The sequence below is a fragment of the Atractosteus spatula genome, chromosome 19 (assembly GCF_055471065.1).
Source record: "Atractosteus spatula isolate fAtrSpa1 chromosome 19, fAtrSpa1.hap1, whole genome shotgun sequence".
In the NCBI taxonomy this organism is placed as follows: domain Eukaryota; kingdom Metazoa; phylum Chordata; class Actinopteri; order Semionotiformes; family Lepisosteidae; genus Atractosteus; species Atractosteus spatula.
In genome coordinates this window covers 2,605,934-2,663,641 of record NC_142724.1, presented here as the reverse complement: position 1 = coordinate 2,663,641, position 57,708 = coordinate 2,605,934, and the positions used below count along the sequence as shown (strand labels likewise).

General features: G+C 46.9%; 5 protein-coding genes and 1 long non-coding RNA gene across 21 annotated transcripts; 1 reads left to right on the top strand and 5 right to left on the bottom strand.

The window, feature by feature from the left end:
* Nucleotides 1-424: 424 nt before the first annotated feature.
* cpne1 (copine I) lies at nucleotides 425-28,093 on the bottom strand. Of its 5 annotated transcripts, none has more exons than XM_088937690.1 (16): nucleotides 27,986-28,093; nucleotides 10,344-10,475; nucleotides 9,656-9,835; nucleotides 9,342-9,416; nucleotides 9,043-9,114; nucleotides 8,553-8,636; nucleotides 8,105-8,194; nucleotides 7,554-7,649; nucleotides 6,967-7,053; nucleotides 6,573-6,632; nucleotides 5,950-6,083; nucleotides 5,683-5,737; nucleotides 5,183-5,234; nucleotides 4,716-4,849; nucleotides 3,503-3,739; nucleotides 425-2,978 (listed from the first exon to the last, which is right to left on the bottom strand). In XM_088937690.1, exons 2-16 carry the CDS (start codon nucleotides 10,473-10,475, stop codon nucleotides 2,862-2,864), a joined length of 1,605 nt encoding a protein of 534 aa, XP_088793816.1. In that variant the 5' UTR covers nucleotides 27,986-28,093; the 3' UTR covers nucleotides 425-2,861. The 5 variants fall into 5 exon arrangements, with proteins under 5 accessions (XP_088793816.1, XP_088793813.1, XP_088793815.1 ...); XM_088937687.1 differs by lacking the exon at nucleotides 7,554-7,649 and adding an exon at nucleotides 7,402-7,500 and having other exon boundaries at nucleotides 27,986-28,092; XM_088937689.1 differs by lacking the exons at nucleotides 7,554-7,649; nucleotides 27,986-28,093 and adding exons at nucleotides 7,402-7,500; nucleotides 25,203-25,261.
* Nucleotides 18,396-28,082, bottom strand: rbm12 (RNA binding motif protein 12). Of its 2 annotated transcripts, none has more exons than XM_088937685.1 (2): nucleotides 27,986-28,082; nucleotides 18,396-22,214 (listed from the first exon to the last, which is right to left on the bottom strand). In XM_088937685.1, the coding sequence occupies exon 2, from the start codon at nucleotides 22,190-22,192 to the stop codon at nucleotides 19,499-19,501; it is 2,694 nt and encodes an 897-aa protein (XP_088793811.1). In that variant the 5' UTR covers nucleotides 22,193-22,214; nucleotides 27,986-28,082; the 3' UTR covers nucleotides 18,396-19,498. The 2 variants fall into 2 exon arrangements, with proteins under 2 accessions (XP_088793811.1, XP_088793810.1); XM_088937684.1 differs by lacking the exon at nucleotides 27,986-28,082 and adding an exon at nucleotides 25,203-25,405.
* Nucleotides 28,094-28,964: 871 nt separating the features above from the next.
* Nucleotides 28,965-37,013, bottom strand: nfs1 (NFS1 cysteine desulfurase). 2 transcript variants are annotated; one of them, XR_016094478.1, is made up of 13 exons: nucleotides 36,678-37,002; nucleotides 36,342-36,418; nucleotides 35,707-35,823; nucleotides 35,317-35,400; nucleotides 34,662-34,814; nucleotides 34,204-34,297; nucleotides 33,954-34,088; nucleotides 33,004-33,161; nucleotides 32,596-32,693; nucleotides 32,079-32,160; nucleotides 31,378-31,461; nucleotides 30,805-30,894; nucleotides 28,965-30,420 (listed from the first exon to the last, which is right to left on the bottom strand). XR_016094478.1 is itself a non-coding variant. In XM_088937206.1 (13 exons), exons 1-13 carry the CDS (start codon nucleotides 36,787-36,789, stop codon nucleotides 30,357-30,359), a joined length of 1,356 nt encoding a protein of 451 aa, XP_088793332.1. In that variant the 5' UTR covers nucleotides 36,790-37,013; the 3' UTR covers nucleotides 28,965-30,356. The 2 variants fall into 2 exon arrangements, 1 of the variants encoding a protein (XP_088793332.1); XM_088937206.1 differs by having other exon boundaries at nucleotides 32,588-32,693; nucleotides 36,678-37,013.
* A 67-nt stretch (nucleotides 37,014-37,080) lies between these two features.
* LOC148817848 (pyruvate dehydrogenase [acetyl-transferring]-phosphatase 1, mitochondrial) lies at nucleotides 37,081-40,679 on the top strand. Of its 4 annotated transcripts, none has more exons than XM_088937203.1 (3): nucleotides 37,081-37,855; nucleotides 38,166-38,248; nucleotides 39,033-40,679. In XM_088937203.1, exon 3 carries the CDS (start codon nucleotides 39,074-39,076, stop codon nucleotides 40,622-40,624), a length of 1,551 nt encoding a protein of 516 aa, XP_088793329.1. In that variant the 5' UTR covers nucleotides 37,081-37,855; nucleotides 38,166-38,248; nucleotides 39,033-39,073; the 3' UTR covers nucleotides 40,625-40,679. The 4 variants fall into 4 exon arrangements, with proteins under 4 accessions (XP_088793329.1, XP_088793330.1, XP_088793328.1 ...); XM_088937202.1 differs by having other exon boundaries at nucleotides 37,088-37,855; nucleotides 38,161-38,248; XM_088937204.1 differs by lacking the exon at nucleotides 38,166-38,248 and having other exon boundaries at nucleotides 37,086-37,855.
* Nucleotides 40,680-41,909: 1,230 nt separating this feature from the next.
* Nucleotides 41,910-52,948, bottom strand: rbm39a (RNA binding motif protein 39a). 7 transcript variants are annotated; one of them, XM_088937211.1, is made up of 18 exons: nucleotides 52,801-52,948; nucleotides 49,556-49,619; nucleotides 49,296-49,364; nucleotides 47,940-47,989; nucleotides 46,898-47,095; nucleotides 46,380-46,445; nucleotides 46,210-46,263; nucleotides 45,878-45,995; nucleotides 45,449-45,601; nucleotides 45,169-45,306; nucleotides 44,995-45,060; nucleotides 44,711-44,915; nucleotides 44,381-44,467; nucleotides 43,936-43,968; nucleotides 43,455-43,563; nucleotides 43,073-43,178; nucleotides 42,906-42,984; nucleotides 41,910-42,789 (listed from the first exon to the last, which is right to left on the bottom strand). In XM_088937211.1, exons 2-18 carry the CDS (start codon nucleotides 49,604-49,606, stop codon nucleotides 42,689-42,691), a joined length of 1,683 nt encoding a protein of 560 aa, XP_088793337.1. In that variant the 5' UTR covers nucleotides 49,607-49,619; nucleotides 52,801-52,948; the 3' UTR covers nucleotides 41,910-42,688. The 7 variants fall into 7 exon arrangements, with proteins under 7 accessions (XP_088793337.1, XP_088793336.1, XP_088793341.1 ...); XM_088937210.1 differs by lacking the exon at nucleotides 52,801-52,948 and adding an exon at nucleotides 51,389-51,707; XM_088937215.1 differs by lacking the exon at nucleotides 49,296-49,364.
* Nucleotides 48,401-49,287, bottom strand: LOC148817847 (uncharacterized). The gene is made up of 2 exons (XR_016094479.1): nucleotides 49,198-49,287; nucleotides 48,401-48,453 (listed from the first exon to the last, which is right to left on the bottom strand). It is a non-coding gene; the product is annotated as an uncharacterized LOC148817847 (long non-coding RNA).
* Nucleotides 52,949-57,708: the final 4,760 nt, after the last annotated feature.

Genomic DNA, 57,708 nt, shown 5'->3' with positions numbered 1-57,708 from the left:
CAAGCGACTTGTTAGTGGACCAGTAGGTGGCGCTCCTCCCTTTTGAATTGCAAGTGACCTGGGACAGTGCTATATGGGAACTGCTGTCCTTAGGAACTTCATTCTCTCAGACCTTAACAACTAAAACTAAGTGGACAAGTCTTGGTCAGATGTTAACTGAAATTAACCTCAAAAACCTGAAGGAACCCAAAACCTCTACATTGGAGTCGCTTAATCCCCCGCTCTTACAAATGCCATTACTGCAGACTACAGAGCTGAGCAAGTGCTCATATTTTACCCCGTCTGTGGACTCCCAACGCAAATACTTTTGCCCCATCTAGTGGCCAACTGGTAGCAACCCTTCATTCACAAAATCATTTTCAGACCTTCAGCCACATTCCACACACAAGAAATGCATGTAGCAATAAAAACACGACCAGCAAAATTTAAGTCTCGAAGTTTTAATTTCCAAACAAATCAAATATGCAAAGGCTACAAAAAGTAATTTCTGCAGTTTGGGGTTACTAACAAAGAGGGGTGCATAGAATACTGTTCTCTGTTGCATTCAGATCTTCCCTGTTTAAGGTATTTGGGCTTTTAATGCTTACAAGAATATCAAATCAATACCTCAGAAGTGCTTGGCATTTCTCCAAGAGGTACACAGTTAAGTGGTTAAAGCAGGGCACCTCAATCCTGATCTCAGGGACCCCCAGTCCTGCACTTTTTTCTAGCCTGAGCTTTTACTTCACTGAGCAGAACTGGACCCTAGACTTACTAGTCAAAATCACAAAATGTGATGCAACGCGCAAAAGGCAAACCTTAACATGATCAATAACTGAAAACAAAATGACTCAAATGAATCCTATTTTTAGGCCAATTAAGGGCTCAAGTACATAATGTAGAACTCGGGTGGAATGCAAGCCGGCAAGTCTGGGGGTCCCCAGGACCACAGAGAGGCAATCACTGGCATAAAGCACATGTCTCTGAAGAGGAAGAAAGCAGACTCTTCGCTGAAGCCCCGAAGCCCTGCACCTCAAAGGCAAGACGTCTGCAGCCGCAGGCCTGGCGTTGCCTACAGGCTTGGAGGACAAAACTTCACATGCAGAACCCCCGACTGCAAGAGGCTGGGCATTTGTTTTAAATGAAACAGAAGGAAAATAGTAAAAAAAATGGTCCACTCTAACCAAGAAACACGGGAAACAGATCTGAAAAATCTCTCTGGTAAATTTACATTCTTAAGCATTTGCTACAGAGTTTGCATTGCATACCAGTTTGATACCAGTTTCTCAAAAGTGCAAAAAATATTTGGCATGAGAGGCTGAGGGATTTCTTCAGATGCTAATTGCTTAGACTGTTACACGGAAAAAAACACTGGGGTCAATGGCACACTGACTGAAGACTGGCACAATGGCCTAGAACTTGGCTATCTTCACATACGCCCGACTGTGCCATTTTAACACTTGTTTTAAAAGAGCAGTAGAGTAAGAATGATCCCCACCAGGATTGCTGAGCAATCCTCACTTGTCTGACTTCATTAGGATTACAGGTTTTTGTCTTAATAGAAACAGACATCAACACAGACTAATTAGTACAGCTAATGCTGATGTTGTTTTTACTGGAGAGTTAGTCAGTATCCCTACATATAAAGTGAGACACTTCTTGTTTAGGGAATATATTAGCCTGATTTGAACACAGAAGAAGAGGAATGCCAAAGGTGTTTTCCAATATGACAGACTACAATTATAAAGCTTGAGGACTTACGCAAATATTCTTTGACTGCTGTAAACCTACGACGACACACATTTTACAAAGTTATCCAGGATCTTGAATAACAATAAAGGAGATCAATAAGGATGAGACTCACTAGTTTCTGCGATTCCAGTATAGTAGAATTTCCCAGTACCCCAGTGTGTTTCAGCTGAGCGCCTTCTTAATTAAGCTTAAGGAGCACTAAACTGCTCGCTACAGTAAGAGAAGGTTAGAAATTAGCATTAACCCTGAGATAAAGTCTGAACTTCAGAATTCTTATTTCACTTTATCAAGATGGAATTGAACCAATGGATATATCGAGCAATACATGCTTCTAACTTTGACAGAGTGCAATTTGTATACATAACTAACTCATTACCAATGAGTTTAGAGCTGAAGGAAAAGCAGCCATCTTAAAGCCTGTCAAATCAAAAACCAGTTTGCTACAATTCTTGGAAACAAAATGTCATTTCTGAAAGCTGACAACAATGAGTTAAATTAGGCACTGGCTAATGCTTAATTAATCAAGGAGCACAGCTGGAACAAAATCCAATCCAACAGGGGTACTTCAGGCCTGTGTCTGAGAATCACCGCAGTAACACACTCCCTTGGTATCTTGGTACCATGTGTTGTAGCACAATGCACACAAGAACATGAAAATTGCGTAATTTAAAAGCTACATTTGCTATACTGCATGGTTAAGAGTTCACACAGAGCACAGTGTGGTTTACATTAATAAAGAAGGCCAAGGATCATACTGCGATACTGTGAAAAGGGATATTTGTATGCTCTTAAACGTGCACAATAGAAGCTAGTTTTTAACATGATTGTACGTCGGTATCAGGAAAAGTGCTAAATCTAAATAAGTGACTTTTCTTCCTCGGTGAAGGGCTGGTGCAACGTTTAAGAAACCTTCCTTGCAGAACAAACAGCAGCGTCAATTTATTCAGGCATTTTGTTAAGGCAATTATATGCTAACGAATAATTCTCTGCAAGTAAAAAATATATATACATATACACTAAAAAAATATGTCTAAAGTAAACTGTTTATAGTGGCATGCTATGGAGGCAGACTCCTTTCTGCGCAGAGGTGGCGCCGCCTGGTGGTGAGAAGGTCCTGCAGCTCTGCCTCCTCACTTGGCCACAGGCTTGGGAAGCTGCACCGGTGGCAGGTTGTGCAGTTTGAAGTAGGACACCAGCTGCGCGGGCACCTCGGCCAGCACGCTCTGCGCCAGGGCTTCCTTAGGCGCCTGGGAGGAGGACAGAGATAAAGAGAGAGGGGGAAAGAAAAGAGGAGGATGGAAATATAGTCCATTGGGCGGAGCAGTGTACCCTTCTGCCCTGCGCAGGACATACATCAGCAAGAACCACACTGCTCAACAAGGGGGTACAGAGCTGTAGATGGACCTGCAACACAACACAGAGCCAGACCCAGAGGACCAGGAAACCTAACTCAGGGCTGACCGCCCCCTGGCCTACAGGATGAGCTGTTCAAACTGGCCTTTGGACAAGAGAACCATTGATCCCGACAGTCTGGAAACAGAATACTCTGACCCTACAAATCTTTTCACTTTAAATGTTCTTCCCAACAACTTCAAGCACAGGGCTGGGCCCGACTGTAGGACAAGGCAAGCCTCCCTCTTCTTACAAAAAATAAACTACAAACTAAACCACCCAGCAGATAACTCTCAAAGCCCGCTGCTACATCGCATCGGCTCGCTGCATCTTTCGAGCCACGGCCGTGCGTGCCGCAGGACCCCGGGGAGGAGCTCACATTGGCGAAGTTCCTGAAAGGCACGAACTGCACGATGTCGCGGGCCACGGGCTCGCCGGTCAGGGACTTGAGCACGCCGTTGTCCCCGTCCAGGAACTCCATGGCCTTGAAGTCGGCCTCCCCGACGCCCACGATGATGATGGACATGGGCAGCTTGGAGCTCTCCACGATGGCCTGCCGCGTCTGGTCCAGGTCGGTGATCTCCCCGTCCGTGATGATCAGGAGCACGAAGTACTGCTGCCGGGGGGACACGGGGGCAGGACGTCAGCGAACCGAGAGCAGCACCGAGCATGCACTCCCACTTCCACTTCGCCCCACCGCTGCACCCAGCTGGCCATTCACCTGCTCGGCCACTCCACGTGTGAAGTGATCTAACTGAACGAACTGCACGACACGGCAACTTTTATTTAGGTGCTAATCCTTACACTTATATAGCCCTTTTCTGGACACTTCACTGAAAGCGCTTTACGGGTAATGGGGGAAACCCACTACCGCCACCAGTGTGCAGCCCCACCTGGATGATGCGACAGCCGGTACGAACACCACACACCAGCTATTTGTAGGGAGGAGAACAGCAGTGAAGCTAAATCATAGATGGGGATTATTAGGAGGCCATGATCGGTACAGGAACAAGTAAAGGTCTATTCCATGCTAAAAACAGAAGAAAAGAAACATGACATTTCGGCTGTGGAGCCTTTTTCGGGTGTCACACACAGGCTCCACAGCCGAAACGTCGTGTTTTTCTTCTCTTTTCAGCATGGAATAAACCTTTACTTGTTCCTTTGCAGCCTACGCATGCTGATGCAGCTGTCTACTTGAACTACATGATGGGTAAAGGCCAGGGGAACATTTGGCCAGGACACCAGGGTAACACCCCTACTCTTTTTGACAAACGCCCTGGGATTTTTAATGACCACTCCTATACTGGGGTATCAGAACCCACACAGACCAGAGGGTGAGCGCCCCCCGACTGGTCCCACTGATGCCTCTTCCAGCAGCAGCCTTAGCTTTCCCAGGAGGTCTCCCATCCAGGTACTGGCCAGGCTCAGTGTGGGGCTGCGAGGCGTGAGTTGCTAGCAGTAAGCCTGCGTTAAAAAGTATAAGACTTCATGAAATGTGCAAGGGCCTCGCCCCGTCCTTGTATTTGAAAGGTTCGGTGTGGAACAGGGGGGCTCGTTCTTAGCCCTGTGGTCTACGAAGTCGGGGTGCTTACAGCTGCTGTGCCCTGCTGAGCGGCTCCTGCGGCGAACCTGGCCACGTGGTTGATGATGGGGGAGAAGTTGGTGGGTCCGTACAGCTTCACCTGGGGCAACGCCACGCGGTAGGCTTCCACAATCCCCTGTATGCCTGCAGAAACACATGGGCAAACCCAGAGTTAACCAAGCAGGATGCACATCCATAATCATAAGATTATTAATTCATGTGACTGATGATTTTGACCAAAATGACTTTCACCTGTATCCGTTTGTACATCTGGGTGTTTGACCTGAGCAGCCTCAGTGAAGCACCTGGCTCAGGGCTACAACTGCAGTGTTCCCACCCAAGACTGCAACCCCCAAGCTCCTAATCCTAAATCCAGGACCCACACCACCCCTGCATCTGCCGTCTCAAGAAACAATTCCTGAATACTTGGAAAAAAAACGACGACGACAAAACGCCTGCAAACAAACTGCACCTCACCCTGGCAGTAAGGATTGCTGGGGTTGAAGTTCAGCGCAAACTCATGGGACACCTTGAAGAAACAAAAGAGAAATTAATCAGCACATTTCCTGTCTGCGTTCCCGAGGTAAAACGCTGTCCAGTTCCAAATACCTTGTTTAAAAAAACAATTGAATTGTCAATTATTTTTGTTATATTTTGTTTTTCACCTCTTAGTTTGTGGCTACAAACCTCATGTCTGCACACGGGGGTGAATGAGGAAGTTCGGGCCTACAATCAGCTGACAGGAGGAGAGATGCAGCCCTCACAGACAGCACTGAAAGCCTGCACTTCCCCCCACAGAGCCACAGGGGGCACTGTGCTGCCAAGTGAACCCTGGCAGACTAATCCCACACTCAAGTGTTTAAGGAATCTCGATTACAGTCAGCTGGGGGCATGGCCCAGGTTCGAACCCATGTTGACAGAACTCAACCTATTGTCAAGGCCAGCTCCGGAGGCCCCTCTCCAGGCCCAAGTCTTACCTGAAAGTTGGGCGGCACCTGGGCTCCGAACCCGAAGGCAGGGAAGAGTTTGTCTCTGCAGGAGACAACGAGAGAGAAGGGGCTTTAAATACTCAAAAACAGAAGGACTGATGCTGTCGAAGACAGACGTCATCATAAACCATCTGAAGATGAGGTGAAGAACATTAGGAAACACAACTGCATATCCTGATCCACTTCTGTTTAAACACAGACAACGGAAACGGAGGCGGGGCAGCGGGTCTGAAAGACACCAGCAACGTTTCTTACGTGTCGTAGTCCTGGATCACCTGCCCCACGGACCAGATCGCAGAGAGGTACTGGTTCAGCCCGTTCGGGCTCATGTAATGCAGAGAGTCGGGGGACCGCGGGTCTCCATTGGACCCGGTGAAGTCAATCCCCACCTGAGAATAACACAATGGCCAGGCGTTTGAAAAGCGGCACCCCAAGACCTTAGTGAGGCTCTGGGGCGTACAGGCGCAAGCCGAGTGTTAACTAAAACACACTGGTGGGGAGGGGGCTACTTCGTACACACCACTCACACCTCTGTTTACTCTACGACTTGCTCCCAGATCAATAATTCAACAGGAAGCCATGTGATGAGCGCACTGGGAGAGCTGGGATGATTACTAGCATTGGCGTTTCATAACGAAGCTGGAGAAACGCGTCACACGTTTTGCTTCATCAATCCAACACTACAGAGTCAAAGTTATACACATCAGGAAAAAAACCCACGGTTTTCTAGTAGCAACAAGACTAAATGCACACAGTGACGGCCATACACTGTGCACAGATTCACTCAAGCGCAGGCGGCTGCCCACTCAGGGTGGAGAAATCGGGTGACAGATTTAGAAAGCGCATTTCAATCGTACATTTACACCTGAAAGACTTACTGTGAAGTTGATCTGGCACCCTCCCATGATGTAATCCAGGAATGAGTAATCTGCCACAATCTGTCAACATCAGATCAAGGGATCACACAACAGCAGAGCAAGGAATCACAACTGTGAGGGAAGGCATGGTGACATTTTACAGGCGATGTGTGTATCTAAACCCACACTGCCATAGCCAGAGCGAGCAAGCCATTAATCATTATCAGAGCAATGCTGACAAAGGAGTGGCATAGCTACTGTGTTTTTAGGAGGGCTTGTGTTCATTCACCTGTCATTTCTATGCATCGAATTCAGGCAGTAAATCCAGACATCCAGAAACCCTGCTGCTCCCCAGCAGGTTATTAAAATCGAAGAGCGGTCATCTCCACGAGGGATGGCCAAGCAGAACACATACCTTGCAAGACCTGATCTTCACCACCCCGGAGTTTTTGTAATTTTTCTTCTTCTTCTGCTTCTCGGGGTGAATGCAGTCAAACTCCACCTTTATAATGCAAAGAACGATGGGGAAAATCATTTAAATTCTCATTTAGAAGTACCACTGTTAACAGCCCTGATCACAGAACTGGAGAATAACAGAACAAAAGCCATTACTACCACATAAATGGACCAATGTGTCTCGTGCACTGCTATCTAACCGATATCAGTAAGACCCTGACTTCAGGTATTGAAAGGTACAGTCTTATACACTGCAAAACTTAACTGGTTTCTACAGAGAACATGAAGATTACAGCTATCCACGTAGCGGTTTGTAGGAACAAACAAGCATGGTTGATACTCATCAGGTATTAAAGAAAAACACAATGAAGTAAAACACAAAGAAAGATCTCACCGGTGAAGAGAGGCTCGTTTTCTGCAGCTCAGAGACATTTGTTTGAAAAATACCGATTAGGTCATGAGAGCCATCGCTATCGTAATCAGAGCAATGGACCTGCAAGGAAGAGGAGAGCAGGGTTTTCGCTGGGAGACGAGGGGCCTGCTCACCGCATGATCTTTCACCTCCACCAGCTGCGCGGGGGTGCAAGTAAACTCCCCTATCATATCAGAACTGGTGTCTTCGTCCTTATCGTAACAAGTCACCTGACAGTAAGAGACACACTGGTCAGTACCAGGCACAGCCGGGAGGTGACATTAGCACTAGGGGACACAAACTGTATAACCTGGCACGAAACTGCTAAAGACAAGACAAAAACTAAACCCTGAGTTTTATTAGACAAGCACAGTCTCCTGCTTAAGGGTATTAGTCTTTACGCCCCATTTGCATTCACTGCTTCAGACGTTTTTTTTAAGGAAACCGAGACAATTAGCAGCTGGAAGTATTTAATTTCGTGTGATTCAGCTCAAGGAGCAAGCATGCAGTTACACTGTTAAACAGTTAAACACAGCATGCAGTTAAACCTACTACACCCTGTGGCTTCCTTTCTCAAAGGATAACGAGAAACGCAGCTCAAATGGCAGATAAGTCTGCAGGGTGGCAGGTAAGCAGTTGGGAAGGCTGGGCGGCTGGAGGACACAGCTGCACAGCATATTCTCACCTTGATCGGCTTGTTCATATCGCTGTTGCAGAAGGTCTGGAGAGAGACTGAGAACTTCTTCCACGAGGGATTGAGATTATTTTTGATAACCTGTAAGGTAAAAGGAGATTAGACAGAAAACAGATAATATTCCTAGAGGTTGTGTGTAAAAATGATTTCAAACCATATAAGTCAAAGAGCAAAGACTGTGCCACTAAACACTGTCTTTAAAAGATACACACCAACAATAAGTTTCATTTTTAGGAAGTATGTTTCATAGCATAAGCTACTTTCTGTCCGGTCCCTACTGGGTGTGAAGACAATTACAGATGAAAAAGGTATTTGCACATCTTGACTGTTATTTTAATTAATTCAGTGTTAAAAACTCCAAGTGTGAATCACACTAGATGAACTAACTCTACACAGACATTTATGTAGCCAGAAGTCCAACTGCATTTACAGACAGTACCTCTGTCCGGTGAACAAGCTGCCACTTTCCATCATCGCCCTGTTTATAAAACTCCAGGAAAGGATCCGACTTCCCAAACAGATCCTGGTGAGAGACAGACAGGAGAGTCAGAGCGCAGCTCTCTCTTCTGGGGTCAGGGGTCAGGGGTCAGGCTCTAGCTGGGTTCTGCCATGAGACGGGCCGCTTGACGGGCATTTCCAACTTGGCAGGGCGTACAGCAACTTCAAGGGGGGGATTCCAAAGAAAAAAGAGGTGCAGCACAAGAACAGCGGAAATCTAGCAAGACGCGAGAACCCCAGACCTGCCTCTGTTTTGACGCAGTTGCCCAACCGTGAAAAAAACGGGGGAACCGAAAGAGTATATTTGATTAGGATGGAAATTTGTGCCAACTCCAGATACATATTTAAAACCGCTACGCTCACCGCTTACTCAAATCAACCCCATTTCTCTGTACGCTGTGGAAATTCACAGCACGGCACCACTGTCTTACCTTTTTGTCCAACCCACGAGCCTCCACTTCCAGCTCTATGGCCCTGTTATCTTTGAGCTCCTCGGCTGTAATCTGCAAGAGAACAGCACCCAGCGGCGTGAACAGCAGTATACAACTGACGGCACTCCGAAATGAGACGGGCAACATTCCTGGGGTAGCCCCTATTTAATCAAACAAAATCAGACTCCAAGGGCAGAAAACCCACCCCATGACTTTAGCCCCAGACGCACGTCTGACTCAAAATGGTCACAGTGACACTGGACAAAGTGCATTCTGCCGCCCCAGATCTCAGCACTTACAGTGATGGTGCCTTTTCCTGCAGGCTTCCCTTTCTTCAGCTCCAGGGGTCTGATGAGCTTCTTACTGGACACCACCTGCAGGTCAAGGCGCAGGCATTCAGGAGGAGGGAGGGTCACGGGAGACAAAACTCTTTACTCAGAGACGCCCTGCAGGCGTTCAGCAAAACGAGGCATGCACTCACGACACCGAGTGTAGCTAACCAAACGAAACTGGAATCTGAGGACTGTAGGAGTGCTGTGCTGACCACCCAGGGCAGCACAAGTAAAACCACAGACGCCTGTGCTGTGAAGGTGCTCGCCGTGCCATGAGTTACCTGCCCCAGAGTGCACTCAAAACCGCCCAGGTAGTCATCGTCCCCCAGGTCCACGGACTTGTTATCGATGTCGTAGATTCCAAACTTCAGGGTCTGCACCTTCTCGAAGTAGTAATCCACGCGCAGCTTCTTGGAGAACTCCGGGTCCTGGCAGTTCTTTATCTTCTCCGTTCGGTCCAGCTGCAGCGACACAAGAGGAGGAGGAGGAGGGGTTGGGATCCAGCGCCACCGTCTGCAGCTGCGCGGTCACAGCAGATCTGCCTCGGCTGCGGAAACGCCCTCTTGGCCTTGAGGTTGACGTTCTTGTCCGCTACAGGACCCACGAAAGCTCCGCCCTTCCGGTATTCTCCACAGCTGCTAGACACACTCGATACCCAGAGGTGCTGCTTCATTTCTCTTTTTTTGTCTTATAAAACACTTTTCCTAAAACCCTAATCCCTCCAAACTTTCCTCCCTTGTTCCTGACAGCTTGTTCTCTTCGAACCCAGTGCGCTTCTCGGTATCAAGGCTGCCCACAAGGCAGGCAGGCTTTGAGGGGAAAAAAGTTTTTTTTGGAGGGGGGCTCGTTTTGCAAAATGAAGAGCTCAGGAGGAAAAGGCATTAGCACCGTGCTCTATGGGGGGTGAGGGGTTGGGGGGGCTGGCGCTGCCACCAGGCAGTTTCCTCGCGACAGACGACGCTCCCCTACCTCCACCCACTTGTCGCCGCCGGAGTTCAGCAGCAGCACACACAGGGGGTCCGACTTGGACCCCACATCCTTGTCGATGAGGTTGTTACAGGACACGGAGAGCTCGACCTTGGTGACGCAGTCTGCAGCCATCTGCAAAACAGGACAGGACAACCCCACGTCACACCTAATGGGCCCACTGTGAATCACCCCCCGTCATCCGATTCCCACACTCCCTGTTAGACAATACATAGTTACACTTCCGTTTACCTCCTTGTGCAAAAATGACATGAATTGCTCACAGTATGTACAGCATGAACGACAAGAATCCAGCATACGGGCACACCGGATGGAAGCAACAGATTAAGTAGATTAGGGATCTCCTGTCAACAACAGGGCAGCACAGTAATAGTGGGGGAGTCTCTGGACTCCGGGCCGACAGGTTGGGTTTGCAGACCACTGAGAGAGCTCCAGCCCACCCGGAGGTGTCAGTGGGGTCCAGCACTGCTGGGGTGGGGACCCCTGTGATGGTGCAGTGCCCATCTGGAGGGGGGCATGGGGCAGTCACATGCTCTCTTGTCCTCCTACCCGCAGCAGACACCAGGGCGAGTCCTGGCCCGATGGGCAGCCGTGGCTCGGGCCTGGACCACACCCTGCCCAATCCGAACACTCAACTGCAACTCAAGCCCGCAGTCAAACCAGAATTTCCAGAAAAGCACACCTGGGCCGCAGCGGAGCAAGTACAGACACCGACCCGGCAAACTCATCAGAAGGCGCCTGGCTCCCTGTCCCGCTGAATATCTTCAAAACACAAGCCGCTGCCCCGAGAGGGAAGTCTGTCGCCGCTCGACGCAGAGCAAGAGAGAGGAACAGTCGCTTCCAGTGGAGCGATCCACTGAATAAACCCCTCACAGGCACGGAAAAACCTCTACAAGCTTTTAAGCAAGTATTACACAACTAAGGAGTTAGTTACTAAGAGCTGATATACTGAAAAGGTTCATAGTTGCACTACTATAATTACTTACCACTGTCTTATTTTTTAGCATGCATAAGAACACAAGAACGGCTACGAGAACGTTTTATTACAGACTAGTTGCTGGAGTATGTTGTTACAGTACTACCTGGTATTCTGCTTCACCCCTGTAATAAAAGCTTGCTAATTATTCCTCAAAGTCAAATCTTGAAATCCCTTTTTTTTCCCCATTCAAAAGCAGTTACAGCGATACTCCGGGCGCACACCCCTATTCGCAATCAACAGAAGTGCTTTAAACCACACAGCGGGGTTTGAATTGCAGTATTTAGTGTGCAGCCGCTGGATTGATTTTATGTTAAACACAGATACAGGTGTGCGATTTCTATAGTGCCTTATTTCAACCTGAAACACTACAAGTACCGGAATAATGAAATAAGTCTGAAAAAAGGCAATATCAGCACTGCCACCGAACTGAACTGAAAACCTACCTTATTAGATCACCTTTGAAACGACGGAATTGATTACATTACAGACTTTCCCACTTGACTATAACCGGAAATAAAATCAGTTTAAAAATTCTTCAAAGCATATCAGCTAAATACAGCACAGGGCAATTTGAGACCAGTTCAAAAAAGTGGGGCGCAGTTTAACCCTCTTTAAAATCCGGAAGAGTCGACAATGTAGTCAAGGGTGTGTCTAATATGTGCCAGTTAAAAATCGGACTGCACGTTCTGTTACATTTAAATAAAACTAACTACTACATAATCAAAGTATATCCAGTTAATGAGGTCTGGCTTACTTTAATTCTCCTTTAAAAGATGTTTTTCTCCTTAAGCTGTCTTTTCAAAAGTGAGAAGGCGCTGGTCAGGACAGAAAATTACAAGTCGCATTTCCAACATCTTTGATGAGGTACGGCCGCCTTAAACGCAGCGTGCAAAACTCGACTTTAACCTGATACAAGGCCGATTCTTTAAAATACATTTATCTAACTAGAAGCAGGGACCTCCTTCCGAAACAGCGCCAAGAAAGGCTAATCGTGCACGTTTTTCAACGATGCAAAGCTAAACAAAAATCAATCTAATACAACCATCGATCATATCGCTTTAAAAAAAAACTTACCTCTCAAAATATTTTAGAAAATTAAGCGAATATGAATCGCGACAGCGCAAACCACTCCAGAGTTTTTCTACTCTGTAGGTGTGGTCCCTGACCCACCCAACCCAGAAAGGCGTGCTGTGCTCCGATTGGCCACATGGGCTAGACGGCATCACGGCCATTTGACAAGACCGGCTGTCAATCATTGACGTTGTGCCCGCATCGCAAGAAGAAGAACCCGCCCTAACCACATGCGCTGCAACGTCACAAGTTCACTATGGCACCGCTTTTCCACCACTGCAAAGCGGACACTGTTGGTCAGCTAAACCCCAGAGCCGGGGGGGGGGTTCGGGGATGCTTCTGATGACCGCTCAGCGAAAGCATACACAGCATATCGGAAAAACCGCAAAGCAATCACAGCCTGAACATAATGGGAAAAGAGTATGACCGATAGCGATGCAGAATCGAGGTGGTCTTGACAGAACAGCAATAAACCACAATCTTTATCGTGGCAAAGAACAGCAGACGGTCAAAAGGATGATGATGATTTCCGCTTCAGATTAAATATTATTCAAGCTTCACACCACCGCCGGTCGGCAGCGCCCCAGAATCGTCTTACACCACTCCCCGGACACCCGAGTGGCCGTCGGGGTGTGTTAACCAGCCAAATTGCACACCCCACAACCAACCGCATTGAACAGGGGAGACCCACCGCCCAGCCGGGCAACTCGGTCTGAGTGAAGAGATGTGTGTAGGAGCCGGGGTTGCAACTGTGCTCATTAAAACCTGCCTTTATTATTTTGTGCTGGTTGGGCTTCTCTGTCATCGCTGCCGTCTCGCTGTGTACCGCCTGCGGCTACAGCCCTACAGCGCGCACGGACCTGAGCTCCCGGCAAAAGAAACGCGAAAAGCTCAATTCGAGGACAAGATCAAGATCTTCCAGAACACTGTGGAATTAAAGTTACTACAGACCGGCATCAGCCTGGCTGCAAACTGAGTATCCATGTTTTCAGAACTATCGCCTTCGTTTTTAATCCGAATCCCAGGCAACCAGACGAAAGTACCCTTCTCTTCCCAGCAGGGAAGAAACCTGAACTTGTTCCTTTACAGCTTACACGTGCTGAGGCAGCTCCCTACTTGAACTACTTTAAACTACCCCTTTTTTTTTTCTTAAACACCATTCGCTACAAGACTTCGCCGTGTGGGGAAAAACTCCCTAAGGAAGCCATCGCCGAGCAGCACCTCCAGCTCGACAGTGTTCACCGTGCGCTCCCGGACAGCGTGTCTAATCAACCTCATACAGCACACGAAGCATTTCACCCGCCAATACCAGGTTCACCAGATCAACCAGCAGTGAAATCCCCCAAATCGCACAAGCCACAATAAAAAAAGGCACTTCTAATTGCATATCCACACGGGGATTAGTTTAATTAGTTCTGCTCGGAGCCTTAATGTTATGAACGTGAACCGCTGCCCCGACATGCACGCGTGAATTCCAGTGTGTGCGCGGAGACGACAGTAAGACCACACACACACACGGACCGGGACAAGGTGCTCAGTCACTTTAATGTGCAGCCACTCGTTTTTAGGCTCTGCGATCTGGCAAGACTCGCAAAAAATACAGAATCGCCCGTCATCACGGCGGGCCGGCGGAGCCACTGGCCGCCTGGAAACTGCTCCAGCAGCCAGGCTGTAACGAGAGCGCTCAGAGCGATCCCTCGCACTCCCTTCCGGAGATGGAGAGTCAAATATCGGCTCCGCACACGAGGCTGTCGACTTCCAGCTCTGCTTTCTCGTTTTCTTCCCACCTCAGCCGTGACACTCCTGGACGGGACGTTAAAAGAAAGATAGCTGGGGATCTGATTTCCTCAAAGGCTTCATCTCTCCCGAACAGCGTCCACATCTCCCTGCATCCTCCTCAAGACCCAGAGGAAAAACACACGCAGTCAGCCAGCCTGATCCAGTGCCATTAACAGCTAACCCACTATACAGCTTTAATTCAACTTCATTACCGAAAGCTCTCTTTATTCCCGGCAGACGAAACGCCATTTCACAAGCAGTGCAGAGAAACAGACCCACCACCAGCGGCTCCTGGTTCATTCCAGTTAACTCTGAGACTATAAAGGGCATTTCATTGCTACTAAAACTTCCTGGTTGTATCCATTCAGTTGTGCTTTTTTACCCCCGTTCCTCCGAAACCCAGCAAGACCATCAGCGCTCACCAAGGCTGACCTAAGCATGAGGAAGCTGATGGTCAGGGAGCCCGAAATCGCTACCACTGACCTCCTTACAACCCCAACGTCCCCTCCTGACCATGGAGCCCCTCGCGCTACAGTCTGCAAGGCAGCGTTGATGCTGCCATCTGAGGAATAAAACGCTGATGAAGTGAATCGTTTGCCGTGCTTGCAGTAGTGTTGGGTAACCTGTGGCCCACTGGGGTACATCCGACCAGACAAGAGCCCAGCAATGGCACCCCAACAAATTCTGAAACTCAACTATCCACTGTGTTAATGCCAGAGGTGTTTTTAGAACAGTTCCCCTTAAGTTAATACTGAAGTAAACGGTAATGCATCAGTATGATGTCGCACTGTTATGCGTCAATGATATGCTACCACTTGATGGACAACCTGTCTCAAGGCTGGTATGTACTACTTATACATAACTAAAAAATACTGGAGTATTCGCCATTGACCAGCACTCACTAAGATGCCTCAGTAATACAAAAATAACATGCCAAACGGGTATCTCCTGTCCTGAAGTGTTACAGGACATGACTCAGCTGATGTTGATCTTTTTGGGAGGGGATGTGGTGTGGTTCCCCAACAGCTTAGGCTGATCCTGAAGTGCCATCAATTTTCCAGCCTTCTTCTGTTAATATTCTGCAGCTTCTTTTCAAATGTTTGGAAATTCCTTGATTGAATAATACACCACCATAATAATAACAATAATATTGAGGGGGCAATACAGTCCTAGAGACTGATTTGGGACAAATGCACCCCCCTCTCTCTGTTTGGACTCTTAAAATGAAGTTTAAAAGCCAAACAAAATTTGCTTTTTGACAGGGTTTGCTTCTTGCAAATGACACACTGAAGAACACATTTATGTCTCGCTTAAATTCTGTAAATATAAAACACCAACCCTGTTAATAGCAAACATGTAACTACTCTCACCACACACTGACATTCATGACTGAGTGCAGGCTCACTGTAGGGACTGTAAATTCCACTGGAAGCAAAGCAACCTAGAATTCCCACTATTTGGCCAACATGTACATTGAAATGGAAATTACTTTGGGAGCCACAGAGTGAGTTCAGATATTACAGAAATAGTTATATTGCAATACTGTAACACTCTGAACAAGGCTGATTCTGTAACATTACTGTAATGGATGCAGAGGATGACCAACTCCTGATACAGTTTAAAATGTCTATTTGTCATACCTTATAATGAATAACTTATCTCTAGGCGATACAAAGAGGGTAATATACAGGGAGTCTATACTGTGGGGCACACCTCATGCACAGGTAGGCATGGTATTGTGTGAAGACAGCACTATGAACAGGACAAATGTATTTGCCTTGATTACATTCACCATTCTAGCTCAAAAGCTCACTTATTTTCTGAATCCTGATCTTCATGGTTAAGACACTGTACTAGTGCAAGGAGGGTGAATGATAGAAAGTAGACTGCAATTGCCAATAAAACATTATATCAGCGTATCCTGGCTCAGGATGACAATTTAAGCAGTTTAATATCCTGGCTTTTTCGCAAAGTTCCGCAGTACTCTGAAAAGATCTCGACACCAGCAAAAACAGCAACATCCACGATCAAGGGAGATCAAGTGACCCAAGAGAAAAAATAATATCCTTAAAAAATGTTCCAGTTCTGGGCCAGAACCTCATCGCCCTGGGTAATAATATCAAGAAAAATAAGACTATGATAAAGCTCATCTCCCAGACCTACAATTATCTGTTGGTACAGATGTTTCCAGTTTGGACAGCTGTGCTTGCTGGAACAATATCAAGACTCTTGCACCTTCTGTTCCACTGCACAGCAGCCATATCCCCACCTGGGACTGGAACCCACAGTGCTACAGCCAGCTGGGAGACGACATTGCAGACAGTCACAGGAAGGCATCAACAGGTCACCTACATGGTCAAGACGACCAAGGTCTCCACAACAGCACACTGTCAATCGTGGTCCTGCAGAACTACTACACACGTGAAAACTAACGAAGCAAAGAACCTGCATCAGCCACAGTGCAGGGGCCAAACTACTGGACTTGCCCATTCAACCTAGATGTACCCCGCAGGACATGCAACCCATGCAGAATGTATAAATACATACGTCCAATCTATATAATCCCATGATGTGGTTAAAACAGGACTTACCTTGCCCAGCCTGTACAGTGAGGCATCAAGCAAACCCGTAGAGTCAGTATTGTGTGAACAAGCAAAGCCTCTTCACGCCCGACACAAAAGCACAGACAGGAAAACCGCCACAGACCTCGGTCAGTGTGTAGAACTGCCCCCAGGTCGAAACCATGTGCTATACCCACCGCCAGGAGCAGAACAAACAAAAACAATGGTGTAAGTACCCAACTGGCCTACACTGGCAGCTACAACTCAGCATTAACATTACAGAAATCCTTCAATTACAATACTGGCACAACACCCTGTTAAGCATGTCTATATACTGGGCACCTGCCATTAAAACAAGAAGCTCAAGATGAGACTGTGGGCCCAGAGGGACAGGGCTTGACTCACCTGGTCTCTGCACCTGCCCTGCACTCAGAATCCCCTGTGTCCCCATTGAGGTACAGAACTATACATAAGGTTTACTGCAAACCTCTCAGGACACACCAATGTTATCTTCCCCCCCATTGTGGCGATGTGGCACAAGGTTTAAAATTCCTCCTGAAAGGTTCTCTATCGAACAACAATGGATGATTTCAAAATAAGGTGCAGAAGTAGTTGAGTTTGCAACTGAAGCTACTCTTTCCAGTCAAAAACGTGATGTGGGCTCTTTCTTCTTTTTTTCCCCAACATGGAATAAACCTATTAACTGTTCCTATATATATCATGGTCTACTGCTTACCAACGCCCAGGTATTCCTGCTTGTTCGATTACCAGGATGTCACCCATGTGGACTTAAGAGATGAATCTCAGCAAAAATAAATCAAACGGGGACCAGCTGTTCGTCCCAGTTAATGATCAAAATTAGCTACGTACTTGGTTACGTACTATGTGCAAAGCTTTTGTTTGCAATTTTCAGTTTTTAGAGCTTTGTTTTGAGAAAATGGACATCAAGTTTATTCTCCACGTAGTCCATTCCACTGCAAGCTGTTCCGTACGCTTCCGTTCTATTAAATGTTCAGGACAGTGCCATGTTTGCATTTAAATACCTACAGCTGTGTATATCAATCCTTAACTTTTTACACACATGCATCTCCACCTTGGCACACCCTGGGGTTCGACAAGCATTGCTGAATATGCATGGCTATCTATACTGCAGCTATGTGAAAATGAACTTACTCAAAGCAGCTTAAAAAAAAACAACTTGCCTGCCTTTTGGACAGTATAGCTGTGAGGCAATGGCTTTTAGGGAAAAGCAGAACTGTGCAGGCACTCAGTTTGCCCAGGTCAGTACACTGACTGAGTCTTTAACAATCTGCTTGACTTCCAGCAGCTCTGTACAGTTGTGATGCTACAATGTGCAGAATATCTGTCTCACCATCAAAATGAAAGCAGAACTGTATCAGCCAGAAACCTCAGATGACAGCAGGCTAAACAGAGCTCAATACCTTGAAAGACACTGGAGCATCAGACACCATCTCAAACTGAACACAATATTGTCATTGATCCCTTGTCCCCCCTGTGCAAGTGTTGCCGACACATGGAAACAAATGCATTTATTTTTCATACCCCCATTCCCACACACAGGTCTTCAAGGAGCAGATCAAGAAAAAGCACAACGATGAGAATATACATGGTCATTTCATTGAATTCACTTTTAGAAATGCAGTTTATTTGACAGGCGTGTAAACTAAACAGTATATACAACTGCAAAACAAGGAAGAAAAAAGAACAAGAATAACATTTCAGCTGGAAAAGTCACAGTCAGGAATCCAAATGAATGCAACATTTCTATTACAAATGATCTGGTTCAACAAAACCAAAAAACGAGGCATTTCCAAACAGGAACGACATCTAAGCAAGACATGATGCCTTTTTAAAAAATGCTCATACTACTGTACATAGTTGTAAAGGCTTGCAAGAGGAAAAAAATTCAGGCTGCTGCCACTTGATTCTTTTAGAAAAAGGGACTCATCTGCTGCTTAAAATTACGGAAAATAAAATCGCAGTTCAATAACCATTTGCAAGATGCTTTGAATTTTACGAATTCTGGTTAGATCTGGGGGATTCCTATGAATTGCGGCCAACAGCTTTAGTGTTGCATTTACAAGGGAAAGGCTGAGGGGGTTAAACTAAAACGCGGAAAGCTTGCAAAGCAAGCTAGCGCAAGAAAACTTTGCAAACTTCCACCTTAGAGCGGCCCAGTGTGTGTGCACACCCCAGTGTACAGCCACATCATGTATACAGTACCAGCAGCACGCTCGATCTCTTTCGGAAGCGCAGGAAGAAATGAAAACGTCATTCAACAATTAAAATACAAATACACAGAGGTGTCGGGTCCTTTAACAAAACTATCACATGCTTCTCAACACAAGGAAATGTCAGCTTTTGGACATACAGAAGCAAACTACATTTCTTTACTACACTGCTTCAGAACTGAGTTCTCCGCTACCTGGTTTAAGAAACCTTCCCTGCAAAAGAAGGAACCCCCCCCCCCCAACCTACTGGGATTAATCAAATTACTGGGTTAAATCCATAACACAGCTGTTTCCCTGTCTTGTGCAACACAAAATAAGATAAAGGTTCTATTCCATAAGACTAACCCTGTGTGTTTAGTAAAACTGTTCTTCCACACATTTTTTTCCCCCCACAGGAGTAAGCACAAAGTAACACAGCACAGCTCCTTGTGGTGTTTCGCGATCTTAACACAAACGAATGGAAAAGAAAACAATCGGCACACGGTTGTCTCTCATCTAGCCCAGCGTGATCTTCACTTTCCTCGACCCTATAGGCCGGTCGTTGAGGTCTAAGACCGCGGACATGGCTTCGTCTTGCGACTCGAACGCCACCATGGCCTCGCCCGTGGGCATGCCTTTGTCGCTGAACTGAAGGCAAACCGAGCCCGGCAGGACCTGGTACCCGTAGAAGAAATCCAGGATTTCGTCCACGGTGACCGTGAAGGGCATGTTCTGAATCTTAACGATGGTGGGGCGCTGGCTCCCGGGTCCCCCGCTCAAGCTGGGGGGCCCCCTCAGCGCCTCGGAGGCTGGGGGCCCGTAGCCGGACTGTGACCCCCCAGCCCGGCCCTGCCCGCCGCCGCCACCTCCTCCTCCTCGGCTCGGGGGCCCGCTGCTCTTTCGGGGTCCGTTATCGAATGGCGGCAGCCCCCTCATGCTCTCGGGTCCCCCCGGAAACGCCGGGGGCCCGCTGGTGCTGCTGGGTCCAGGCCGGAAACCCGGGGGCTCCAGCATTGGGCTGGGCAAGTGGCCTGGGACTACCGGAGGAGGGACACTGATGGGAACATCACCCAGCCCGCCCCCTACCCCTACACCTACGGGGGGCAAGGGAGGAGGACCCCCAAGTCCGTTGCCAGGCGCGCTGTACAGCGTGCCAAAGGGAGGCCCATTGGTTATGCTTCCTGAACTGCCCCTAAGGAAGGCGTACTCATCCCCTGACACGCTAGGGTACGAGTGAGATTGGGGAAGCACCTGCACTTTCTGCCCTCTCTTGACCTGGGGCGGCGGGTTCCTCTCGATCTCTTTCATTTGCTCGAAAGTGACCAGGTGCACGAAGGCATCCCTGCCGTTCAGCTTCTGCCTGTGCAGCCGCTCGGCCTTGAGCGCCTCCTCCTCCGACCTGAACTGCACTACGGCCTGCCCTAAACCCTGGCCATTGCTGTCCACAAGGACCTTGAGGCTGTCCTCGAACAGCTGAATCCCTTCCAGGAACAGCTGGACGTCTTTCTTGGACACGTTGTAGGGAATATTGGAGATGTGAGCGCAGCTTCTGGAGGAGCTCTTGTCTCCCCCACCTTCAAACGAGCCAGTTTTATGGTCACCCTGCTGCGTCCCCTGCATTCTCTTCCTAATGACATCTATCTTTTCAAACATGCCCTTCTTAGTGATAGGATGGACCTGAATGAAACGGCTGCCCATGTACTGCATGTGGCAACCCAGAGCCGCCTTGTAATCCATCTCATTCCTAAACTCAACGAAGCCCTCTCCGGTCGCCCTGCCATTTGGTCCATATGCGATGTAGATGCTGTCTTCCACAATATCTAGGTTTTTGAAAAACTCGAATATCTGCTTGTTCTCTGCTTCGTAGGGCAGTCCCTTCAGATACACGCAAAACTCCTGCTTATGTGGAGAACGGGACCGCGCCCGATCGCGCCCAGAGGGAGACTCCGAGCTGGATCTCAAGCGCCGGTGGTGGTCCTGATCCGAGTGGTCGCTGCCGTGTTTCGACTGGCCCTGGCCCCCGCTGTAGCTCGACGCCCCGCTCGAGGCCAGCCACTGCCTCTCGGTCGCCGGGGAAATCTCTACGTAGCGCTGTCCCATCATTGCCGCGTTGCGCTTCAGCGCTTCGAACGCGTCCTGAGGCATGAAAAACTTGGCCAGGGCCCTGCCGCTGCTCCTGCCCAGGTGGTCCCGGAGCAGGCGGACGGAATCCACCCCCAATCCATGGAAGAAGTCCCTCACATCCATCTCGGTGGCAGAGAAGGGCAGTCCCTGGAGGTGCACGTACAGCTCATCCGGGTTGACCACGGGGGGTTTGAGGTGAGCTGGAGGATTCAGGGGTCCAAGTGGGTTCATCGGGCCAAGGAACATGTGGTTGGGGTTGCCCATCGACATGGGTGGCCCCGAGCCACTCAAACCACTGGGCACTGGACCGACTGGGGGGGGGACACCGGGATTGAAAGGTGGCATTGTGGACATAGGAGGCATGTGTGTTATGGGGGGCACAGGGGGCACCGGCGGTATTGGTGTGACAGGGGGCACTGGGGGTAAGGTGGATACTGGTGGTGGAACGGGCATGGGTGGGATTGAAGGCATGGGTGGTAGAGATGGCAGGGTGGGTAAGGGTGGCATAGGAGGTGGTACCGAGTTCAGGGTGGATATGGCGGTGGTCATGGTGGAGCCCATAGTGAGACTGGGGCTGCTGAAGTTGTTGCTGTAGCTAGGAGGTATGGTGGACATGCTCGCCGTGGAAAACGTGGGAATGCTCTTGCTTCCTACGGGCTCGTGCGCGGAGGCGGCCGCCGTGGTCACCACGCTAGGAGTGGGGCTGCTGAAGCCTTGCATCGTGGTTGGCAAACTACCCCTCCCACTCCCCCCAGAGCTGGCAGGAGGCCCCGGTCTGCTACCGTTGCCCGCAGGCGCCTCCAAGTTCCCGGTTTCAAAACGCCTGCGGCTAAGCTCAATCATGTTCTGCATCTCGGTCTTGCTACTCAGCAAAAGTGACACCTTGGACCCCTTGATCGTCCCCCCGGTACGCATCATGCCCAGCCTGGCATCTTCATCGGTGGCGAAAACGATAAAAGCCTCACCATGTTCACCCCCTACTATATGCACACCACCATCCGGGATGGTCAATCCAGAGAAGAAATGGCGTATGTCCATGGTCCCCGCCACGATCGGCAGACCTTGCAAGCGGATGACCACAGCCATGCTGAGGTGAACCGACACACACCTGCAGGTGAAAAAAGGCAACGTCCGGGTCAGACTCCTGGATTCACACAGCAAGAACAGACGACTGCAGTCAAGACCTCCTGGCAACTTAACAGCACAATCACATAAGACAAACAGCATCATTGTTAGCAGCATGAAGTGTGGGTACAGAGTTAACATCTTGGCACACACGCGTGACCCTATAGACCTTTCCTATTCCAAGTGGAGCCAGAGCGTGTCGGACCTCAGAGAGTTAGCTGCAGACTCACAGACTCGCAGCACCACACTACGAATTAAGAGAATCTGTAACAATTTTATAACATACAAATACCCTAATTTTACGTGACCCTCTTCGTTAAGACATAGCCCAGTTACAGCACTGTGAAAACGATGCTCAGCAATGGCAGAATTAATACAATTTTAAAACCCCCAAAACCAGTCAGTGGGTTTACCAAAATTGCTGATTTATGCAGAACAAGCCTTAATTCTGTCACATTCTTATGAAATGGTTTATCTTGAGTAAATTACCCTTAAAATCAACCAAACATGGTGTATAATGCCCTCTTATAAACTAAAAGGGAAGTAGTAAAAATAGGTTAAGATATACCAGCATGGACTGACGAGCTTGAAACCAATACCTAAAGTAAAAAATCATGAACACACATTTCCCATTTAGATAACATTGCTTCTTCAAAAGTCCCAGAGCATATCAAGCTTTAGCCCCAAAAAACAGTGTAAAACAGATAACATTAAAATTCAAATGGCATTAAACAAAAACAAAAAAACCCAATCAGCATGTGAATTTCAAATCCATGAGCTTTCCAGACGTTGCATCTAAACCATTCATAATTTCAGAAAAGCACACAGCAAAATAAGTGAAATGCAAACCCCTGGACACAGTAATAATCAAGGCGAGTAATCAACTCGTGGGAGAAAAAAACAGGAGAAAATCAGAATCCCCTCTTTAAACTTCAGCTCCTTAGAAATGCTTCACCGCAGTAACGCTGATGTTTAACATCTCCTAGCACATGTACTCAAACCACTGCAACCATGTCTCATCACAGCATGGAGTTGGAAAACGGAAGGCAGATTTGAAATTCCATGTTAATCAAACCAGCTAACAAAATATTGCAACAGAACACACAGGAAAAAAAAACATTTGAACAAAACCATTAGAGTGACAAAAAAGTTGTGCTGTATTGGAGTGAAGGCATGTAAGATACCTGTTTCAGAGCAGCATGAATCATCCCAGACTTCACTGGGGGCCAAACCCACCCAACCCAATCCTTAAAATGACCTTGTCCTCTGACTGACAGGACTGTGCCCTATAGATAGACAGAGATGACCCACAAACTGTCCTCCGGCCTGTGTTCAGCACTCCTGGTCAGCTAACGGCCAGCTTCCACAGCAGTCAGTGGGCTCAAAACCCACAGAGAGACAAACAAGTCAACTCCTTTGGCAGGAGTCCCCTCCTGGGGACCCCCAAAACCTGCTGGTTTTTCCAGCTGAGCTCTCAGCTCGATAACTTCACCCATATTTCAGTTAGCAATACGATTCACCTTGCTTCTCAAGTTGCTTTCTGACGCATGTCAGACAATGCATTTTATGGTTTCACAGGGGCTTTAAGATCTACAACTTGGAGAAAGCACAAGTGGCTTGCACAGGTTCCAATCAAACAGCTTGCTGGTTCAGCGAAGAGCTCAGTCTGTTACACAGTGCTCAGTGATCACTTCCCTTTCAACAAATCTCCCAGTACTCACTACGTCTTCAAAGTGGGTGACTCAGACAGGCATCTCTTACACCAAAACATGTATTAAAACCTTCACTGCAAAGGTCATGTTTGAATTATTTCCATTCCACGTTTGCCAATTATAACAAGTTTCCTCAACGATCCCAAGTCCATCACTGCATGTTTCAATAAAAATGTTTCAATCATCAGGTTAACATCTGCCTACAATGACCAATAATAAAGAGAAAGTACTTTTATGGATTTAAATATTGTAATGTGCTAGGGCACCAGTTGAATCTTTGAGACAACAGTAAATGTGCATCTATAATTACAACAGCACAAACCACAACAAATTCAGTAAATGGCTTTTAACAGTTTGTCTTGATAAGCATAAAGTAAAAATTCAAAATCAAAACAGGCACAAACTTGACAAAACTTCCTGCTTGGGTTTGCTGCTCTACCACAGACGAAGAGAGGAGAAAATGTTTGCCTGAGGGGTGAGAGTGTGACTGCAGGAAACTCCACCAGTATGCTTCTTTATGGAATTAACTTGCGAGAAACAATTACGAACACCTTCATCTGATAAGGTTTCTAACTAAAAATCCAGTTTAGTAACTAGCATACATTTCATAAAATATCTTGGCACCCGATTTGAAGTGATTTAATATTGGTATTGAAATGTACACTAGGCAGTACTTTAAGAGAGGTGTTAAACAGGCTGGGGCATGATTTATTTTTACACCGGTCAGAACGATTGAAAAGGGCCCTGCAGGTTGCACCTGGGGTCCGACACAGAGCAGGACAGTTTGCGTCAGCTGCGCGTTACTGCCGTTGGCACCCAGCTTTGACTTTGAAGGTTTAATCCCCAATCAATGCCATGAAGACACATCTAATATGTTTAAGGGAAGTGACGACTAAACACTGCGAGCTTCCAGCCATGCATACACAGGCAGAAGAAAGCCACAGGCTGTAACAGAAACACAACTTCACCTACATGCAATTGCAAAGACACCCTTAAGGATGAAGCCCCAAGTCAGCATGCTCCTTGCCCATCTGACCTCACACGCAGAGCTGCTAAAAGCACAGCCCACAGATCAATATGCACGAGATGGGACAAGCGCCCTAAATGGAAATGGCCAGACTTGGATCACTTAAATAACAGGTTCATGAATCCAATGGGCCATAACTGCTCCATAGAGGGAAAAGGGTACTCAAAATTAGCTGTCTATACCACGGCTCACAGCTGCAAAAAAAAGTCTGGTCCAGTTCAGAAATGCTTACCTGTGATAATAAGTGGTGTTTTCCTTAAAAGTAGCACAGGGCACCCAAGCCAATCCTGACGGCAAGCAATTAAAACCAATTTCTAGACTGTAACAACAAAAAATAGATGGGAGGCAAAACATGAATGCAAGCAAGAAGCAAGAGCAGCCACCCCCCCAGTGTCTGCCCGCGGGCTGACAGACCACACTCTCTTCTCTGGCAGCCCTGGCATGCCCCAGCAGTCCCTGGAACAACTGTACCAGGCCCCGCCCACAGCCCCACCCCCACCCCAGGCCCACAGCTGGGAACACACCACCCCCTGCAGTTCAAGCACTGCAACTTCGGAAAGACTGCCGCACCCAAGAGCCATCAGCCATCACAGGAATCGCGCGTCGGAGCACAAGATAAAAGGGCAACACATCTCAGGAAGCAGTGAAGAGAAATCAATCCACGAACCCGCCATCAGCAGAGACTCGCGGCTTTGGTGCAACTGCACAACAACACAAACAACATGAATCAAACAACAAAATAGTGTCCTATGCTCTTCAGGGTTTGCGTGAGTGAAGGCACTATTAAAAACAAGATAAACGCCTCATGCTGAATTCGACTTCAATAAGCTAAGTGAGGCTCGAGCAAATTCTTCTACGCACGTCTGTATCTCACCAAAGCCTCCTTTTTTTCTTACTCAATTTGAGGCACGATACCGATCAAAGCATCCACAATATAGCACACCCCCACAGCTCTGCAAACAACCGTGTCCCACAGCACCCCATCGCCCAAAGCAAGAGGCTCTCTTTTCCAGGAGCGGGGCTGCGTGCTTTTCGTCTGCAGGGGTGGCTGGGGTCTCTCTCCTCCAGCAAACCATGTGAAAAAGGAGGATATCAGATCCCCCAACACAGATTCCAACCTCAGGTGTAACCCTTAAAACTTAAGAGAAACACCTTCTCAACTTCAGGATTTTACTCGTGTGACAATTAAAACACATCTCTGAAATCAAGTGCAGAGAAAAAGACAAGAAGCTCTTGTTGGGTGCTCACTACATTCACACCTTTCAAAACTGCTCCGATTTCCGACGAGCTGAAGGGTTCATCGTCGAGATGGAGAAAATAAGTTCTCTCCTCCCGTAATCAAACGGCACCTAGCGAAACACAAACCCATCTTTTTCCACATTCTCCTGCCCTGCCATTCTCCCATCCCTGAAAGGCACAAAAGCACTAAAAACCACTTCAAGTGCCCGTGTCTACTGGCACAGAGAAACCGCTGCTGCACAGTGTAAAAGCAGGTAGCAGGCATTAAAGGAATCACTGACTTGCACCACACCCAGCTTCGAAATGAGACCGCACAGATCAGGGCTGTGTTTCACTGCCAGCCTACGGCCAGAGAGCACCGAGCCAGGCCAAACCTCCAAAAGATTTCAATCCCTCCCGCATGCAAACGAAGAAAATACACCAAAGGCAGACTTAGGTCAGCAACGTTTCCAATCGATAGATCCTCTCCAAAGCCTTTCAGGAACACCAGAATTTCTCAGGGAGGTGCACTGCTTCTGATTCCCCTCCCACCTCAACATCCGGACTCCCGTCTGTTTCACATCTGCACCGGTCTGGGCGGCCACAAAGCAAATCGTGGATCGGAACATTTCAACGACGTTTCAAGCAGCCCCTGCCCCTCCGACAAGCTTTTCATAATAAAGAACAAACACACACTAGGACTTTCCCGTATGAAGAGCAAGACAATTATCCACACGGATTATTTCAAAATAAAGTCCCAACCAAACGAAAAACCCAAGACCGCGACAAAGCCCGAGCAAGCACCGGCCCGTGTCTGGAGGCGGCAGCCCCGAGCCCTGCACAGAACCGAACCAGCCCCGACTCGGAGCCCGTCCCCTGCCGGCACCGAGCAGCCCGAACCTCGGAAACGGCTCTCTCCTGCAAGCAGGTCCAGACCGCCTCCACCCAAAGCGCTCCTGCCATCGGGAACAGGGCATGTGCATAGTTAACAAGGTCAGCAGGCGCTACAGGAGTGACAAAAAGCAGCATTTCGTATGTGTATATATATATATTAAAAAACAAAGCTTTGCACACACATCCGTCAGTTCCAGTATCTGCAAGGCAAAGACCCCCCCGAAGAACAAATCTGCAACGACTTAAAGAGCCCCAAGTTCGTCCGAGCAGCAAAACCCCACATCAAGAACAATAAGGCGAGAGGCTAACCAGCTCCAGAGCCCTTACGCCACCTACAGCAAAATGCATCATTTTAAAACAACAGTTCTCCCAGTCAAACATCAAAAGCAAACCCTTCACATCTTACCGCTCGGCTCTGCTGCTGTATTTTTTTTGTGTGTGTGCGTGTGCGGAAAGCGGCCCCGCTAATCTACCCGACCGGTGTGACATCTGCAATGTCGGAGGGAAAAAAAAACACACAACACACAATACAATCCGGCCGTCGCGTTGGCCACCGCCAGAAACGCAGCGCGCCGCTTGGAAAGACACCACACACAACAACCGACGCCGCCGTCTCAGAAAACAAAACAAAACAACCTCAATAAAGCTGATCAACGAAAACGTGTTGACGACTTCCCTGCCTGAACTGGCCCGATTTACAAGAGGAAAAAAAAAAAAACCCCACGCGTGAAGCCACTCGTTCACTACACTGCAGCAAGGCCTATCTGTATCCGCAGTGCCCACCGGCGCTGCTACAGTCTCTTTAAACTCCTCTTTCTCGCTCATTGTCGCTCTCGGCTGCCGTGGGCGGCTTGTGTGTGTTGGTGTGTGTGCTTGTTTTGTTGTTGTTTTTTGGTTTCTTACCGAAAGTATCTGTACACAAACAGATTTATTACAAATAAAGGAGACAGCCCGCAGTCGCTCTCCCGCTCCTCTCTCTCTCCCAGCTTCTCCCTCTGTCTCTGCGGCGGCGCTGCAAAATGGCCGCCGCGGCGTGGGGGGGGCGTGGGCGGCCCCGGCGCTCACAGACACGGGGGGAGGGGGACTGGGCTGCGTCGTGCACCGTCACGCCGACAGCCGAGACGGGACGGCGGCGAGTGGATCACTCCGTGCATCAAATCCGAGAGTTAGCTAAAGGCGCCGGAGCACCAGCAACCCGCAGACGTTTCTCGCGTCGCGTCGCGCCGCCCCGGGATATAATCAAGTCGATTCGAGTTGCCCCCCCCCCTTGAGGATTGTGTAGGATTTGGTGAAATGTGTGGACGCGTGGGGTTTGGAGCGCGACCTTTGAATAACGCGAGAGTGGAAACGTCTGCACATTTTTTTTTCCAGGTTTAGGTTTCGAAACGTCGGCGCACGGTAGAAGACAGGAACAAGTAATAGGTTTATTCCATGCGGAAAAAAAGAAGAAAGAGAACACAACGTTTCGGCCGTGGAGCCTTCTTCAGGTGTGGTGAGCCACACCTCAGGTGAGCCTTCTTCACCTGAAGAAGGCTCCACGGCCGAAACGTTGCGTTCTCTTTCTTCTTTTTTTCAGCATGGAATAAATCTATTACTTGTTCCTTTGCAGCCTACGCATGCTGACGCAGCTCCCCACCTGAACTGCACGGTAGAAGAGTCGTTCTTCTGCAGCAACCCCTGGCTGGCGTGTCCCCGTGTTCGCAGCGGAAAGGATGATCAGAATCATTTCAGCGCCTGGGAACTGATCCATCTGAACTGAATGTTTTGGTTTGCCGCATAGTTCGTACAGAATAGGTCTCTCTCACGTAGAATTAGGAGATCCCCATTAAACCCCAAGGATTTTAATTGAGAAAATGAGGTTTATAATAACACAAGGCAGGGAGACAGGTTTCAGAACAGTTTATTTATACAGATACAATGTACCACAAAAAAAAAAGATCTCGCAGTGGCCAAAGTAAAAGGAAAAAGTCAGTTTCTCCCCTGGTCAGCAAACACTGCCTACAGGAAAAGACATGTATTTGACTTGTGACAGTGAGGTGCTGTCTTTTTTTAAACATTAGAATAGCATCAATGGTACATCTACTCAATACAGTCAGCAAAACCTTAAGTTAAAAAAAGCTTTAAAGCATTAAACCTTTAACAAGCAGCGATGATACTTCTGTCTGAGACATTGTGAAATGATTGTTTTATCTGTATTACAAAGGGCCAAATTATCTGGGCCCTCCTCATTCCACTTAAGCCAGTCTTTCTGCTTAACTTCATGTTTAACATCTTCCACCCTTGATAACATTAAGATGTGCCGTCTTCAGAATGCAAGGTTTGTCTCCAGTTTTCACCATCTTCACAACCGTGAACATGATGAAAGAGCTGAGCACTTGAATCTGTCAAATGACACTGCCAGGCCTGCACAAAGACTGAACATCACAATGCCTCCGAGAGTCAGGACCCAGAACTCCAGCCTCACGAGGACCAGCGGCCCGACAAACCTCGAGAAACCTGTGCATGAAAAAGCATTTATAGTACTTTCTGAATTGGAACAAAAACATTAAGAGGATTAATAAAATACCCACACTATCAACTACATACAATCTTGACCTATTATTCTTTAAAATTTCTCCATTCAAGGCCACTGCACACCGAAAGTTTAGGCATATTCGCACGTATTCGAACGTTCACAGAAGTTATTAGTCATTTTCACATCTTGCTAGAAAAACAAGTTCATATTAAGGAGTCCGTACGTCTGATACGATCACAAAGCCCGACGCTAGCCTGTGTTTGTATGTGATCTGTTCCGTTTCTACATGGGAGAAAACCGACAGCTTCTACCTCTCTCCCCCCATCCTGAAACTGCAGCAGGCTGGAATGTAGTTCTTGGCCACCACAGGGGCCCTCTCTGACCCCGCAGGGTCCTCACGGGGCCCCCGACCCAAGACAAAAACACACGGTGATTTAAATACCAGCACCTCGCTGCTCGCCCACATACTAGCCTTTGGATATCAATGGTTTTCATTCTTACTGCAGGTAAAAAGAAAGGAAAGGACAGTCAGCCCATATTAAAAAAAAAGAGATCAAATTCTTCCTCTTATGGTACAAAGCAAGTTTTTACCATCCTGTTGTGCGTGGTTAAACGGACATTTGTTTCTTGTCATGTTTGTAATGTTCTATAGCAAGCGGAGAGAGACGACAGGCACTGGAATGCTGTCATGTGAGCGAGAAGAGGAAAGGACGAGGGGCGACGGGGACTCTGCAGCTGGAGATCCTGAGCAAATCCTCTCTAGTGCTGCGTCCACTTAATGCTCTTCAGATCGATTCCTTCCTGCACCATCTCCCACAGCGGGCTGGAAAGGAAAATTAAAACCCTTTCAGTATCAAACGCGAAGAGGTCGATAAAGTGGGTTCAAATCAGGAACAGGGGCGGTTCTGGCTGCAAAGCTGCTCGAGTGAATCTCTGACATTGTACAAGTAAATGTTTACAGAAAAACGGGCACCGCCAGCGCACCGAAAACGGGTTTGGTCCACTGAAGATTTCACGATTAAGGGAATCTAGAAAACTCTATTTGCTTTTTGGATTAAGCACATATGTGCAGAACAGCGGTGGGAATAAATTTATTAGCAAAAAAAAATAAATTGAGGTGGCAAGGCAACCGTCGCTTTTGGATCAGGTTAATTTTCTCGCAGCGAATCAACCGATTGTCTTGTCAGGCGACAATGCGGGGACAGACCTCATCTCCCTCAGCCTCTTGACCTGCTGAATGCACTTCTCCGCTGTGTAATCCACCTCCTCCTCCGTGGTGAAGCGACCGACTCCAAACCTGAAGAGGAAAGCCGGGATGGGACTGAGTCAGCACGGAAAACTAGAGGTGCAAAACCTTTCACATCCCTAAATAACGCAAGAGTTTCCCACACCATGTCTGCCTCTAGTCCTCCTCTTCAAAAGCCCCAGTCCAGCCCCCAGGGCAGCAGTAAATCTCCTATTGCTAAAGACCTTGAACTTCTGAATTGTGATCAATTGAGATTTGCTTAATTAAGGAATTTTAGAGACTTTAACTGACCAAATTACGTTCTCGACTGATCGATAATTTACTTGTGTTTCCACTCTCATGGGAGCCTTTCAGTGTTGGGGTCACCTATAAAACTGAACGCGACGGGGGCTCTTCAGGACCAGGGTATGAGAGCCCTCACCTAAATGTAATTTCTCATCTGGCCACTAAAGAAACATGATCTTGACCTGGAACAAAAAACACAGATTGAAAAAGGAGAGATACTGTCTCATAAAGAGTTCCTTTAACAGGCACCTTATAGACGAATGAGCCAGGTCTTCGTCAGTTCCAATAGCTCGCAGCACGTATGAAGGCTCCAGGGAGGCGGACGTGCAGGCACTGCAGAGAGGCAAAAACATCTCAGGTTCTGCGAACTCGTCACTGATCAGAACAGCCATCATTATTAAACTGGGCGGGCGTCGTTATTAAGATTTGTGCCAATTCGTTCATACAGCTGGGTATTTAACCCGAGAAAATTTAGTGGTTGCGCCTTACTCAAGGATACAACAGCAGTGGCCCAGCGAAGATCTAAACCCACAACCTCTCAGTTCCGAGTCCAGAGCCCAGCCCACTCCTCCACACTGCCTCATCAAGCCAAATGAGGATTTAACAACAGGAATAAGCCTGAGTGCAAGAGAAGGCTATCTGACCCGAACCGCTTGCCTGATGCTTTCCACAGGGGGTTTACTTATGACAACACTTTCTATCATAATCCATGCAACACATACTTATAGTCCGGCATTAGTTTTAGAACCTGTGCTCTCAAGCCACCCGACAATTATCCCCATGTTCATCTGCAAAAACTCAAAAAAAAACCCCACTTAAACAAAAGATGTCACGTGCTGGTTAAAAATAAAACAAAAGGAGCCAAAAAGAGCTGTTGTACTGTTTTCAGATTGACCAACAGAAATACCCATGAGAGAGAGCGGGGTCATCACAGTGCTGGGATTGCTCACCTGCCAGAAGAGAGAGCAACATCCTTGAGTGCCATCAGCAGGCTCTCTCCCTCCACATAGGCAAAGGAAATATTGATACAACCTGCATCGCAATGAAGAAACAGTGACCATCAGACAGTGGGCCTTCAGGGCTACTCAACCTGCGGGCCCCTCCAAGTCCTCTTACTTGACAAGGTTCAGCTACAACAAGCTCCGCCATTTTCTGACCGACTCTGTGTAGCAGCTGAAGAGCTGCTTGGATCAAGCTGCTGCAATGGATTTGACTGGAGGAGCTGCAGGCTGAGTGGACCTGCTAGGGTTTGTATCAAGAATATAAAAGATATTTTAATTAAGATCACCGAGTCACTACGCTACAGTGGGGACTGTGGGGTTTCCAACTTACATTTAATCCCTCAGTTGCTCAAGGTTAAGAAAGAAATCCACACATCACTGCTAACCAATCACTTTCTTTTTTCAATTCAGAAGATGAAATCATACATGTGACTGATTGACCGAGAGCGGCACATCACCTGGATACCTCTTCTCGGGATCTCCGTTCATCACCACATCCGGGATTCCGGCCATGATTTTCCCGAGGAGACGGTCAGCCAGCATCGATATCCGCCTGTGATCGTACTGCAGGGGAGACAGAGTAAGCCTGAGAATCTTTCGCGGGTTCCGAGAAGGTGGGGGGCACCAGCTGCACCATCTTTGCTGTAATCAAACCAATTAAAAAGTTCGCATCTACGTAGCTAAGCCTACACGCAGAAAGCAGGATCAGCAGGTTTTCTAGGGCTCTTTAAATACTCAACCGCCGAAGATCTTTGCAAACTGTTCATTCAGTCAAGTGCAGCAAATGGTTAGCTCCTTAATTAGCTCATTCGGAGCAGAACCCTTCTGGCCCACGTGAGGAGCGGGCGTCTGTCTGCCCACACGGTCTCCGCACCTGCATTTCCTGCTGTGCTATTTCGCAGGCGGCGCCAAGGCCCACGGCGAGCGGGGTGGGCACCGTGCCAGAGCGCAGCCCCCTCTCCTGCCCCCCCCCACTCTGCAGGGGATCCAGTCGCACCCGGGGCCGCCGCCTCACGTACAGCGCCCCCACTCCTGCCAACAAGCGCAGAGAGAAAAAAAAAACCTCGTTACCCACAGGGCTCCAGAAACACAGGGTATCAGAAGCTAGAGGACCTCAAAACACTTCAACCCTGTGCACTTAAACAAAATCCTCAGCGGGGGCCTGACATCTACGATCACAGCTTCTCGATAAAGACTTCCTCCAGCTGCTTCTTGTTGAGGATAATAATGAGCTAACGACTCTGCGGTAAAAACGAAGGCCAGGACAAATACGATGCATCCGAGTCTTACTGTAGATGCACACAGCACTACATTACTTATCAGAGCAGGGAGAATGTTCTTGGCGATGAGGGAAACGGAAATGGAGGGCTTGACGCATGCTGCCTTGCTTCCCCACTGCTCACATTCAAATCAGCTGATCTAAACACAGACCCACGCCACCATGCGCCCTGTGCTGGAACTGCATGGGAGTGCGGAGTGTCCCATGCCACTCGTCCCAGTGCACCCTGAGTCTTTTGCTCAGCCAGTTCCTTCTTTACTTAGCACCTCATCAAGCAATTAAGTTGTCTGTCTTGCGTTGGTGACAACAGGAATAGGGAACAGTTGTATAACAACCACTGGAATAGTAAATTGGTTTTGGTAAAACAATGGTATTAGCTACAGTAACTCCACTGTCTTCTGGTTTTCACTGCACCTTAATACGACTTGTACTCACCTACGCCTCATCTCAATAGACGTACTGTATATACAGTTAATAAGGAAACTGCAGTTGACTCACATAGAATGAAAATTCAGAGGCACCACTTGTCTATAATCGTACTTCACCTTTTGGACCATAGATCTTGTGACCACTGATTGACATCAGATCGACGTTCCACTCGTTGACGTTAACCGGGATCTTCCCCACGGCCTGAGCCGCATCCGTGTGGAAAAACACTTTTTTGGAACGGCAGACGCGACCTGATCCGGAACAGCACACAAAGTTCGTTTGAAAATGTAAACATGGCTACAGGAAAAATAAAAAATAAAAAGCACGAAGCCACCCCAACTGCAACAGGAGCACAGGATCTCTCACCTATTTCTTTCACCGGCTGTTTCACCCCAATCTCGTTGTTGACCGTCATGACTGAAACCAGGCTGGTGTCAGGCCTGATGGCCTCTTCCAGTTGCTGACAAACACAACACAAGGCAGATGAGCAAACTGAGAAGTGGGCAAGAACACGCATAGTGCTGCTTAGACGTTTCAACCTGCTCAGTATTTTTAATCTAGTAAGAACTGAACAAACCTAAATCCGGCTTTAGATTTAATTCAAAGGTGTAATTCAACCTGAAATGCAGCTGTGAAGTCTGTAAACCAAAAAGGGTAACATCGTGGAGTATGGTTATGTAATGTTTCCTGAATGAAAGTCAATGAGTAAATGCTGAATAGAAAGGCACTGTGACAATATTGAGATACACGCTTTAGGAAGCTCAAGAATGAAAGCACATTCAGCTCCCCTTCTCCCAACGCACCACTACAAACACAACACGCACCTCCAGGTCAATGAGGCCGTTACTTTTTACAGGCAAGTACATGACGTCGAACCCTTCGGCCTCCAGCGCTCGGCAGGAGTCCAGCACGCACTTGTGCTCCGTCTGCGTGGTGACGACATGTTTCTTCCTGGCCTTGTAGAACCGTGCCACACCCTGCAGTCCAAGGGAACACCAGGAAAATCGCATTACGGGGGGAACCGGTGAAGGACAACCCTAGGTCACGAAAGGGAGGCCAACCTGCAGGCTCTGTCTGTCTCTTTATAGTCACCACCTGCTTGAAACTAGGACACAAGGCTGTGTGTGTTTCAAAGCAGCAATGAATGGGCTCAATTAGTGATCAGAGCGGTCAGAGAGGTCAGTGGGCATCATGGTCTCTCACTGCTGGTGTGAGACGATCTATCGCTAAATGAGAAACATTCTGGTAAAAGGGACAGAAAGGGAAAACGAGAATGGACATCGGCCTTTAGTATTCAATACAACATTATTATAATCGTAGCATGACCCTGCCCATTTAGTCTGTCCTTCTGCCCCTTAATGAGCCACACAGTCTTGACCATTAACTGAATGCACAGGTTGCACTTAATCAACACCAACGATTAAACACCAATCAGGTTACACACGAGAGGAGGCAACTTTCTGTTGCTGTGATGCGCACTTTGATTGACATGTTGTTGGACTCCGTTGCGCCGCTGGTGAACACGATCTCCCTGGGATCAGCCCCAATCAGGTCGGCCACTTGCTACACAGGGAAGACAGAAAAGCAGCACGGGGTGATGACGGAGGAAAAAAGAGAAGCGTACATTTACAGTTCTTTTATAAATCAATGCCTTCCCTGTGCTTTAAATTCAGATTCAGAACGGCATGGCATGGAGCTGACTCAAAATCAGCACGCTACTTCTGAAGTTTAAGGTGTTTTTTCTTTTTGACGTTGCAGTAAATGCCCCAATCCCGATCACCCCGAGACATCTGAGCGGCCTCTGCAGCGAGTCGGCCGCCGTCGCCCAGGTCTGGTGGATCGGAGGGGGAGCACGTGCGCCGGGCTCACCTTTCTGGCCGCCTCCACAGCCCTCTCGCTCTCCCAGCCGTACGCGTGCGTTCTGGAGTGAGGGTTGCCATAGTAATTCACCTGATAGGGCAACATGGCATCCAGCACGCGGGGGTCCTGCGGGGAAGAACGGACAACCGTGGGATCCTGGACATGAGCGGAGAGGGGCCCTGCCAATAAGAAGGTCGTGGGTGCGGATCCCCCTTGCTATGGCCACTGAAAGCAGGCACTTCACTACTGCTGCTACCCCAGTACACAGTGAGGTTCCTCATCCCTCTGTTCTGTACCCTCTTCATCCAGCCGGAGCCTATCCCAGCAAGCAGCGGGCGCAGGGCCGGGTACGCCCTGGAGGGGACAACAGTCCATCGCAGGACACACACACACTCACACCAGGGCCAATTTCCCCCAAAGCCAATTAACCCACCAGCATGACTTTGGACTGCAGGAGGAACCCTACACAAACACGGGGAGAACATGCAGACTCTACACAGACAGCACCCCAGGGGGCGAAAAGGAGCCCAGGGCCCCTGAGCTGGAAGGCCGCCATGCTGACCACTCCACCACCCTGACCCCTGGGGCGGACACGACAGGGCGTAATTAATGTCTGAATGTGGTAATTAACCGAGCCGACGTACCATCGGCGTGGTGGCTTGGAAATCCATGTACAACGGGCGCAGCTCATGTTTCTCCAGGTCTCTGCCCGTGAGGTTCTCTGCCAACACAAAACACATGTGAAGACAACGACAAAGACAACTGCACGGGCGGAAGCAGGAATGTTTTTTTATGTGAAAGGAAAGCTCCACAGCCGAAACGTTGTGTTTCACAGAAATAAACCTTTACTTGTTCCTTTGCAACCTACGCACGTTGACGCAGCTCCCTGCTTGGACATGTTTTTTATGTGGTGCCAGCTACCCAACAAAACCTGTAAAACGGACTCAACAGCACTCATAGTATAATCCAAAAGCTGTTACCTTTCTCCCGGTGGTTAGCATTCGACACGCTTTCGGAATAGTTCCACCCACGACAGGGAAAACCACCCCTGCTGGCTCCTAAAATGTTTCTCAGCACAGTCCTGCACAGCATCGTAACTCTCCACAATCGGTTCACTACAGTAATGAGATTTCAACTAAACTCACATCCGTGGAAGACGAAAAGGGAAAGAACTGCGTTTGAACAAAGTTGCGCTCTGAAGGGCAGACTGATACACCAAGCTGGGGAAATAACTTTCCTTACATCATCACAGACCAACACTGTTACGCGCACACCCCTACCATCACCTGCCTACGCGAGTATACAACAGGAAGTGCACTTTGACCTTCAACCTCACACCGGAAGTTTTGTTGCTGAAGCCAAAACGGGGAAGAGAGCGCCACCGTCACGTGGAACTCTGCAGCTCAAGGTGCTGGGAGTTTTTGAGCGACACCTGTCCCGTCCAGTAGCGCCTCGATGGCCTAATAATCAGAAATAATTCGGTTATGTTTTTTTAAACATGTAGTTCTAGTTTACATTAATGTTTAATACCTTGACTGTTTTAAATACCACAATGGCTGTGTTTTTTAAAACGTGACGTCTACTACAAAAGCGTCTTTATGCGGTTTTTTTCTGTGCATGCTTAAAAGAGTGAGGTTTTCGTTTATGATGATAGTGTTGTACTTTTTATCTGCGGTTATACATGCTCTATAACTTGTGTGAAAAATTAAATAAACGTCATTGTATGTCATTTATTTTGTACGGGTAACTGAACAAAGTTTGCATTAGATGAGGGTTTTTCTTGCGAGCTCATTATTGAATTCGCGACAGAACACACCTACGTGTTTTTAAATAGCTTGTATCCTTAAACTTCGTATAATAATAATAACCCAACGATCCGTACTGTTTGTGTTGCGTGTTTCCACTCTTAACGACAAAACCGCTTTAGCCTTTAGCGTTGAAAACGGCTGGGACAAAGTCTCCAGGGCGTCTCCGGGGCTGTGCCGCCGCTGGACAGGTACAGAAGGAGGCGACAGGTTAAAATTTAACTCCACGGGAGAAGCGGCTCTATCGTGGCGTGCCATCCGGCTCGGGGCGCGCCGGGAGGAAAGATGGAGGGACTCATGCTCGGCAGCAACCGGAGACTGTAACTTCGTCAGAGCGGAGGAGACCACGACCGGTACGTCCAACCTTTCCAAACAACAGCCTAAATAATAACAGGAGAACACTAACGGCGAACAGGAATGATTTGAAGAAACGACTTTGTATTTCGATGTCACTGTGCTGCTTTGCCGCAGGATGGCAGGGTAGTGACCTGCACTTGCTGCGCAGAGAAGGAAGGAGAGAGGCTGTCGGCAGGGATTGTGTCGTCGCAGGTAGCTGCTGTGTTGTCCGACCTGTCATGCCGGCGGCCTCGCTGTCGTTAATGCAGACTGTGCTTGTCTGGCTCTTTTTTTCTGGATGTCGTGACGATTGGACGGGCAGAGCAGGCCGGTTCACCTTGAGTGTATGAAGGCCTTACAAAGCGAGGGACCTTACGCCGAGGAGATCTGTTCAGGTGGCAGGCTGACAGGTATCGGTGGCCCAAGAACCGTGCGTCGCTTTGTGAACGCTTTTGAGACAGAACTAAAAATGTTAGTTGAGTTATATATATATATTAAAGTTTTGTTTTTTATCTATGTGGCTTTAAAAAAAAAAACAGCGGTATTGATGTGTGCAACACCCGCAGTTACAGGTAATGACGGTGATAGTTATTTAAGTTCATTTTAAAAACGAAGTCCACCTTTGAGTACCTTTACAAATATGTTTTTAAAGGTAGGCTTAAAGCACAATACTGTTTTTGAAGTGGTACTGAACAAATGTCACTCTTTGTGAACTACAGAAAAGAATTTGCTGTATATTGAAGTACAAGTGATTGAATACACCGATAAAATATTGGTGAGGATATTAAAAAATAGATATTGTAAACATCTACGATCATATCCACGTAGCCCTCCTACGGTATAAATCTCCCTGCCTTTAAAACTGTTTGTTCCCTTGTCAAGTACACGTTGTGTAATAGCAGTTCTGCTGTACTGAAGTAAAATCAGTCAACACAAACCTGCGACTTTGCGTCTGGGACCGCGGTTTAGACGAGGAGAGAAGTATTTGTTGCTCTGTCCGGCGTCTTTTATCTTTTATCCGACTTCAGGATTGATCTAATGAAGCCGGAGCTCTGAGTTTGGAGGCTGAAATACGAGAGGCTTGAATACCGACAACTGTATACCGTTTCAAAAGAAAAGATTAAAAGAGCTGTAAGTTGCACCTGCTCTGTTGATACAGCCCGATTTCCTTAACTCTGTTTATTTCGAATGCAGGTCAAGGAGAGGAGGGTGTTTAACCGGCAGCTTCAAGGACCATGCTTTCTGCAAACTGTTTCCATCATCTCTCCGTCCATCGTCACAAGCTGGCGGCAGTGCGCCAGCTGAGATCGCTGAGCGCGGCCCTGTGGCCCCACCCGGGGCCGCCTCCTCGCCGTTTCCCCCTTGCGGAGACCCCAAGGAGGAAGTACAGAGCAGGAGCTCAGTCAAGCCCGATGACGGCGTCCCAGATGAGCCACATCTTGAGGACGAACGAGTACAGCTTCAGGGTCCACGAGCTGGACGGCAGGAACGCCAGCCCGGTCTTGGGGTTCGACAGCAACCTCCTGCCCTCTAACGTGCCCAGCGAGGACCGCAGGAGCGCTGCCACGTGCCTGCAGAGCAGGGGGATGCTGTTCGGCGTCTTCGACGGGCACGCCGGCTACGCGTGCGCGCAGGCGGTCAGCGAGCGACTCTTCTACTACATAGCGGTGTCTCTGTTGCCGCTGAAGACGCTGATGGACATCGAGGAGGCGGTGGAGAACGAGCGGCCCGTGTTCCCCATCTTGCAGTGGCACAAGCACCCCAACGACTACGTCAGCACGGACGCCGGGAAGCTGTACTTCAGCAGCCTGCGGACCTACTGGCAGGAGCTCATCGACCTGCACGACGGCAAGGACCACAAGGACATCGGCGCCGCCCTGGTGGGCGCCTTCCAGAGGCTGGACAACGACATTTCGCTGGAAGCGCAGGTGGAGCTCGGGGACCCCCTCTCGCACTACACGCCCCTCAGGGTTGCGATATCGGGGTGCACGGCCTGTGTTGCCCACGTGGACGGGCTCGACCTGCACGTCGCCAACCTGGGGGACAGCCGGGCTGTGCTGGGGGTCCAGAACGGCAACGGCACGTGGTCTGCCTTGACCATCAGCAACGATCACAACGCCCAGAACCCCGAGGAGCTGGAGAGGGTACGCCTGGAGCACCCAGCGGCGGAGGAGAAGATCGTCGTCAAACACGACAGGCTGCTGGGACTTCTCATGCCTTTCCGGGCTTTTGGGGACATCAAGTTCAAATGGAGCGGCGAGCTACTGAGCAGGGTGCTTGACGCGCGCCCGGACATACTGTCCGGGAACGAGTATGCCAGGATGCTCCCTGCAAACTACTATACTCCTCCCTATCTCATCGCAGAGCCAGAAGTCACGTCTCACAGGCTCCGGCCTCAAGACAAGTTCCTGATCCTGGCCACGGATGGTCTGTGGGACCTGATGCACAGGCAGAATGTTGTTCAAGTGGTTGGGGAGCACTTAACCGGAATCCACTGGCAGAAGCCAGTCTCCGGGACCTCCTTCACCCTGGGACAGATGCACAGCTTACTCGTGGAAAGGAAGGCCAGGGCCTCCACTGCTTTTGAAGACCACAACACCGCAACGCATCTGATACGCCACGCTCTCGGGAGCGACGATTTTGGAGGCCTGGATCCTAGGCGCTTGTCCAGAATGCTCAGCCTGCCGCAGGAGTTGGCTAGGATGTACAGAGATGACATTACAGTTACTGTAATCCAGCTGAACACTCCCATCATTGAAGCGCAGAGTAAAGCAGCTGCCTTGTAAATGTTGTGCTCCCACTGCCATTTTACGTAGGAACAGTAAAATCATTTTGTAAAATAGACTGGGAACATGAAGTCATCTCTCTGCACTGATATTCTTACATTTATCATTACTGTTCAAGACAATACTGAGCTATAAACATTCACCTGGTAAACAAGCTAACAATATGAAGACGATAACAGTGTTACAGGATTCAAATAGTAAGGACAAGATGTTATAGAAGGCAGCCACAGAGAAAGTGACCTTGCTCCATTATCAGAAAGTTGGTTGTATAATTAAAAATACAAAATATTAGGATTTAGACAACTATACAGTGGAAGGATCTCATTTAAAATCACGTATATTCCTGTGGTTGTGCCTTCATGGCCAAAAAGGCACTTAATCAAAAATGAAAATCTGGAATTACTAAAATTACCTTTAAAAATAGCTAGATAATATCCTCATATCAATTTGTTTAGCACCTAAATTAGCAAAATAGTTAAATATAGGATTTTCTGCATTTCAGAAGGTTCCTGACTTCTCTGTATGTAGAATAGATGTGGTTACTTAGATATATAATTACACTCATTCCAAGTACTGCAAACATTTAAGTTCTTAACATCCAGTTAATTTTAATGTACAATTATTGTATAGAGGTGAACAATTTGAATGCAACCCATTGGTTTGAACAAGACGTATGCACCTATCATAAGGATTACCCATCACAAAAATTGGGTTATTCTTCTATAAATCAGTGTGAACTTTTCTCCGAGCTCTAGATTCCAATTGCAAATTACTAGTTTCTATAAGGCCACCCCCATTATGTTACGGTTAAATGAAGCAGATGAAAAATTTCCAGGAAGGTATTCTTTACAAATTGGTCCGACCCAAACAGGGGTATTGGCACACTCATTTGTGGCCTACCTGAAATACTTTATGCAATGTCAAGGTATACCAACCTTTCTGAATTCTAAAACCAGGGTTGGACAGGATCATGTCTAAGTGCTTAAGATTTGCAGGCAGATACAGCTCAAATGTTCAAATTAATCAGGTAATACAGGTAACTTTAGGTGCTTCCCAAAAAATTGTAAAAGGAGGCAGAATATCAGAGGACTCATCTCTGGAGATTTAGGACTGTCTAACTGGAAGAATGCCGCCTATTCCAGTAGCTCTTCACAGTTGGCCTCTACTAAGCCTCATTCTCCGTTCAGGCGATCCCATATTTAAGCACTGCACAAAAATATCAGAACCAAAGGATGTTAAAAGGATTTTAATCCTTGGGGGAAAAAAACAAACAAACTGCTGTGTATACTTTAAAGGAACTTTAATCAAGAATTCTTTACAAAATCAAATCCTGATTACAAAAAACAGTTACTTAATAGAAATACCAGGTGGTCTCTTTGAATTAACACAAATGAATTAATTACCTGTCATTTAGTCTCCAGAGCTCATAGAGCTTAAAACATTGAAGAACACAATATGCAGACAGGCAAGGGGCACCGCAATGTTATTTCTCCCCTTCAGATAGCTCCATCAACCAGAATCTTTTTACTGGTACAAATCTTTACTTTCCACTTCTGGATTTTTAGTGAGGAAATGCAACACACTTGCCCGCCTTAAACCTATAAAGCACGAGACAGCTGTATGTACAACAAAACATTTACAAGATATGATAAAATGGTCAACAGACAAGACCAACATTAGGCAAGCTGTACATAAAACTGTTGTCCCTTTATTATGCACGTCCCATGTTTTCACGCACAATATTTATCAAATTACTCAAGATCAGGTGTACTATTACTCCAATTTCGGTCCATCTTCTGTCACCATGTCCGTACTATTGTAAATACACTCCACAATGTTACAGCTCTCGTGAAAAAATGGTGCTTCAATCCCCGCTTAGAATATGAAAAAAAAATAAAGGAGAACCTCTCGGCAGCAAACTGCTACTGAAGTACACTGACCTGATCAATCACTGATCAGGAGGTTTCTATCTCGGAGAAAAGGGGTGGGGGGAGGAGGCAGACCACGAATGCTATGTACAGACTGACCAATACGCATTCTCGACTAAAGCAGTTTTGGGGAAAGTCACCGCCGAGAAGGCATCAACAGCTGCGTTGCCATTACGGAGTCGGGGAAGAGGTTGTGGTACGTCGGGAGCGGAACATACGCGGCAGTGATCATTTTACCTGCGGGCAGAGGAAGAATAACAGTTACCTGAAGAACACCTCATAAAGGAAACATTTCTAGCTTCATGCGTCGTTAAAGGTGGTTTCACGTGCCTCCGACCGATTTCTAAACCTACCTGCAAACCATCTTCCATGCAAAGCATTAACCGCAGCCATTGCAGCCGGTATAGTTGGACACTTCACATACACGTTGCCCTGAAAAAAGGAAACACAATCAGAACGCGAACCTCCCCTCCCAGAAAATTCCAAATATTTTACCAATTCAAAGCATTGCTGTTCTTACTTGTGGTGAATTCTTGTCCACGTAAATGTGAACAACCCCTCCGTGCTTGTTGCATTCTTCAATAACATCATCTTGGATTTCTACATCCCAGCCAGGTTCATCTTCACTGTAACAAAAAAAAAATCCAGTTTTTTCTCACAAGGGCTCCAACAGGCAAAAATGAAAGAAGCACTACAATTAAAATGTTTTCAGTTCTGTGAAAAAATCTCAAACGCTACCAACAAAATATTATAACAGTTCATCTTTAAATGCTACACAATTATGTACAACTTATTCCAACCTTACAACTGTACTTAAACTAGTCATTGCGAAGTATTTTGTCAACCCACATCCAACAGTGAAGTGGTCCCAAGCAAACACACAAAGCTATAGCGATACTCACGACTGAGGATTGAACATGTTGGACAGCTGGAAGCAATGTGTTGCCAGTGGTTGTGTCGGTAAATTCAAAGCTGTATTCAGGTTTAAATTCAAGGCAGGGGTGGCAGCAGCTGCAGAGAAAAAAAAAAAAGGCTCTTGTAATTTAAGTATCCCCCCAAAAAAGGCCACAATCACACGTCTTTTGTGGGTGCATTCTCCACATGTGCAACAGCAGTAAGTACCAGGCAAAAGAGGATCGGCAACTTTGTTTGCCTCCCTGTTTTCTATTGAAAAAACGCCTACTTGTAATCTTTCTTCCAATAGCACTGCCAACTCAGACATTATCACTCGCGACCCTGCATGCTTTGATTTGCGAGCAAGAAAAAATCTTGGGAAGCAAGATACAAATCACCAAGACTTTTTCCAGTGTGAGCTTAGATACAGCCAACAGAACACGAGACTGGAGGGTTATGCCACGTTTTGGATATGCAGATCAAATTCACCTTCGGGTGGTTGAGTCAGCCTTGCTTGTAAATCTAAGGATTAGAAGAAAAAGAAATTAAAAAAGTGCACTTCACTCATCTCACAGCATGATAACTTACAGCACAGGTGAGAATGCTGGGAATCATGGTATGAGTGTGCACAGAAAGATGGAAGGATTTGCATGTTTACGTGTGATCTACAATGAACCTAAATCATGAATATGCACACAATCCAGACATTGAAGTAAACGGATACAAAAGTCTGGAACAAAACTGTTTTTTCATGAACACAACAGTAGGTAAATAACCTTGTGAATACTGCTAACCTGGTTCAATAGATGCTATGTATAATTCATGAATAAACAGGTTCTTTCCAAATTCATGCAACTATTTACTTATGCAGCTTGTGTATATCCAACTATGCATAGTGAAACTGAAGCCTGATAGAATTAGGTAAGGCCTTTACCTGTAACAGCTGCCATTGCGCCAAATGAGATTGAGCCACTCATCTGCAGAGCCTGCTGAGCTGCTGGAGGGATCTGTAATCCAGTACCTACAAGAGCATAGAAGTGTATACATTTTAGCTAAATGTTTACCTACAGACTGAAAAAAAGCCATCTAAAACTGAGACCTGGACAAGATCATTTTTGGGCCACATAATTGAAAAATCTTAAAATGTTCTCAATAGCAACATTTTATATATAACATCAATCTAGCCAGCACGATGAACAAGTCTACAGGATGGACCAGTTGTTTAAGTTTTTGCCAATACAAGCTTTCTGACCCAGAAATTTACCTTCAGCAAGCCTGGCCATCAGCTGCAGTCGGCCCGTTGTACCAAGATCTATCCCAGTCCTTTCCAGCTCGTCACTGTCCAGGAACGAGCTGGCTGTGGATGCATCAGTGCGCTCAGTCACATGTCCTACTTTCATTGGCCTACCAGCCAGTTCAAATCCATTCAACTGTTCCAATGCCTTTTTGGCACATTCAGCATCTGAAAACTAAAGAAGGACTTCTCATCAGTTACAATTCAAAACCTTGAGCATTTCAAATTCCATATGAGCATTCATTAAAACTTACTGTAATGAAGCCGTATCCTTTGGATCGCCCAGTTTCACTATCCATCATCAGCTGAATACTCTCAATCTAGAACAAAATATAGAGCAAATTAAAATTCACAATTCAAAAACATCCTATACGATTTCAGCAAAAGAATATGTACATTGTTACAGCAGTGACAAAGCCTCTTCTTACCCTTCCAAAAGGCTCGAAGATCCCCCGGAGCATGTCCTCTGTGATATTGAAATGCAAAGATCCTACGTACAACCTCATTGGTCCAGCATTGCCTTTTTGCAAGTTATTGGCCATGGCAGCAGCCCTGTTCTTCTCAGCCTACGAAACAAAAAAAATCTAGTTAAGATTTATTTGGAACACTACAGCAACTTGCACTACCTCTAATGCCAGAGTTCCCTGGAACTGTATACTCTGAAAGAAACTAGGAATCAAGCTGGTTTAACTATTTTAGGTATCTCACCTGTGAAGCCTGCACAATGATTGGCACTCCCAGAAGCCTCTGTCCTGTCAGGCCAATTGCCAGTGGCACAGAGTTTGCTTCTACAAACTCGATGTAAGCGATCCCCTTTGATCTTCTCGAGTTTCTGTCAGAAATCATTCTCACATCTCTTACCTGGTGAAAGAAAAACAATTAGGAGGCAGCCACCCAATTACAATACAGTGTATTTACCCCTTACATTACTAGTCTAACCTTACTTTATTAAAAGCTACAGAATAGTACTACTTTAATTACTCAATTAATTGAGTAGTTAATGCTTCCAAAAAATCCAATTCAGAAAAAACTAGTGACCTAAACTCAAAACGGTTCATGTAAAAATCAGTTTGTAAAACTCTTCAGCTCTCTCAATATCTGAACTGTCAAATTAAATGTTAAGAGGCCACAACTTACTTTTCCTACAGCAGAGAAGAACTCTTCAAGGTCCCGTGGTCGAATTCTGGCAGCAAGTTGCATGCAGAAAACTGTGCGGGCATCTCTTTCCTCGGGCGTTAGGTTATCAATAGGCTCCCTATTAACAGACAGAGATAAGGACTTACGAAGCGCTACATGACTTGAATTTTGGTTGTGAAAAAGAAAATGGCTGCAGAGGTTATCGTAATGAGGGAAAAGGGTCCCCAGTTGGCAGCTCTCATTAGGAGCACTTCAAAAAGAAATATGCACAAGCAAAACACTACAATCGAAAAACTTACTTCTACCCAATGGAAACATAAGCTAAAGCTCACCTGACCGGGCTTTTGTCTTTCCTGAAAGGGCTTCTACTTCTGGAGCGTTTCCTGCTACAATTTAAAAAAAAAGATTCAGTTTGAATTGAGGACACACACTATGGTGCTTGTGCACCATACACTGTACAAGCAACTATACACACAAATAACATAGAAAATAGTATAAAAACCTTAGTTTGATGGCAGGTGGTGGGCCAATCTTCCCTCTGGAACCACCGTTAAATTTCGGCCCAGAACTGCGATTAAAAACAAGGTTCATCTCAGTAACTACGACTTTAAAGCCATCTAAGGGTGGCATGATCACACACTGAAGATTAGAAGACCCCAATTACAGTCTTTAGAAGTTGAATTGCTAACTAACACCTACCTTAACGCTCCTCTGAGAGCTGTACTTCCGTTAATACCAAATGTATAAAGTAGGCAAGTAGACGAAGTCCTGCCCTTATTCTCCCCACAGCAAAAGCAGATAACCTGCTTTGATACAAAACTCTAAAAGAACCAACTTATCCACCCAGAAATAATATGCAGGTAGGCTTTAAAAACTGTTAGTTTTAATACCAATTAACAACTAGTGTAAACCTAAGATGAGAAGGGAACCAAAACATGCAGTTACCAAAAACATGCTCTTATAGTTTTATCTGTAAAGAACATAGCAGGACAGACACGGCTACAAGGACAAAAGACGTACAAGGGGCTCCTTCGTGCTCTGTAGCGGCCACTCCTCTCTTTGCTACGAGACCGGCTGCGGCGACGGTCCCGGCTTCGACTGCGCTTCTTATCGCGGCTCCGGCTTCTCTTCCTGTCGTGGCTTTTCTTGCGGTCCCGGCTTTTGCTCCTCTTCCGGTCGCGGCTTCTACTGCGACTCTTACTCTTGCTCTTCTTTTTCCTTTCGCGATGAAGAGAAAGTGCCGTGTGAAAACTTAAAAGGCTCCATCGGAACATGGTGGAGGGGGTCAGTGACACGACCCTAACCAACGTAAAAGGCTTGGAGAACAAGAAGTAAGCAACTGTTATATATTACTTATAACACCCCCCCCCACCACCACCACCTCCATGAGGGATAGAATATTCTAAGTTAATAGTTGTAGCTTTCATATCTACCTGGGCATGGAAAATTGCATGTATAAAATCCATTTTATACTCAATGCTCTATATAAAAAGTCATAAAATGAACAAGACAATCTTAAGCAAGAGCCCCCTACCTCAATCCTACCTGCTCCTGCGAGAAATCATAACCACACCCACAATACTTTATTTCAAGTCTCACACCCTCACGCTAAGATAAGATTTGCCATTTCAGAATTACAGGCATAGCTAACCAAACCACAAAACTAACAATTAAAACACTATACCTTAAACAGTTTTAACTACAGTTTCATTACAGTTTTCAGGGCCTATTTGGCAGAGTGTTTCGCAACGTCTGTCAACTACAAAAGATTCAATTGGCATAAAGTTACCATGAATACAAAAAGACACTAAACAACCGACGTGCAGAGTCAGCCATGCCAACTCCAGTGCTCTCACACCGTACCAAATTGTGGTACGTGTCACAGCAGGTCAAGATGTACGGCGTTACTGGTAGATGGAGGAAGCTACTTAAGTCAAGTGCCATCGGCAATCCCTTTCCAAGTTAACAGCGTGGTCTCGGGCATGAAAGATAAGTCCTGTACCACCACCCACTCCTCCCACACAGTCAGCCTGCTCCCATGGGGCTCCCAGCTTGCACTTACTTCTTACTGCGCTCCTCGTGGCCATTCGCATTACTGGGCTTGTTCTCATCCTAAGCAGGGTCGATAGAAGAACATCATGAGGACGAAGAGGTAACATTTCAAGTCGTCAAGGTAAAGGGGGATTGGGAACAAAAGAAAATATAAAAAAATCATTTAAAAAGTATTCGTACAAATTACAAGTCAAACTTATAAAGTTGGGTCCCTTTGTAACCACTTTGCCGTTACTTTTCCCCTCTCTTAAAACATATAACAGTAAATAAAACCAAAATTCAAGATCTAATAATCATAGCTGAAGTGGTTAAACATTTGTATACTATTAAGCCAAGTTTAGTGAATATTTGCTGAGCAACTCCTCCTGATCAGTACCAAGGCTATCTTTGCCTAAGACCAATGTGGCCATGCTAGCAGCCAGCCACTAATCGAGTTCCTGTGATGGATGCCATTCCAGTGATCTTCACCCATTTTCGTTCGTGGACTGTAAGAGCTCGATGCCACCTCTGTCACACATCTCGCCCTGAAGCAAACAGGGATTCACACTGCTTAGTAACGTCGACTCCCAAGAAATTCATTTAAAAATTAAAATAAAAATCCACCAGTTCAAACTAATGAAACTCCCTAATCCCTATTCCGTTGCATGGAAATAATCCATTTTAGATTTTAAGGGAACACTTTGTTTTGTTGAAAGAGTTAACACATATGAAATGGATTTAAAATGTGACTATCAATTACCACTTAGCTTAATTGAAAGCTACTGAATAGGTGTGAGAAGGTGTAAATATTTACTGGTGTTAAAACATGCAAAATTACCTGAAATGGTGATTGACCCTTTAACAGGCATGAGGTTTAAAATAAATATCAATAAAGGGTTTAAGAGACAGTATTCACATTTTAAAGTTGTATTTGCCCTTATCTCAACAAAAATACTCACTGCTCAAGAAATGAGAATTCAGCAATGCGGCATAAAAAATTAATGTTCAGATTAATTCTACAGATCAATCTATTCGCTAGCTACTGGTGCAGCATAAACAAAAACCATGCGCATTCATGTCATGAATGAATTGAACTCTACAGGACAAAGTATAGTTATACAGCATACCTAATGGAATTACGCGTCAAGAATACATTCCCAACTCATTTTCTTCTAAAACAGGAAGCTTAAAACAGCATGGCATAACTACACCATGTCTGTAAAATTTGAATACTGTCTCCAATTTACTTTTTTCAGGTTAAATGTGCTTTTGTCATCCATTGCATTCACCTTGTTGCTACCAAACAGGTGCTTGGATGTTCAAAGACGAGGCTCTTTTTACCTAGGGGACCACAATACATCAATACATTGCGCAATTACTACCTTACTGTTTGACAGTTCACACTGGAATCAAAGGTGAATTCATGGGAGTAGAGGTGAGATATCGTTAGGCAAGTCTACAAAAAGAGATAGACGGGCATTTATTCATAATTCTGAATTAAAACTACTGCAACATAGCACATCAGCAAATACATTAAAGTCATTTTTGCATAAATTAAGAGGGTGTGGGGGAAAATGTCAATAGAGCGGTAGTTTCATGGGTAGTGTACTCTGGCAATCCATAGCAAACCCTTTAAAATTCACTCACCTTCTTATAAGGAGCCTCAAGCATAGCCTCAATATCGAAATCGTCTGCCATACTGCCAATCAACCTGGGAGAAAAAAATTAAACAAAGCTGGTATTAAACCTCATGTAAGTACAACTGCTTCCACATACAAGTTGCTAAACGTAGGAACAACAGGAATAAGACTGAACTGCTGTGTGGAAGAAGCCACATCCCTAAAAGATCTTATCTTGTGATGGGGCAAATCATAAATACTGGTGTATGTGCACAAAAGATTGGAAAACTGGAAATTTAGCATGACCACTTCATAATGCATGCAGTATGCAAAATCTAGAATCACATCAAAACCGGGGGCGAAGGTCAACACTGCATCATATTAAAGAAATACCTCCACCAGCAGTCTTTAATCTGTTTGTAGAGAACTACTAACCCCCACCCCAGGATGCAATCAGGTGTCTGAAACCCCCTACAGGAACACAGGTACCACAAGCAGGTAGAATAAAAAAGGAGAAGCTGTGGTCTTGATCTTAGTTTGGTATTACTGTCATTCTTGGCCTTGGTCCTTGGTTAACTGACTTTAATACATGTCCTTTCAGGTGAATACCTGTCAAGAGAAGCAGGTGGGTGAGTTTACTCTGCAGAACCCATTGTTTGAGGACAAAGTTTTCTTCACTCTTATGTGCTCGACTGCACACCACCTCAGGACTTCAAGTCTAATACTACCCCCTCCCCAGGCCATAGGAAACTTGCACAAGTACGAACTACCGGGATCATGCAAGAAAGGTCAATACTGGGGAGGGAATGAATGGACAGATCCTTCACAGCTCTTAAGTTTCTGGATGAAGCTTGTTTAAGAATTAATAGAACAATACAGCCCCCAAGACATTTTTTTTTGCCTTTCACAGTACTAGATTTACACTGGAAGGCCACAGAAAAACAGCTTTATATATGTAAGGAAATTAAAGTCATACTCTGGAAGTGAATCAAACTACCAGTTTCTCAACTTGTCAAAACCGGAAAAGGATAAATGATCTATCTTCCACCAAAAACATGCACAGAAATTCAACTTGAGCCAAATTTTGCAGGATCTCTCTAGTTTTAAAACTACATCACTTCCCCAATTATTAAAAAGTTAAAACTATTCCGTTCACCATACGCTAATGTACTCTGCCTTTCCCCATCTTCGACAACATGAGTTACCTGCTTCCACGGCTCTTACACGCGTGCATAGCGGCACCATGCAGGCGAAATTTTGTTTGAAAATAAACTACTGGTGTGAGGGCAAAGTTCAATAACTTCTCGTTGAAATACTACGTACCTTGCACGTAGACCTCCCAAAGCATAACATATAATATAAAAAAATCGAGATGGGCACAGTACTATATAGTCCACTAAGACAATCCATAAGCAAAACTTCTTTACCAACAGTGTTTCGAGTAAAACCCAGAGCACCGCGAGTACGGTGACAAGACTGCAAAATAAGCAAAATGTTAAACAACTCAAACTCACTCCGTTGTTTGTGAAACGTCGTGGTTTCTTGCCCGGCTTTGAACATTAAAACGCTTTAAAGACTCATTCTTTAATTCGAAAAAAAAATACCAGAGCGAAGACCATTTATTCGATTTATGGGATCTACTTGATAAAAAAAAACGTTTGGGCTTTATTTTATATCTAGGAATTGCTGCGATTCTGCATGAAAACGATTAAAAACGGAAGTTTTTCGGCTGCTCACATTTAAACAATTACGTAACAGCTACCGCCCTGCATTACCAGGAGGAGAGAGGTAAACGCGTCGGTCTAGAGAATATTCAAGACTTCAATAATCCATCATCTACTCAAAATTAGGCAAATATTACCTTTAAAAAGAACAAACAGCGCTCTCGTTTCAAACGCCTTCCAAACGCTGTCCTTTCTCGACTCGGCTTCACTTAGGCCGCTCTTGACCTCCGAACGTTATTCCTCCTCCTTCTTCTTCAAACAAAGCTCTGAATCACTTCTCTTTACCTTCAGCAACACTTTGCTTCTAGATCAAGTTTACAATGCGCCGCTAAACAGCTAAAACAATCTAAAAAAGAAACAGAAAGGCTTTTTTTCTTTCCACCCGCAGTGCGCGAAGTTATTCTCCACCACAATCCCCGACTTCGGCTTCTCCCAAAATGGCGCCGGTGGACAACAGGTAAGGGGTCTCTTAACGGCCAACGCAGGGGCTTCTCGCGCCGGACAACCCGGAGACGAAGCGCCACACGATTGGTTGAGAGTGTTTCCGCTGCAGCCGCCGGCCAATCAGCGATCGCCTGGATCGCGGTGCAGCCAATGGGCGACCCGCAACAGGCCTGTGGGAGCCAACCACGAGACGCATGGCGCTGGAGCACGGGGTGCATACGGCTCTATTGTTTTCAGATCTGGGCCTGCATGCTACTGCATAAAGGGCTTTCGTGTAACAGTACTGTGCATGAACAGTTCTTCTGTTTACTGTTACTCAAATAAATACAAATGTATAATTTTTCTCCTTACGAGCGCTCTTATTATTTTAAAGTTCTCAGTAAACCAATTCACAGTTCGTCAAAAGTGAAACTGAACTTTAAGTTGTTGACATTAATTTAACTGTAACTTGGCCGGTGTGAATTCGCAGTTCAGGCGTGCCTGGCTGAAATATCACGCACATGCAATATATGTACATGCAGTCTCCGGCTTGCTGCGTGTTGTGTGAACTATGCACTTTATGGTGGACTAACTACGAACTATACAGACCAGAAAACCAAAACAAACAAAAGAGCATGGACGTAAGAATCGTGGTAAACACGCGTTCCCTTTAGTAACACCGAAACCCGTTTGTATGGTGAAGAAAATGCAACATTTCTGAGGTGCTAAGCGGTTGAAATTTGCTTCAGTAGTTTGTATCATTTGTACGAGCGAAGTGCTACTACTCCCACAGAATTTTAGCGTCAGCAGTGTTAGATCACAAACAATCTCAACCTCAACAACAACAGTACGTAACGAAGCGGGGTTTTTTTGTATCGTTCGCAAGTTTTGAACGATTAAAAATATTTCGGAACGTTTCGCAGAAGCCCATTCTTCTGCGGTCTCTGGTGGCTCAGTTGCTGCGATTTTTAATGTTTCTGACAAGCAAATTATTCCAGGCCAAAGGGCTATTGACGATATTAACGAAGCGAGGACTCGTCACGCATGGTATCTTAAATCGGATGGAATGCAGTACATTTGCTTTTTAAAGTATACACTCTTGTATGTGTGTGGTGTAATGCCTTACCAACTCTAGAGTGACTTTTTTTCCCCCTCGGACCGAGTACAGCGTTCTTTCGGAATTATTCTCCAGTGTGTGATGCAACTATGAGTACTTGTTTTTCGTTTTGTCGGTCGTAAACACGCCTTACTGTAACTTGCTGGTTTCCGGGAGTGAGGCCTGCAGTGCCCGGCGCGGCCGCTAGAGGACTGTTGTGAGATGGACTGTTCTAGAACCGCACCGCTGTACAAACGGGCAGCTGATGATCACGGGTCAGGCTGTGCTCCATTTGTTTGGTTAGTTGTATGAAGTTGCAACAGTTATTTCCGACAGCTGCTGTCGATGTGGATACTGTCACTGCATACATGTTTCCCACGCCCAGCTTTTGCAGCTCCAGGGGAAATCTGGAGATTCGCAAAATAAACAACAACAACAACTTTCCATTCTGTTTGACAAATGTTTCCTCAAAGGAAAATTAAAAAAACAAACCAGCAGCATTACGCCCTTGTAGCCTGGTCAGACGTGCAGTGTACATGGTGGACCGGGAGGTGTAAACCGTAATTAGGTTTAGATTCACACATCTTAAGCTTTCAGAGTCACGCCGTGACAACGTCAGTCAGGGGGACAGTCTGTGTCACAGGGCGTAGTCACACCCCTCTCCACAGCTGTCGATGTGGTGCTTCTTGGGTGGGTCGTGCTGAGCCACATCTTCAGGACGTGAGGTCTAAATAAGGGCTCAGCGCTGGGGTCTTGGGTGCTGTCTGTGTGGAGCTTGCATGTTCTCCCCGTGCTCATGTGGGTTTCCTCCCACAGCCCACAGACGCACGTGTAGGTTGACCGGTTTCTGGGGGAAAACAACTGGCTCTGGTGTGGGGGTGCTATAATGTCTGAGCTGCGAAAGACCGGCGTTGCTGTGGGGTGTACCCCGGCTTGCACCCCCTGCTTGCCGGGATAGGCTCCGGCTCCCTCCACGGCCCAGGACCCGGAGGAGAAGTTAGCCAGTGGAGGGGTGGATGAAGCAATAAGAAAATCTGGATGCAGGAATGCGGATGTGGCGCTCGTTTCCGATCACTAGGTTTTAAACCCGTGTCCTTCGGGGGCTCACTGCGCGCCGACTCCCCCAGGGGGAGCGGAGCAGAGCTCTCTGGGCAGCGCTGTGCCCGGCTAGCTGTCAGCTTGCGTGCGGTCGCAGCGTCCTGAGTCACCGCGAACAGCCCGGGGGAGAAAGTCTCCACGGGTCGATGGTATCGATGCCCGTCGTCACCGGACCCAGGAAAGCTCAATAGGGCCTTATTCGTTTCGGCTGCATGCTTGGGTGCTTGCCAGCACGCCCGGACTTTGCTGCCTTTTCCTGTCCCTTGACAGCAGTGACGAGGTCTAAGTGGGTGACCCTGTGTCAGAACGGAGGGGTCCCGCTCCTAAAAGCCGCCCCCTCGGCCACAGTGCTCGTGTGAATGCTTGTTAACGGACGTGTGTCGAATCGGAGGGAGCACACAGAGAGACAGAGGGAGATACGTCTGACATGGGTGCAGGACCCCCTGCTGAGCTCAGGGTGTGTCGGAAGGTGTAGGCTGTGGTGGGGGAGGGAGACGAGGACCTGCACCCCTCCCTGCTCCCCCCCCCCCCCCCACTTGGGTACAGGAGTCACCGGCAGGAGCAGAAACGGGAGACATGGCTACAGGTTCTAGGTTCTAGATTGGGTGCCTCCTGTATATATTAAGAACCAGGGATTGTAAATCTTTTTTTTCTCATGTTAAAATGAGGCCCCTGGTCTCAGAGACAGTTGACACTTGTGTCTCGACATGACTGTTTCTAAGTAAAAAAGTTATGAATGAAAACAGAGATTCTTGACGTGGCCAAACACTGGAAATGGTAGTCTCAGTGGTAAGTTAGCTTTGCATTTTGAGTTTCAGTGAAAAACAGTGAAATGGAGTGCACTGTTTTTTGTCAGATTACAGAGGGCTTAAAAACTGCTAAAACAACTAGAATAGAGAAAGCCATTGTGACAAATCTAGGTTTACATTTAAGATCATTAAGTACTATTATAAATCACCAGGGCTGCCTATTTTCACTGCAGTTAATGGAAACCTGTCAAAATGGTATATTTGACCAGGAATACGATCTTTTATTTTTAAAATGGATTCTATGGAACTTTCCAGACTTTTTAAGAAAAGCAATTTACAGCTGAAGTTCCTGACATGGAAATGGTTGACTGGCTTCTCAGGAAGAGCATCTCCCGTTTGTGTGCCTGTGTAGTTTATACAATTATTTAACCTGTACTAATAAGGAGTAGGTTGCAGACTCCGCTCTGGAGCTGCAGTGCAACCAAACCTCCACGTGCACTCAAACTTGCTTGCTTGTGTGTGTGAAGCCAACAGTAGGCGAGCACAGCTCAGCTCAATGTATCTGCTCCCTGAACTGAGTGCTTTGGCTGTGGCTATACCGAGGCAGCTCTGAGCACCCCATCTATCTTTCACATAGATTTATATTATATCTATAATATTTATATTATTTTAAATGTCTCACTTTGCTGTGGTGTTGCTGCAGCATCGTGCTCTGAGCCCGGACGTTGAACTTGAAAGCAAACAAAAAGTGCTGTAGGAGATTTCATATGCATTCACTCTCATACCGAATTTCAAAACTGAATGACTGAAACATGCATGTTTTTTTGCAGCTGTCTTTCGCCATGTTTTGTGTGAAAATAAACGTCATGGGGAAATCGAAGGCTCTGTCTCATGCCTTCGTTTCTTGGGCAGTCTGTACGTTCGAGGGACCACGGAGAGAGAGTCCTGTCATGGCAGCCCAGGCCTAGCTGCGCGGCTGTGACCCTTGACCTCAGGATTTTATCTGAGCCATCAGTCCACCCCACTGGGAAAATGAGTTCACATGGCCGTACAGCGGAGGCCTGGACCTGACCTCCCTTCCACATACAGTAGTTCCACCACACAGAGCTCCAACACAAACACGCTGGGCAAATTCCTCCAGATCGTTAGAGCCAACACGCCCCACCCCCCTCCCTTCTGCGATGCAGGGGCCAAAGAACCCATTGAGCCAGGTTTCAGTATATATTGCCATAAATGCCGATTTTAATTTTTCCCGTAAGAAAGAGCACAAGCTAAAAAAGGGCAGCGTTCACAAATTCAGATGTGGAAATTCTGAAGCTGTCATCTGGTCAAACCCAGAGAGGGGTCTGGTGCACAGATTCGGGTCCAGGAGCTCTTCTCTGGACGCAGGGCCCATGCTGGAATGGCCTGAGAAAAGGGGGCGTGGCAGCCCCCCAGGACTGGGTGGAGCCAGCATCCTCCAATCACAGCTCAGCTGTTGCCACCATGGCCTGCAGGGTGGAAGAGGTCACAGCTGAGCCACGATTGGAGGATGCTGGCTCCGCCCCGCCCTGGGGGCTCAGATCAGCCAATAGCCTTTCAGTGTTGCCCCTCTATGGCCATCTCGGGATGAATAAGAACTCGTTCCTCCAATTTGCTGCGTGAGTTGTGGGAATTAGCAACTGTAAAGGCATTACAAAGACACTCAGATATGTGCGACAGGCGTCTTTTCCTGCCCAGTGCCCTTTCCCTCACCTGGCTCCTGTTCAAACGTGAAGTCAAGACGCAAGTATGAAGCCCGCAGTAGAGACGCGTGTTTTTCTACAGCAATAATTCTCCTTTAATTGAAAACAAAGTTACAGCGCTTTAACAAGAGAGAGACTGGAAGCTGTGGCCAGTCTCCAATGCTCCCATCTGGAGAGGCGGCTGCAACATATTTCTGCTGCATTTTATTTCTGTCCTTATCTGTGCTCGCCGGCGGTTGGTTCGGCCGTTAAATTTTCCAAAAGGCGGATTCTGGTGGGCAGGGCCTGCCTGTCAGGGGAACTGGCATGGAATGTGGTGGGGAGGGAGCCCTGTCTCTGGGCACCTGACCGACTGACAAAGCAGCCCTCGGAAACTGCAGTTCTGTTATATTCATGTAAAACATTCCAACGTGATGAATAAAGGGAGAAAAATAAAACTAAGTTTCAAGAACATAAGAAGAAGGAGGCTAAAAAAGGTTAGAATATAAGTGAGAAGAGGGTATTTGGCCTGTGAAGCTCGTTTTGCTGCTTATTGCTTTTAGCATCTTGTCCAGCGATTGCATAAAAGACCCCAGACTCCTGCCACATGGCTGGCCTGCTTGTTCCAGACACCCTCTTCTCTTTGTGTAAAGAAGTGCCTTCTGTTCAGTCTGCTTCCTCACTGCTGATCCTGAGGAAACCCATGAGGTTGACTTCCCCAAAGCCTTGGAGGAGCCGGCAAGCTTGAAACGAGATTGCTCTGTTGAATCCCCCGCTAGGGTTAGGGTTAGCACTTCCACACCGCTAAGACATTGTTTATGCTCAGTACTGGGTTTGGGGTTCTAAGGGAACTTTAGGACGAGAAATTATTTGCTCCTACCTGCAACTTTTTCAATATAGACTTTTGGCTGCCCATGTTGTATATTGCACCCTTCAGTAATTGTACTCCAAAACTGAGTTAGAACAAAAGTTGTACGAAAATCTGTTCTACTGGATAAAGTCTCTTAATTTGGTCTTTTAACGCGCGACTAGATGCCTAACTGGAGTCAGTTATCTGCACCGAACGCCAGCAGGCTCTGTTTCCTTTAGCCTGTCCGTGTAGAACATGAATTCAGCCCCAGCACCGCCCCAGGAAGGACACGGTGGCTTATTCATGAACTGATTCCAGAGCACCAGTCACATTGCTGCCACGCGCTGACCACAATCGTGCGCAATATTCAAAAATCTAATTCATAAAGGAGAAGGAACCAGAAAGCGATACACGGTCAGCTCGATGAGCTCTTAAATATGCAGTTCAGTGTGTGGCGAAAGGATGAAGGATGTACTGTCATTTCTTTCTTTGAAGTCCTTTGCCACATCCAGAGCCCAGACCAGGCTCTACGAATCTA

Bases quoted from the DNA above. Each gene is read 5' to 3' on its own strand.
- cpne1 (XM_088937687.1), bottom strand. From the start codon at position 10,475: ATGGCTGCAGACTGCGTCACCAAGGTCGAGCTCTCCGTGTCCTGTAAC. The intron at 5,235-5,682 runs GTAAGACTTGGG...TGTTTCTTCAAG, and splicing joins AGGTGCCGCCCAACTTTCAG to GTGTCCCATGAGTTTGCGCT. The intron at 2,979-3,502 runs GTGAGCTCCTCC...TCCTCCTCCCAG, and splicing joins CTTTCAGGAACTTCGCCAAT to GCGCCTAAGGAAGCCCTGGC.
- nfs1 (XM_088937206.1), bottom strand. From the start codon at position 36,789: ATGCTGTGCAGGACTGTGCTGAGAAACATTTTAGGAGCCAGCAGGGGT. The intron at 36,419-36,677 runs GTAACAGCTTTT...TTGTGTTGGCAG, and splicing joins TGCTAACCACCGGGAGAAAG to AGAACCTCACGGGCAGAGAC. The intron at 34,089-34,203 runs GTGAGAGATCCT...GTTCCGGATCAG, and splicing joins ACAGCCGGTGAAAGAAATAG to GTCGCGTCTGCCGTTCCAAA.
- LOC148817848 (XM_088937203.1), top strand. From the start codon at position 39,074: ATGCTTTCTGCAAACTGTTTCCATCATCTCTCCGTCCATCGTCACAAG.
- rbm12 (XM_088937684.1), bottom strand. From the start codon at position 25,324: ATGTTTTGCCTCCCATCTATTTTTTGTTGTTACAGTCTAGAAATTGGT. The intron at 22,215-25,202 runs GTAAGCATTTCT...TTTCACCTGCAG, and splicing joins AACACCACTTATTATCACAG to GTGTGTGTCGGTTCACCTCA.
- rbm39a (XM_088937211.1), bottom strand. From the start codon at position 49,606: ATGGCAGACGATTTCGATATTGAGGCTATGCTTGAGGCTCCTTATAAG. The intron at 46,264-46,379 runs GTTTTTATACTA...TTTAAATTGTAG, and splicing joins CCACCTGCCATCAAACTAAG to CAGGAAACGCTCCAGAAGTA. The intron at 45,996-46,209 runs GTGAGCTTTAGC...GTCTGTTAATAG, and splicing joins AAAGACAAAAGCCCGGTCAG to GGAGCCTATTGATAACCTAA.